The 60,948-nt window shown below is 34.3% G+C and overlaps 3 protein-coding genes across 3 annotated transcripts in view; all 3 read right to left on the bottom strand.

Annotated features, from left to right (window-relative positions):
• Positions 1-2,447, bottom strand: part of LOC134281725 (uncharacterized) — a 10,457-nt gene extending 8,010 nt beyond the window's left edge. Inside the window, exons 1-3 of the mRNA XM_062764156.1 lie at positions 2,423-2,447; positions 2,161-2,220; positions 235-287 (exon numbers count right to left, since the gene is read on the bottom strand). Of these exons, the coding sequence (XP_062620140.1) occupies positions 235-287; positions 2,161-2,220; positions 2,423-2,425 (116 nt within the window). The 5' untranslated portion in view covers positions 2,426-2,447. The remainder of the gene's footprint in view (positions 1-234; positions 288-2,160; positions 2,221-2,422) is intronic.
• A 6,198-nt stretch (positions 2,448-8,645) lies between these two features.
• Positions 8,646-50,559, bottom strand: LOC134281717 (uncharacterized). Its single transcript, XM_062764148.1, has 8 exons — positions 50,479-50,559; positions 45,351-45,413; positions 13,414-13,620; positions 11,749-11,910; positions 11,149-11,643; positions 9,572-9,607; positions 9,107-9,348; positions 8,646-8,882 (listed from the first exon to the last, which is right to left on the bottom strand). The coding sequence occupies exons 2-8, from the start codon at positions 45,409-45,411 to the stop codon at positions 8,688-8,690; spliced, it is 1,398 nt and encodes a 465-aa protein (XP_062620132.1). The 5' UTR covers positions 45,412-45,413; positions 50,479-50,559; the 3' UTR covers positions 8,646-8,687.
• A 1,929-nt stretch (positions 50,560-52,488) lies between these two features.
• LOC134281718 (uncharacterized) lies at positions 52,489-54,091 on the bottom strand. Its single transcript, XM_062764149.1, has 2 exons — positions 53,581-54,091; positions 52,489-52,954 (listed from the first exon to the last, which is right to left on the bottom strand). The coding sequence occupies exons 1-2, from the start codon at positions 53,990-53,992 to the stop codon at positions 52,590-52,592; spliced, it is 777 nt and encodes a 258-aa protein (XP_062620133.1). The 5' UTR covers positions 53,993-54,091; the 3' UTR covers positions 52,489-52,589.
• Between the last annotated feature and the right edge of the window lie 6,857 nt (positions 54,092-60,948).

The following is a 60,948-nucleotide window of genomic DNA, read 5'->3' on the forward strand; positions in this document are numbered from 1 at the left end:
AATTAAGTTGAAAGATCTCTCTTAGGCAACCAACAGCAAAATAATTTAAGAGTGCAAGATAAAAAATGCAACATTAATTTTCAGATTACAGGCTTGGCTACCTATTCCAGGCACATGATAAATGTATTTCAAACAATTAAATTATTTAACGCCATATGGATTATACAAACATGTTTCCTTTTTATTTGGTTTAGAATACACTTATACAATATAAACACGTCTATATTCACTTACATAAAATTCCACGGTCTTCTATTTCCATTCACTGCAAATACCCAGGTTTTCGCCTGTAACATTGATTAAGGTTGGTTGTTTATTGTTATTTCTCTTATGATATCATTTACCTTTTAATATCTATGACCTGTAAATGTACGTATTGTAAAAAAATACATTTATTGGGTGTTTTTTAAAAAAAAAAGAATTCCTTTCAACACATGTCCAAATTAAAGTGTTCTGCCTGAAAAATATCATTTTAACAACAAATTTTAAAATTATTACTGATGGTAAATATTTCATCTTTTACAGGGCAACAAGCCATTAAACTTTAATATCTAGAAACACTGGAAATGGAATTGTATACCTAAGTGGGATAAACATGGTGTGTTACGATTAGGCATTCCTCGTGAGTACTACATGATACATATGGATATAAGGAACAATATTCAAAATCAAAAGTTAATAAAACTATACAAAATAGAAGCAAAGCAAACACGGACCTCCAAAGCATTAGAGATGGGATCAGTTGCCATGTAGGAGTGAGTATCCCATGTTTATTGATATGCTATGTAAAAATTTGCGACTTTAAATAAAATTTACTTACTTACTTACACCCGCGTGATTTACTTTTCATGATCGGGAAATAACGAAAACTCTTTAGTCAATTAAGTGAATAAATAATGGACTAACAATTACTATGAAAAACATCAATCTGCATTTGACTCGAAGATAAATTGTAATTGCTGACAAAGTCATTGTATCGACCATAGAACCTACGAGTTGATGACTTCAAACGAGAATGCTGGCATTCTTGTTTCATCAACATGTTTTTCAATGGCTTGCCTTGTTTTAGAATATAAGTCGGACAGACAGAAAAATCCGTGTTTAAAATAAACATAAAGGCAATTGCCTTGAAATAAGTATAAAACCTAACAACTTACGACCCAGCAATATGTGTAACATACTAATAAGGCCTTTATATAAATATATCGACAGTACGGTCTAGAAAATGCCAGATACTTGTCCGGGAAATGGATATTTTATTAATTTTCCGTGCAGATATATTATATGTTAACAAATAGATGAAAGCTGAATTGCAGCTGGTATCAAGATTTCCTTTTTTTTTCAATGTGTTTAATCATCGTCAGAGAAACTCGAATCTTTACGTTGTGACACTTTCTGATTTTTGTTTTTAGAAGTAGATGACATTTCTTTAAGATTTAGGACGATGTTGCCTATTTTTCTTCGACCTTTCAGTTTTGCTATGCAAAAGTAATCATGCATAAATTAGAATACTTGGTACATTGCTGTCAAAGGTAAAAAATAAAAGCATTTAAACATATTTAACCTATGGACTGAAAATGTCAAATTAAAATACAGTTATATAAATGACATTTATTAAATGTATCTGATGCTTATTCAAACTTTTGACTTTAGTCTTTAACTTAATTTTCAAAATTTAGCTAAATATGACACATTCTGTTAATTCTATTAAACAGAAATAATATATTTTTTATTTTATTGGACAAAATGAAAAACTGTAATATCTTAAGAAAGGATGTATAGAGATAAAAAATACTTATCATGATTAAAGCCAATTTAAACAAAACAAAACAGGAGGGTCTTAGCACATGAAAAATGGGATCAGATGCAAAAAAAGAGTTATAATCCAATGTTTTCCAATCAAACCCACCGTATGCTCCTGGGTAAACAGAAATAGGCATCAAAAATCTCAGAAGTAAATAATGTCTTAATAATTACTATCAAAATTGTAAGTAAGCATTTGAGCTAGTGATAGACAACATTTGCACACAAAGTCGGTGTACATGTATCGATCTTGATGACTTCAAACATAACTGTAGATATTCTGTATTCATCAAAGTCTTAATAAATAGTTTGTCCCTTTTCTAACAAAGTTTGATATGTATAAAACTTAATACATACCTGAATACTGAGACTCAGTGAGGTCAGAACAGCGAATCCACAGAGTAAACAGACGTCCATCTTAAGACAAATATCAAAAGAAAAGAATTCTGTAAAGATTCAGCTTCATCCAGAAAACTTCATTGTAGATTCTCCTTTTTAAGTTAAAAAAATATATATTTACATGCATTCCCCTTTTTTTGGCGCTACATGCATTGTTATGTTTTGTATTTTTCACATGATTGTCAAACCTCTGTCAGAATTCTAGACATCTCCTACTTACCATAGCTCGGTCTTGTTTACCTAGGGATTTAAGAAAATATAAGACACGTGCACTGTATTTAAAAAAGGACCTTTTAAGTGGCCTATTTCATAATAAAATTTCGTCACAAGCTACAGTTCACTGCATATTAAAAGATTGTTTAATCATTCTGGGGAATCCAAAACATATAAATCTTATCATTTCCTTCACAAAAAAGCTATAACATTCATTTATATTTCGAATGTACCTTTCGATAAACAATTAACAGTAAGCTTAAATCAGGATTAAAATCAGAAGCTTATTCTTTTTTTCTGCACGTTTTAAACTAACCATTAATATTATATTTACATTATATATATTTATTTGCATCTTAAGTGAATGGAAAGATATTGCATTCAAAATACCATATCAAAGAAAATGTGTCAAAAGGTTAAACATACATTTCATTTTGACGACATAATCATGGAACGCCGAGGAAGTGCAACGTCATAAGCGAAAATAAAAAAGCACATTAAATTTGACCTGAAGCTGTCGTGTTGCGTCCTGCATTAACTGTAGCTTACACGCAGTACACTATTGGGATTTTAAAATACAAATCTCATTTGCGATCATGCAGAGAGTTGAAAAATTTAAGATATAAGCAAGGAGTCATTGTGGTTTAATTATCTACGTATGAACAATTTTTAAACGAGGTAAATTATTGACAAACAAGTTGATGAAGCAAGAATATCAGTAGTCTCGTTTATAATCACGATTTCCTTAGTTCTTTAATCGATACAATTACCTTGCTAGCAAATACAAGTTATCATTGAGTCAAATGATGACTGACGTTTTACATACTTATTCATAGTCAATTATTTATACACGTAATTGACGACGGATTTTTCCGTTATTTCCCGATTATGACAACGAGCACCCGTTGGGTTTAACGGGTAAGGATGGGATTCTCAATCCCATGGTACCTGATCCCATCTCTAATGTTTTAGAGATCCGTGATTGCTCTGCTCCTAATTTGTTTTGTTTTATGGACTTTGGTATTGAATACTGTTCGTTATCTCCATATCCTTCATTGAAAAATATAGTCTCATAACTGCAACGTTGTGTGCTAACAAAAACTTGCGTTTCTCAATTTGTTTTTGCACATCTTTGCAGTTTAAAGACTGTATCTTTCGAAAAATAATGAAAGTGGACAATGAAGTATATGGAGATTAAAGTTCATCATGATGTTTAAAATTAATTTTAAGACATTTTTTTGAATATAATGATTTTCCTCAGGACAGAAGAAAATCACAAAGCTATTAATTGCACAGTAAAATGATAAATATATATATCAAACATTATTTGAAATAAAAAGTTCATAAAATAATACAATAAGGAGCAGAGGAAACTTCCAAAACAACAGAGGTGGGATCATGTGCCACAGAGGAGTAAGCATCCCTTTTTCGACCGGTCACACCCGCCGTGTGCTCCATGTCATGATCGGAAAATAACGAAAAATATCCGTTGTCAATTCACTGAATGGATTAAAGTCCAATAATTAGTTTGGAAAACGTCAGTCAGCATTTGACTCAATGATAATTTTAATTTGCTGACAACGTCATTGTATCCACCCGATGCATTCATTTAAACAATACAAATCAGTAGCGGAGCAAACGTAGACCTCATACAGATCAGAGGCTGGATCAGTTGTCATAGAGATGTGAGCATCCTCTGCCCACCGGCCTCACCAATTATGTGCTTCTCGTAATCATCTGCAAATATTGAAAAGTCACATATTTTCGGCGGGTCATAATTATGAGCTTTGGGGCAAAAAATGTTTGTGGGGATTAAAATTCGTGGCGAAAGAATTATTTTGCAGTTTAGTGTTCGAAATTGTACCCTTCGTGGTGGTCATAAATTAGTGGTAATCTTCATGCCCCGAAAACAACGAAAATTATCCCTCCACGAAAATAAGTGTCTTCACATTAACGGAAATTCTAGCCAAAAATTCAATGCGAATAAAATGATCTAAAAATTAGTATGAAAATCGTAAGTCCGCATTATACCATATAGCGGGTTTTATTGGTAGGTGTAAAATTTGACGTTTTGCCTGCTCAAAGGTATGCCAATAATTTTGACGTAATCTATTCTAGCGAACAAAGGGTTTCAACTCTTTGCAGATGGACACTAACAGGAGTACTTGCTTTTTTAGTATTAGCTATAAAAAGTGTAGCGGAGTATCATCAAACCGCCAAAATAAGCAAAAATTAGCACCCCTCTAAAATAAGCCGCTATATGCCAATTATGCATGATCATTTATAAACAGTGCTGACGGGCATTTGAATTGACAAAAATTCTGTATTCCACGAAAACACCCTGTCCTCTCACAACAAATATGAATGATAACACTATGCTCCCGATGGTAACACAATTCTCTGGAGTGGGACGTAGACTACAGTAGTATAAAGTTACCCTTGACAGTGCAACAGTTTTGAGCCAGGTTTAATTTGACAGACAAACAGACACACAAGAGAAAATCATTACACCTCGGGGATCTTTCGATTTGGGGATAAAGATGACAAACACTGATCGATCTTAAAAATCTTTAAAGAATACAAATCTGTAGAAAGAGCAAAAACAGGAACCGATGAAATCCCAAAGGTGTAATCATGTGTCTTAGATGATTAACCATCCCTGTTAACCGAGCTCCTCACACGAATCTAGTAGACGGAGCATTCCCTAATCAAATTTCATATTTACTATAGAACATGGAAACAATTCGAACCAATAATACATGTAGGAAACATACGCTAGATATGTGCTAATACGGCAATTATATTGACCATAAGAACTATTCGTTATCTCCCTATATCTCATTTACGAAACTCCGACTTTAAGTAAGGTTTTTGAAAACGCTATAGCATCAACTTTCCAATATTTTGGTAGAGTAGATCGGTTTCAAAATTGATTGTACTCAGTCTTGCCCTCATAATAAAGCAAATAAAACATGTATAACTTAATACTTCAATATCCTTTAGTTTTATTTTATTCTGAATTTGTAATACAAGTAATACTCGAATGGTTTTCATGCAAACCTTCAATATAAAAGGTCTGTTTGTAATAAAATGCCCTCGGGTCAACCGCTCAACGGCGATGTTTCTGATAGACAGAGGGGATCTACTAAGATTTGTCAATTTTCATGTTAACTAAATATCGAAATTATAAAGAAGATTTGCTGTCTTTCGTCATTTATAAAACTCACTAAGTATTTCAATGAGGAAATATTAGCGCTTGAATAATGTCATACATGTATTAAACTTATCCACGACAGGCGTTCATACTACACAGATATATTACAAAAACAAATATCAAAAGTTCCTCATGTTGTAGTTATTTAACATCAATTATAAATAAAATTCAGTGGAGAAAAAGCTACAGCCTCAACGTAAAGGAGTTGTCGTACTTATATTGGTGTAATCGAATCTGCTGGTGGTTCAGACGCTTTTACAGGTTAATGCATTTGTATTTGTGATCATTGACATTCTTCTGGACAGTTTTTTATGTATGATCATTGACACTGAGAACATATTATTATGTAACTTGGTCATTTATATAACTGTTTAAAAAATGATATGGTAAAAAAAAAAGAATGTTTAAATTGTACATTTATGTATGTTGAAATGCCCTTCGGGGCCCTTGATTAGTAAATAAAATATCTCGTATCTTGAACAGCCATAAAATAATGTCAAGAATAGCTTGGTTATATGGACGTCCCAATGTATCTATCAAGAATGTGTGTCAAGGGCATTTCACGCTGGGAGAAAATGCATCAATTAATTAATATGTAAAATAAAAATCCCAGTTCTTGGAATGCTTTTGGATAAAAAAAAGACCATATATATCGACTTATCATAAGTTGTACATAGAACATGATATATATACGTTGAACGAGACAGAAGTAAATTATTTTTCAAAGTTTTCTGACATAGAAAAATTTGAATTTATTTATAAATAAGCAAATAAAAATTTTATTTCTCGGTCTTCCTTCCAGTAACATTATACTGAATTTATTTTTCTTAACTAAAACAACCATTCCAAATTCAAATTGATCTTTTGAGAAGTCTATATTCCTTCTAATTTTTATTTATTCATTTTTTTTTTTACAAAATCATTCTTTGTATTATTGCAAGTCATCTCTCTAGGATTTATGTGAAATTGGAAACACCGTTTCGTTTTGGATTAAAAAAAACTTACTTTTTTTAATCACATGACATCTACATTTTGATAGTATTTTCACATTAAAGGCATGGTGTATAATATTACATAACATATGCTCTTAATATAGATAATACCTTTGACTTTGTGTATTATAAAGAGTGGAGGCGTCTCACATTCTTCATTTTAAAAAAAAGTCATTATTCGTACACTTTGAAATGCAATATAGATATAACAAACACCATTCTAGCTAAAACACCATTCAAACAAATCAAATTCGAAGCAAATCAAACACGGACCTCTAAATCATCAGAAGTGGGATCGGGTGCCATGTGAGGGTAAGCTTCCTCTTCCGTCCTATCAGTAACGGCTTCAGCCCTCTGTCATGATCGGAGAAAATGGGAAAATCCGTTAAATACTCAGTGCGTAAAAATGACAAAAAATGTTATAGAAGTACGTCAGTCAGCTTTTGAGTGTATTATGAATGGTATTTGTATTAACCATAAAGTTTCCGACATAAAAATGTAATTAAAGATCGCTTTGTGCCTCCTTAATCTACAGTATATAAGTGATATTCTTTTTCAGAAACAAAAGCATTTTTATCAAAATTTAAACCAGAACTTAGGCGTGTTGAATTTATAAAAATATTGATTTTCTCATAGCGATGGGTTGTCTGCATTTTGACATCATTTTCATATTAAAGGCATAGTGTAAAATATTACGTAACATATGCTCTTTATATAGATAATACTTTTGAAACTTGTGTATTACATTATATAGAACACACATAAGAAACTAAAATGCAAAACTTTTCTTCATTGGAAAAAATCAAACAATGCAAAAATAATGTGTTGATATGTTAGAAACCTTGGAATATCAAGATTATAGTGAAATTTGCAAAATTTATTCAAACAAAGCAAATCCAAAACAAATCAAACATGGGCCTCTATAGCATCAGAGGTGGGATCTGCTTTATAAGAATAGAATGCAGACCTATCAGTAAAATTTCCCGTCATGAAAACGATCCATGAAATATTTAGCCTGTAAAAATGACAAAAAATAGAAGAACGTCAGTCAGCATTTGAGTTTATGATGGATAGTATTTGTATTGACCATAATGTTTCCGACAAATTGTTTGAGGGTCTGGTCTCCATAATGTAAATTGATATTCTCAATCAGAAACAAAAGCATTTTTTTTTTAAATATTAAAACCAGAACTTATGCGTGATGAAATCGTAAAAATACTGATTATTTCAGAGCGAAGGAATGTACTTACATTGGACGCCAATAGCTTTTTTTTATAATTCCGGATTGTGATTATGTGCAAGAGATATTTTGAAACTTTTGATCACCCACTATATACAAGACACATAAAAAATACCATGCCTTCAGAGAGAGTAAAATGTTAAATGAAAAAAGTAATGTGTTAATGTGTTACAATTCCTTTGTTTCATGATTAGAGTGAATTTAAAACTTAGATAAGAGTTACTCCTAACATAGTGCAGTTTCCTCCATGGATTTCTTTATATGAATAAAATGCCATCATTCAAACTTCAAGCCTTGAAAACAATAGTAGTTTTCAGATTGTTACTCAATAAGTGTTATAAAGTAGGGCATTCTATTTCCTGGCATCGTTACAGTACATTATAGATTGTAATGACAGAAACTGCATGCACAAACAGAAATGTGCACAGCCAAGTTCAGGAGGGAAATAATAATTCAGATAAATGAGCTGTAAATATTCACAGACCAACCTTTACCATTTGTGTGGATCTACATTTGTATTCACCCAATAAACATGGAGTTTTTTTTTGTTTTTTTAAAGATGCTTTTTCTTTTATGAAATAACTACATACGTCAATTGTCAAAATACTGAATATAAATAAAAATTGTCAGCACCAGTATCTGGGACATTCTTTTGTTTCAGTAGAAAAAATGCTCTTATATAATTATCCAGAAGTAGGAGACTTGTTTTCTTCCAATATAAGAATTGTTCTGATTCAGGAAAAGCAATGTTCAGTTATAGATTGGATGCAAACATTTCACATAAGGACCAGGGTTCCCGGTTCAGTAGGAGATCGGGCTCGGGATACTAGGTAGATACAAACACTTCACATAAGGACCAGGGTTCCCGGTTCTTTCCACTTGCAAGGTAGATGGTTACATCTCTACAGCTAACGGGATTCGGACATGCGCAATAGAGCTTGCAGACAGAAAGTCCTGATATTTTAACATCACTGAGCAACGAACAAAACTGCGTTGGTTGTCCAACAACGCGATAGGAGACCTACATTTGTGAGAAAAAAATCAAAGTTCTAATTCCGTTGATAACAATAAAAATCCATCAAAGAATTACTTTACTAGTTTGGCGGAATTTATTTTTAAGCATATTTAAAGTTAAATTTGAAATACCATTTTTACAAATAATTGAAAAAATCAAACCTTTACAGTTACAGCAAGTTTTATAATACAATATTAAGCTTTCACAATATTTTATTCCAAAAATCTTACCTGACTCATCCTCGCGATGGAGTGTCTATTACACGACAGTCCATTTCCTGCTATGGTAATGTCATACGGAATAGCCTTAGTCCCAAAGGTTTCAGGTACGGATATCCTGACCAGAAAGAAGGGGGTTTGGTCATCCTGGAGGGGTAGCTGAAAGCAGGTCATGTTGTTTCCGTCTAATGCCCTACTCATCTTTGATTTCATGTCCCCAGAGTGATCATTAAATACATCAATGTGATCGACACCTAAAAAGTAATCCGAGTCCATTATTTATTCACTGAATTGACGACTGATTTAAGTTTCGTCCTCAACGTAGGGCACTTGATCCCACCTCTGATGTTTTAGAGGTAGGTCTGTGTTGCTCTGCTCCTGATTTGTGTTGTTAAATATGTACTTCTGAACTTCATTACTATTCGTAAATTCCATATATTTCATTAATAAAATGATAATATATTTTCAATGCTTTACCTTTGCACTGTACACTGGACAAGACAGGAGTTCCAGCTAAAATGAGAAACAGACGAGACTTTAAATCATATGTAAATGTATATTGTTTTTGGCAAACATTTTTTGTTGTCCCCCGCTTGAAAAGTGGGGGATATTAATTTGGGTTTGTCCGTCCGTCCGTCTGTCCGTCCGTCCGTCCGTCTTTCTGTCTGTCTGTAACGCTTTCGTTTCCACACGATATCTCGAGAACCCTTTGAGCTTTTGCGATGAAATTTAGCATAGCAACTCCCTATGGACTAAAGAAGACCCCTATTGATTTTGAGGTCAAAAAGTCAAAGGTCAAGGTCATAAATAAGCAAATTCTGTCTGTGAAAACACTTTCGTTTCCACACGATATCTCTAGAACCATTTGAGCTATTGCAATGAAATTTTACATAACAACTCCCTGTGGCCTAGTGAAGACCCCTATTGATTTTGAGGTCAAAAGGTCAAAGTTCAAGGTCGAAAATTTATACATTCTGTCTGTGTGTAACACTATCATTTCCGGGCGATATTTCAGGAAGATTTTGAGCTTATGCAATGTAATTTTATACCAAAACTCCCTAGGACCTCTCTCGCCCCTCTCAAAGTGCCCCGTCCCGTTTGTTTTATTAGTATTTATAGTATTACATGTCGCTATTTTTAGCGCAGGGGCATGAGGCGAGTTATTGCGTATGAAACAGGTTATCGGCGGACTTTATGTTCTTGTTACATCTATTAGAACTGTTTAATAAAGGCTAAATAAATCAAACACCATGGATTGTGTAAAATTTTGAGAATACCGAACATGAATATACATTGTATACATGTGACTTCAGTTCTGCATATACTTCCGGCTGTGTAAAGCGATTCCGTGGTCTAGTGGTTATGTCTCTCGCTTCACATGCGAGAGGTCCCGGGATCGAATCCCGATCGATCCTTTCTTTTTTCTTTTCTTTTTTTTTTTTTAAATACATGTACTTTTCTTTTTTTTTTTTTACTAAGTGATAGTATTGAGCATGTGAAATGAAAAATTTATGAGGTTATAAAATCATCATTACAGTGTGATAAATATTCCATATAAAAAGAATCTTCTATACACATAATAAAGAATAAGCAATCAAATCTGTATATGCATATTGACATACATGTATTTTATTTGCCTCAGTATACATGTATACATTTAATAATTCTACAAATTCAGTCAGGGGGATCCGACTTTTTCCCTAAGCGGGGGACACGAATTCTCTGAATTAGCTTGTTAATTTTTTTTTCTGAAGCTTATTGCTATATAAACATTAAAATATAATTCCATTCATTATGATCAGTTCGATACAAGAAAGTTAAACTCCGAGTAAATGATTAACAATTTCACTCTGTATTTTTCATCTTAAAAAATTTCCAGTAACAAGTTGAGCAGTATAATTTTCTGAAATAAAGGAGCCTAAATATATTGTCGATTTCTCATTGTAAAATGTTTCATCTTTATTTGATAAAGAAATAGACATGATTTCAGGTAATGTAACATTTTTACTACTTTATAGTACATGGAAAGCTTGGTTGAAATAATATACATGTACCTTTACTTGGCTCCGTAGTAGGTTTACTTGGTGTATATGTTACATCTTTACTTGACTCAGCAGAGGGGTTATCTGGTTGTAATGTGACTTCTTTACTTGACTCAGTAGAGGGGTTAGTCGATGAATTTGATACATCTTTACTTGACTCAGTAGAGGGGTTAGTTGGTGGATTTGTTACATCTTTACTTGACTCAGTAGAGGGGTTAGTCGATGAATTTGATACATCTATACTTGTCTCAGTAGAGGGGTTAGTTGGTGGATATGATACATCTTTACTTGACTCAGTAGAGGGGTTAGTTGGTGGATTTGTTACATCTTTACTTGACTCAGAAATGGAGTAGGTCGGTTGTAATGTTACATCTTTAATTGGCTCCGTGGTAGAAACAATGGTCGAAGCTGTGTTGTGAATACTGTATGTTACGTCCGGTGAGGTTTCGTCTGCTGCTGCATAAAAAGTTGTGATTGCGACCGAAGATGTTATAACTGTTGGTGTTTCTAAATAAAATAGTAATACATGTATATAAATACTACACGTAGTTGAGTGTAAGACTGAAAATTTTCACTCCAACAAAAACCACCACTGTTTACCGGGGCACATACCAAAACAATATGCGGAATCACATAAATCCACTGGCTTCAATTTATACACTATGAAATCTCCACAGTTCTTTACTTCAATGTTGTAACTTTTGTCACAGTTAGCGCTAAATCCAACCTGACAGGCAGATACAAATCCAGTTTGCCCATCACTGGGTGGCTGATCTTATATAACAAAAATAATTTACTTTATGTATTTCTGATGCATAGACAATAAAAAATGACAGTGGAAAATGTTAGAATCATAATTCAGTTGGGACAAATTTTTGCAATTATTGTGAATCAAAATTGTTTGATGCAAAAAGGATCAAATTTATTTTTACTTAGTTCACAGAAAGCTTAATCAAAAAAGAGATTCTTAAGAGAAAAACAATTTAATATAAGTAGATAGAATTATACATATCCTTTCATTGTCATTAATTTTGCATTTTTTTTTTTCAAAATACGAGGGTTGTTAGTTAATTTTGATTTTTATCTATTGTGAATTATGACGTATGACCCATGTATGATTAGATGAAGCAGAATTTGTGCAAAATCTTGTGCTTGAAAAGAAGAAATTACTTGTGGCCTTCAACGGGACGTTTAGGTATATTGACAAGTAACTATGGTAATTTTCATTCTTAGGTCGATACGATATATCCTGGTGAGCTTGAGATTACATAAATCACAGAGTCTGACACATCTGTGTCATATTTGGATATTTTACTTGAAAAGACGTAAATAGTGATCTAACAACCAAGCTTTATCATAAACGTGAATTTTCAATCGTCAACTTTCCTTATTTATGCAGCAATATACCATCATCACCTGCACGAATTTTAAATTTCTCAGTTGATTCGATACGCAAGAGCATGCTGTACGTATGAACAAATTCTAAAACGAGGTAAATTATTGGCAAAGAAGTTGCTGAAACAAGAATATCAGCAGTATTTTTTAAAGTCATCATTTTGTAAATTTTATAGTCGATACGATGACATTTTTCAGCTGAATGCTGAATGAAGTTTTTCATGCTAATGATCACACCTGATGTTTTGGAGGTCCGTGTTTGCTCTGCTCCTATTTTGTATTATTTTAATTAAAAATTAAATATCTATATCAAGTCATGTTACTTTTTTTATACAATGTCTTTTGTGTTGTTTCGAATATTATTGAGAGCTTAAAAATAAATGTCTTCGCAGATAAGCGATCGGGTATAGAAACAGTGCAAAATCCATAGGGGCAACGTCCAAGCGACAAGAGGGTTACCACGTATCGCTGGAGTGGAAAATTAAAAATGTTAATCCTTTCATTACATGTGTACTATAAAGTTACTACTATTTGAATACTTTGTCCTTAAACTAAGTGTAGGCAATGAAAAATATCTTTTTTTGCACTATAACTGTGCAATTTTTAATTTCATTAAAAGGTCTTTGTAATGTAAAGGTGCGCAAAAGTAGCATGCTACGTAAAGCATGTTTTATAAAGATTATATAGTGTATATTTTTTAAGGATCATCGGAAAACAGTAATCTTTGTATATTTTTTTGAAAAATAGGTGAAGTTTTTATCTGGAGAGTTTTTCCGGTTTCATGGAAAGCAATACGCTCACAATAGAACTTATCCGCGAACTTTTCTAACAACCCTCGTATATTTGCTTTGTTTATAAAGATATATGAATTGTAAAACCTACCATTCGACCAGACTGGATACAGTGTACCACAATATGTAAGAGAGGGAGGAGAGGTAGACATATTGTATCCCCTCGCCCCGTACCAGCCCTCGAGGATGTACCGGTCACAGATCGGCGACGAATCCATCTCGTACGAAGGGCTTCGCTTCTCCAGGAAGGATGGAGTGCCGTGGTTTCCACCCAAACAGGGATCCTGCCCATGTATATCTGTTTTTTAAAATCAGTATAAATAACTCGAGTTCGATAAAAAGAAAAAGGCAAGAAGGGAACATGTTCCCAGTAAATGGTCTTGTTTCGAGAACCTCCCTTTAACAGTCATTGTACATGTACCCAATATAGACCATATTTCCAGGGATGATTCATCTAAGGATAATTTTAACTGGTCTTGCTACGAAAATCAATTGACAAATTTTTGGAGTAAAAAGAATTGGATAAGGAAAAAATATCGATGTGCACAGTTAAACTTGTGGCAATTATAGAATAAATCTTTCATTTTTAAAAATATGTCAATTTAATTAAGATTAAAATATCAGGCGTGGATTACAAACGAACGTTTAAATGAATAGAAATTAACAATAAATTTACCCTGAACAAATAATAAGATAATCAACAGTATCCTTCTGTTTTCTCTAAGGTAATACTGCATCCCTAAAAGAGACAAAAAACAAAAATGGGAGATCTGGTGAAGATAATAAATATCAAAGGTAAATGAGTATGATATATGAGTTCATTAAACACGACAAAGCAAGAGCAGAACGAATTCGGACCTCTAAACAACAGGGATGGGATGGTGTGTAATGGAGGAGAGAGTGTCCCCTGTCGATGGGTGACTCCTTGTCATGATTTGGGAATAACGGTAAAAAATCTGTCAACAATTCAGTGGGTAAAGAATAGCTAAACAATTACTATAAAAAAAAACGTCAATCAGCATTTGACTTAATGAAAAATTGTAGGAATATTAGAAATTAAGCATATCCAAGTTCCGCTCCATTATTTTCAAATGACAAACCAAAATTTATATCCTTATATAAGTATTTTGTCGTAGAATCTCATAACAGTTTACTTAATCTGGAACATTTTTTGTTGCTTTTTATTTATTTTACATTCATACTGTCCGTTACAAAAGTGCTCAAAAGAAAAGAATTCACATAAAATATAAATATGCATCAATCAACAAAATGGTGATATGTATTTGCTAATCAAACACTAAGAGTCATTTCTACGTTATATTTCAACCTCGTTTAAAAGGGAACGTCTACTGTCGATAAAATAATCATGTTGGCAAATGCAATCTATGAATCGAATTCTGTCTGACGCTTGCTGTACAAAATATTCATAGTAACGACCATATAACTTACAAAATTATCAAGTTTAAGATTTAAACAAGACTGTCCATATTCTTGTTTCATGAACTTGTTTGTCAATAGATTACAACCCTTCCTGTCGAATAAACTGGGATAAAGGATATGGAGATAACGAACAGTATTTATTATCAAAGTCCATAAAAAACACAAAATAGGAGCAGAGCAAACACGGACCACCGAAACATCAGAGGTAGGATCAGGTACCACGGAGGAGTGAGCATCACCTGCCGACCGGTCACACTCTCCGTGTGGTCCATGTCAAAACCCGGAAAATCCGTTGTCAATTCAGTGTATACGAGTAAATCATAGGCTAACAATCTATAAAATAGTAAGTAAGTAAGTAAGTAAATTTTATTTAAAGTCGGCATTGTATACATTACATAACAATAAACATGAGCTCTGTAGAGCTCTTAAACCGACTATCACAGTAAAATATCACAAGAAAAACATTTACAACATAAATTAACATGCAAAAACACATGTACATATATACACATACATATGGCAGATAAAACGAATTTTAAGAATTAAACAAATGTTAAGAATTTATAATTTCTTTAGAATTAGTTAAAGAAAAAAAAAACTTGAAAAGTAATATGATTGCATTAAGAGGAACAAAAATAAATATAACGTGAGTATTATAAATAAATAAATAAAAGTCATACAAGTAGAGCTTTTTGAAAAAGCTTCCCGTCTTTAGCAACAATCTTAAACTGTATACCGATCTACACCTATCAGGCCGTATAATTCTTTTGAATTTCTTGATTTTGTATTTCTACATTAGCTTTTTACTGGCATTAGCCCTACCACGGTTGTCGCTCGGTCATCTCCGTAAACTCGCCGAGAGCTTTCGGCAAACCTCGGCTGATTCCATTTCCTTCTTCAAACAAGAAAGGGGAAAAGAATAATAACAAATTGTAAAGCCTGCAAGCAATAAAAATCAAATTTTATTTATAATGACGTTAAAGAGATATTTTTATTTTTTGCTATACAAAAAATCATGTTATTAGGAATTAATTACTGCTGATTTTGTTGTTCGTTTTGTCATTTTTTTTTATGATTGAAAATCTTGCAAAATTGTTTTAAGTCGTACGAAAATTAGATCATCAGAAAGTTATCTCCCTTGCCTTGAACAGCATTTCAACCAATGAAATAATTGAAAATTTTCTCATCATGCATTTTCTACCAATCACAAAAGAGAGGAAGTGCATAGTCCGAAGACTGTAAAAAACTTCAACTATACAATACCGTCTTCCAAGGAAGACGGTAATGACGGTAATAAAAATTAAGCACTACGTTTAACCCTTAAAGTCAGATTAAAAATAACTAATTGTACTATTAATAAAAATAAAAATCAAATAAATAAAAATCGATAAATAAATAAATTTAAAGTTTAGTAAATTAAAAAAAAAAAAATTTCAAGAGATCATATATATAAAAAGAAATTAGGATCCTGGAGAGATTACACCTTTGCCATCATAAGATGCCATCATAAAATCCATCAACAGGTATGTAGGGTGCAGTGTTGCAAGATAAGGGAAGCTGACGATTGAAAAATTAAAGTCTCCATGTGTATTATCAATTAAGTCGTTAGATCTGATCCCACCTCTCACTACTTAGAAGTCCGTATTCTCTATTCTCCTGCTATTCTCCTTACCCCTTTTGTTACCTTTAAATCTTATGAAAATGGCAAATGTGCAACACATCTCTTTTGTTTAAATTCTACCATCTGTTTAAATTTTAATGCCTAAATTTAAAACTTTCTGAGTATGTAACAGTTAAAAGGAGCATATTTGATAATATTCAAACATATTTGTCAGAAATCAATAGACTGAATAAAACTGTTTAGCAACAATGTTACTGAAATGAAATATTCATAAAAAATGTATTTTTGGTCAATATCTGCCTATCAAACAGTGATTGATTTTCAATAGAGACTCATTTTGTTGAAAATATTATTACATTTCATTTTATTTTGGCTTTCAATACTGTGACCTGACAAGCAAAATAATGAGTTTAATTCTCTTCTCATTAAAATCGTATGTCGTATCATTTTTAATAGTATGATTGAATTACATATAACTTCTTCACCTGCTTAAGATAAAAAGTCCCATAGATTTTATATATCATTATTTTTGGTAACATTTTGTGATATCAAATTTTTCTGAGAAATTCCTCGGAATGGTTTAGTATTCACATAAGATTTTCACCAATCCTCGACTATACTGTTGCACAGAACGTTTGAGATAAAGGACGTTCTTCGTACAAATTGTTATTCCATTATTTACATACTAAATTATCGACGGTTTTTCTGTTGTTTTTTCGATCATGACAGGGTACACACGGCGGGTGTGACCGGTCGGCAGGGGATGCTCACTCCTCTAGGGCACCAGATCCCATCTCTGATGTTTTGGTCGTCCGTGTTTGCTCTGCTCCTAATTTGTACTGTTTAATAGACTTTTTAGCTTGAATACTGTTCATTATATCCTTCTATTCTTTACTCACTAGTGTCGGTTTTCACTGCATTATATATGATAAATTGTTCATGTGGGCATTTAATATCACAAAATTTATTTGTCTTGAACCTACAACGTTATTGAGGCATCATTAATAACTAATTATTTAAAAGAATTTTGAGAAGTGAAACATATCAGTCGTTTGTTAAAAAAAATCAATAGTCTTCTAACCAAACATTTTGTATTTAATTCGATCATTCCACTGTTTATTTTGAGTTGATATAGAAATGTTAACAGAACATCTAAAACAAATATAGCGAGTTCTCTTTTCGAAACTCGATCCTGCATTTTGGGATATATATTTTTATACCCCCGATTGAAAAGCGGGAGGGTATATAGTAATCGGTATGTCCGTCCGTCCGTCTCTCTGTCTGTCTGTCCGTCCATCTTTTACCCGTCTTTCGGGTACCCATCTCTTTTCCAAAACTTCTCTCATACCACTGAGTGAAATGTAATGAAACTTTAACAGAATCTTTATTACATATTACCATTGTGCACCTTCTATTTTACTTTTTGATCCGACACATTCTGGGTTTCCCATAGCAAAACATGGGCACTGCCATTTTATACATATGGGAGGCGGGGGTATCATTTAGTGAGCTCATTGCTCACAGTACCTCTAGTTTATGGGAGGCGGGGGGTATCATTTAGTGAGCTCATTGCTCACAGTACCTCTAGTTTTCATTTACTCTAGAGACGTTGTTTATTTTCTTTACATTTTTAACTCGCTCGATTTTCGTTATCGTTTCCTGATTCAACTAGAGTACATTCCATCTTGTCGTCTTAACGTTTCACACACAATGACTCGCTTTCATGTTGTTACTTGATAAAGGTATATTCTAGCATTTTTTATCGTACATTGGGTTCAAAGAATATCAAATCCTCTCTGTCTCAAAATCTAAACACTTTGCCAACACGGGGAAAACTTAGGCTTATCATCAAGCCATTATTTGGCCATTTTCTTTGCTTTGTTTTTATCCCCATATCTTTTGTGTTTCATAGGATGCTCGTGAGGTCATATCAGGGCTGCGACTCACCTAAGGCAAAAAGCGATCTCTCCAAGTTTTGAAGATTTTGCATTCAAATCCCGGCAGTGACTGACCAAAATCTATAAAAATTAAGTAGCAACTGCTCCTTCACCAAGCGCTCGGCAACTGGAAGTAAATGCTGTGGATAAGACCTTATAACCTGAAGTCCCGTGTCACGAAATGCATTGGCACGATAAAGAATCCTTAATGCTCAATGGCCATGAGTGCCGAGTAAAGGTCAAAATTTGAGGTTCCTCATCGAAATACGGTGACATGTTTTATACGAGTGAAAAATTATTGAATGGGACGAAAAACAACTGATCTCACGACGACAATCCTGTAATCAGCTTAAATATTCAGCATTTTTTTTATTTGCCCTCTTAAAAATTTTGGAATTGAAATATAATGACAGATGTCGAAATGGTTTCAAACTTGCACATCGAAATATTTCAAACAGGATTCTGAAAAATTTATCACTGATAAATTTTGACTGACATTTCTCGCATCTCAACCAGAAAACAGACAAAAGAAATCTAGACTGAAAAAAGCTCATATTAACCTTACCTGCAAGTCTTCCTTACATTCGTGTCAATAGTGTCGGTGGAAGCCTCGTTCATACTGTTCCTATCTGGAAAATCCTCGTTATTGTCGAGTTAAAATTACACAGAAAAAGGGGATTGCATAATTTATAAAAAAACAACCATTGGAGCCATATTTATCAGTATGCTGATTAATATATATGCATTATATAATTTATACACATAACAAGGGCCATTTTTGTTACAAAAAAAGAACAAACCAAAAACAAAAAAAAAAAAAAACAAAAAAAAAAAACAAAAGAATAATTTGATTGTTTAATTAATGGATAAACCATTGATACATGTGAAAGAAGGATATGGAGATAACGATCAATATTCAATTTCAAAGTCCGTAAAACACAAAAAAGAGAAGAGCAAATACGGACCTCCGAAACATCAGAGATGGGATCAGGTTCCCTGGAGGAGTGAGCATCCCCTGGTGACCGGTCACACCCGCCCTGTGCTCCTTGTCATGATCGGGTGATAAGTGAAAAATCCGTCGTCAATTCAGTGTATAAATAAAGGACTAACAATTAGTATGAAATACGCCAGTCAGCATTTGACTCAATAACTATCACTTTTTTTAGTTGTATGTTTCACTCTGCAAAGTTTCAGATATATATGTATAGCAAATAAAACTGTGCATACTAACAATAAAAATGTTTAATTGGAAATATTCATGAAAAAAAATCAGACACTTCATATTTAAACATTGCTTTTTAAAATTTTTGATATCGCTCGGTCCTATACCATACCAGGCTGTGCCGATAAATTGAATACCGCGCGTTTGCGATTTCATAACTCTTGTGCTTATTAGACGCAACAGCCGTTTGTGACGTTGGAAAGCTTTATACTAACACAAATGAGCATTGTGAGCAAAGAAAATGACTAATTATTTTTAAACACACAGATGTTGTATTTTTACGTTAATTCAACAAAATAATTGTTTTTATTGAAGTGGGTAAAATCAATATACCCCTTACTTGAAGGTGTTCATAGCGTATTGAAAATAATGTAGTTCCTACTGTATTTCTACCGCGCGGTGACTAGGATCGTGTGTGTTATTTTTAAGCATTCAATTTGAATTCATACGTTAGCGCGGTATGATAATTTGTTGGCACAGCCAGATGTGTTATATGACCAACGACATCCAAAATATGAAGAGAAATGACGTGTTTGTAAGGTGTATATGCCATAAAATGATGTCAAAAATAGTTTGGTTATATTAACGTCCCAATGTAGAATTTTATTTTACATATTAATTAAATGATGCATTTTCTATTATCGTGAAATGCCCCTGACACACATTCTTGATAAATAGTCCCATATGTTTATGCCCTTTATTTATGTAAATACCAGTTCTTGGAATGCTTGACGTTTGATCACTCATTACATACAAGACACATAAAAACTACCATGCCTTCAAAGAGAGAGAGAGAGAGAGGGGGGGTAAACTGGCAATTGCAAAAATAATGTGTACATATGTTACAATTGCCTTGGGATCATGATCTGAGTGAAAATAGCAATATTCATTCAAAACTTGAATATTAAAGTTACACATAAGTGCATTTTTTACAAAAATAGAATGTCATCATATAAAATTGAGCCATAAAAATAACAGTAGTATACCAATCGTAACTCAACAATGATAAAAAGTAGCATTTTCTCTTTTCTGGATTCGTTGCATTAAAGATAATTATGGCAGAAACTGCATGTATTAACGAAAATGTGTACTATTATACATCCAAGTAAAAGAGGGAAATTATTCAGATAGATAATCTGTAAATTATACTTCATCAAGAGCCAATATTCACGGACCAATTTTTTTTTTATTTGTGTGGATCTATTTACCTAATTTACATGGAGATTTTTTTTGCTTGAAAGACACGTTTTATGTTATAACTACATCGTCAATTGTCAAAACATAATAAAAAAATTTTCAGCACCAGTAGCAGGGACATTTTTCAACTTTAGAAGTAGGAGAATTGTTTTCTTCCAATAGGATCATTGTTCTGTTTCAGTAAAAGCAATGTTCAGTTATAGATTGGATGCAAACACTTCACATAAGGACCAGGGTTCCCGGTTGTTTCCGCTTGCCAGGTAGATGGTTACTTCTCTGCAGCTTAAGGGATTCGGACATGCGCAGTAGTAATTGCAAACAGAAAGTCCTGCTATTTTAACATCACTGAGCAGCGAACAAAACTGCGTTGGTTGTCCCACAACGCGATAGGAAACCTGCAAAACAACAAGAGGCCCATGGGCCACATCGCTCACCTGAGAAGCTTTGACCTTTACGTTCTTTACCAGACTTCTCCCTTGTAATACAAATTGTGACCCCACCCTACCTAACTGATCATAATTTAGACAATTTGAAATCTACGCTAAAATAGGATGCTTTGATTCAACATTGTAAACTTTTGATTCCCCATTGTGGCCCTGCTTAACCCCTGGGGGTCATGATGAGAACAATTTAGACTCTACACTACACTGGGATACCTCCACATACGTTTCAACTTTTCTGGCACAGTGGTTCTTGAGAAGAAAAATTTCAAAAAATGTTCCTTTATATTTCTATGCCACACTTTGATTCCCCATTGTGGTCCCGCCGTACCCCCGGGGGTCATGATTTGAACAATTTAGAATCTACACTACCCAAGGATGTTTCCACACAAGTTTCAGCTTTTCTGGCGCAGTGGTTCTTGAGAAGAAGATTTTTAAAGATTTGTTCTATATATTTCAATGTAAAACTTTGATTCCCCATCTAGGCCCCAAACTACCCCCGGAAGTCATGATTTGAACAATTTAGAATTTGTACTACCCCAGGATGCTTCCGTGTAAGTTTCAGCTTTTTTGGCCCAGTGGTTCTTGAGAAAAAGATTTTCAAAGATTTTTACATATATTTCTATGTAAAACTTTGATTCCCCATTGTGGCCCCGCCCTATCCCCGGGGATCATGATTTGAACAATTAAGAATCTACACTACCCCAGAATGCTTCAACATGTTTCAGCTTTTCTGGCCCAGTGGTTCTTGAGAAGAAGATTTTCAAAGATTTTTCCCATATATTTCTATGTAAAACTTTGATTCCCCATTGTGGCCCCGCCCTATCCCCGGGGGTCATGATTTTAACAATTTAGAATCTACACTACCCCAGGATGCTTCCACATAAGTTTCGGCTTTTCTGGCCCAGTGGTTCTTGAGAAGCAGATTTTCACAGATTTTTTCCTATATATTTCTATATAAAACTTTGATTCCCCATTGTGGCCCCGCCCTATCCCCAGGGGTCATGATTTGAACAATTAAGAATCTACACTACCCCAGAATGCTTCAACATGTTTCAGCTTTTCTGGCCCAGTGGTTCTTGAGAAGAAGATTTTCAAAGATTTTTCCCATATATTTCTATGTAAAACTTTGATTCCCCATTGTAGCCCCGCCCTATCCCAGGGGGTCATGATTTGAACAATTTAGAATCTACACTACCCAAGGATGCTTCCACATAAGTTTCGGCTTTTCTGGCCCAGTGGTTCTTGAGAAGAAAAATTTCAAAGATTTTTCCTATATATTTCTATGTAAAACTTTGATTCCCCATTGTGGCCCCGCCCTATCCCCGGGGATCATGATTTGAACAATTAAGAATCTACACTACCCCAGAATGCTTCCACATAAGTTTCAGCTTTTCTGGCCCAGTGGTTCTTGAGAAGAAGATTTTCAAAGATTTTTCCTATATATTTCTATGTAAAACTTTGATTCCCCATTGTGGCCCGCCCTATCCCCGGGGGTCACGATTTGAACAATTTAGAATTTGCACTACCCCAGGATGCTTCCATATAAGTTTCAGCTTTTCTGGCCCAGTGGTTCTTGAGAAGAAGATTTTTCAGTGACCCCTCCCTATTTTTGTCTTTTCTTGATTATCTCCCCTTGTGAGGGGACGTGGCCCTTCGTTTTAACAATTCAAATTTTCCTTCACCCAAGGATGCTTTGTACCAAGTTTATTCAAAATTGGCCCAGTGGTTCTTGAGAAGAAGTCGAAAATGTGAAAAGTTTACAGACGGACAGACAGACAGCTAGATAGACAGACAGACGGACGGACGACGGACAAAATGTGATCAGAAAAAGGTCACTTGAGCCTTCTGCTCAGGTGAGCTAAAAAGAATCAACGTTCTAATTCCGTTGAAAGCGATAAGAATTCATCAAAGAAATACTTATCTAATTTGGCGGAATTTATTTTTAAGCACATTTAGGTATTTCCTTCCCTAATAAGACCAAATTCTCTACCTTTAAATGTCCATCACGTACAAAATACTTTGATATTATATTAAAGCATTTTATTTTGAAAAAGGATTCCCTATGAGAAAGTTTCAAAAATTTCATTAATTAAGCAGTTGTTAATTTACAAAGTCTTGATGTTTATGGGGAAAAGCATTTTTTTTTTAGAAATAAAAATTCAAATAGTTTGAATATCAAGATATACTGCGTTGGAAAGATGCATTGAAACATTAAAAATAGAAAGACAATTGGAAACAATTTTTTTTACCAGCTAAATTTTTTAATTGATTTTTTTATTAATTAGAAAAGGGGGAAAGCTCTTACTAAAATTTAAGGTCATGAATAAGGACACATCGCACTTTACATGTTAATAGTAATAATTAAGAAATAAATAACAAGTTTATAAACTTCAATGGGTATTGAAGTGGGTAGGTCACGTGATGAAATCCTGTGAAGACCGAAGGCCTTCTCAGCAGATTTGATCACGTACCGACCCACTTCAATTCCAATTGAAGTTTATAAACTTGATATTTATAACTTATATATAAATTTGACGCAGACAACAGAATATTTTCAAATATAAATTACAGCACCAACCGTCCGTCGTAGATTTTGTAAAATGACACAAGGTGTAAATAGGTTTGAATGGCGGTTACGCTTCGAATTCATCAGACTAAGGATTTAATTATAAGGGAATATTTTGTGAAAGGCTTATTGTGATCAGTAATAGTGAACAGAATGTTGTCTAAAGGAATATTTTTATTCGTGAAAATTTATCATCAGTGCTGAAAAGACACAAGAAACAGGTCCGAAAGTCGATGATAAAAGTTGGAGGAATTTCGGTCGCCGGAAAGGGATGGATGAATCTGATGGATGGAAACACTTGACCGAGCCAGTTAATTTGCAATCAAGTATTAGATTTGTTAAAAAACAGTCAATCTACGATTTTAATAAATAAAGGCATATTTATGATGAAAACACAGAGTCACTGGCGACAGCTTATTGTTACGACAACGCCGAAGTGTATGTCAGCTGTCCGTGGCATGATTGCAATGCTGTGATATTTTCCAACAGATTTACACATTTATTGTGAGTAGAATTCAATGTAAAAATCATAGTTTTTCACGGAACTTTAACTAAAGGTCTACCCAAAAGATAAGGATAAATTTTATAGACTCATTGCAGCTGACAAAAGTGACATAAATCTTGTAAACAAAACGCTAGTTTCTATGTGATTATTCTCTATGTACACACTCAGGTTAAATCGATAGCCAAAAAAAAAAAAAAAAAATGTACGAAATACTCCTTAACATTGTAAATAAAATAATCATTATTTTACTTGCTTATTTTGTTCATTTTTTATACATGAAAAGCAAGTAGAGCAAGTCATTTTATAATTTATGTACCGGTAGAGATCATTGCGCCATGTGATTAGGTCACGTATTGACCTCTAACTCTTCATACAGAATTGAAGATATTGTTCTATGTATGTTTAAATAATGGAGAGATACCACAAATGTATATATATAGGAATTATTTCTAAATATACTGAGTTTTTAATGCCTACATATCTGTTATGTATTCAATTTAAATGAATTTGTTCCTATCAGAGATTAAATACCGTAAAGTTAGATTTGAAATACCTTTTTTACAAATGATAAGAAAATGTGACTTTTGCTTTATGATGCCCGAGTTACAACAAGTTTTATAATACAAGATTAAGCTTTCACAGTATTTGATTCCTAAAATCTTGCCTGACTCATCCTCGCGATAGAGTGTCTTTCACATGATAGTCCATTTCCTGTTATGGTGATATCATATGGAATAGCCTTAATCCGAAAGGTTTCAGGAACGGAAATCCTGACCAGAAAGAACGGGGTTTGGTCATCCTGGAGGGGTAGCTGAAAGCAGGTCATGTTGTCTCCGTCTAATGCCCTTATCATCCTTAGTTTAGTGTCCCCAGAATGGTCATTAAAAACATCAATGTGATCCACACCTGAAAAGTATTCCGACGAAACATTTGGTCGTAATAATTAAGACAAAGGCATTTTAGGTTTCGTCCTATACGCAGGGCACCTGATCCCACTTAAATTCTGATGTCTGAGGTCTGTTTTTTCTTGGCTCCAGATTTGCGTTGTTAAATATGGTCTTCTGAACTCCAATGCTGTTCGTAATCTCCATATACTCAGGGGTAGTAAAGAAGCATACAAAATATTCTACCTTGACTTAATCAGTGCTACATGATGACGTCATAGTAGGCAATATGACGTCAATTTAAGAACACAAGTTTTTGTAACATTGGTATTTAGAGATGTAATTTAACTCTAGAAAATGAATAGAAACATGTAAATATAAACACAATTAAGATGTATTTATTTTGTCATGCTGTGTCAGTCATTTTGATTATAATTTACCACCGATGACGTCATATGTGCATATCCAGTAACTTAGGAATTGATCATGTCGTGTAAAGAGAATTTGGATAAGACGGCAGGTACAAAGATACATGAAATGGAGTTTAAAAGGAAATATCGTGAATATTGTGTGAAATTCATATGGACTTCAGTTAATTAAACAGGTATGTTAATTTATTTTCATCGATTATATTCTCTTTCGAAGACAGTCAGCTATATACGCATCCCGGTCGGCCTTTCCTCTGTCATTTGTGACATAAATAATGCAACAGAACAACAATTAGATGGATTTTTCAAAAACATTAAATTTGTACAGATGGAAAGTATGCCTTCTGACAAACTTGGAAAGTGCTGCTAGAATCCTGAGTTAAGCATGGTTTTTCGAAAAATTCCAGTTCACATGTATAAAATTCAAAACATAGGGTAAGGTTTCGTGCGAATGGGTGGAATAATTATTTTACTGACAGGACAGTGGGATTCTAGCAGCACTTTTTAGGGAAAATAAATGTTTTTTCAACTATATTATTTAATCGAAGACATTATAAACTCCGGAGTATTGTTGTTCTGTTAGCTTTTTATCAAGGAAAATTTCGCTATTAATAGAAGTCTCGTGATGCCGTGGCCGTGGTGTACGTCTTTGTATTAGACACTCTTTTATCTGTATGCAATAGTTAATAACAGTTTATGTTTATCAGCGGTTTTGGTAATTTTCTTTAAAAAGTCTAAATTTCCCGAGAAATGACTTATATGCTTCCTTAACATACCCGCGTATTTCATTGATAAAATGATAATATAATATCAATGCTCTACCTTTGCACAGTTTGCTGGACAAGACTAAAATGAGAAACAGGCAAGCCTTTAAATCATACGTAAATGTATATTGTTCTTGGAATGCAGCTTTTGTTGATTTTTTTCTGAAGCTTATAGCTATATAAACATTTAAAAAATATCCCATGTCATTATGGTGAGTTCGACTTACAGAAAGCTTAGAGTCCGAAAGAATTATCAACAAATTAATCCTGTATTATTCATTTTTGAAAAAATCCATTAATGAATTAAGAAGTATAATTTTCTGAAATAAAGGAGCATATGAATATTGTACATTTATCATTGTAAAAAGTTTCATCTTTATTTAGTAAAGAAATAGATATGGTTTCAGGTAATGTAACATTTTTACTTCTTAATTGTACATGGAAAGCTACTTCGTTAAAATGTTATACACGTACCTTTACTTGGCTCCGTAGTAGGTTTACTTGGTGCATATGATACATCTTTACTTGTCTCAGTAGAGGGGATATTTGGTAGATATGTTACATCTATACTTGTCTCAGTAGAAAAGTTAGTCGGTAGATATGTTACGTCTTTACTTTTCTCAGAAGAGGGGTTAGTAGGTGGATATGTTACATCTTTATTTGTCACAGTAGAGGAGTTAGTCGGTGGATATGTTACATCTTTACTTGTCTCATTAAAGGAGTTAGTTGCTGGATATGTTACATCTTTACTTGTCACAGTAGAGGAGTTAGTTGGTGGATATGTTACATCTATACTTGTCTCAATAGAGGGGTTAGTTGGTGGATATGTTACATCTATACTTGTCTCAGTAGAGGGGTTAGTTGGTGGATATGTTACATCTATACTTGTCTCAGTAGAGGGGTTAGTTGGTGGATATGTTACATCTTTACTTGTCTCAGTAGAGGGGTTAGTGGGTGGATATGTTACATCTTTACTTGTCTCAGTAGAGGGGTTAGTTGGTGGATATGTTACATCTTTACTTGTCTCAGTAGAGGGGTTAGTAGGTGGATATGTTACATCTTTACTTGTCTCAGTAGAGAGGTTAGTTGTTGGATATGTTACATCTATACTTGTCTCAGTAGTGGGGTTAATTGATGGATATGTTACATCTATACTTGTCTGAGTGGAGGGGTTAGCTGGTGGATATGTTACATCTATACTTGTCTCAATAGAGGAGTTTGTTGATGGATATGTTACATCTATACTTTTCTCAATAGAGGGGTTAGTTGGTGGATATGTTACATCTATACTTGTCTCAATAGAGGGGTTAGTTGGTGGATATGTTACATCTTTACTTGTCTCAATAGAGGGGTTAGTTGTTGGATATGATACATCTATACTTGTCTTAGTAGAGGGGTTAGTTGGTGGATATGTTACATCTTTACTTGTCTCAATAGAGGGGTTATTAGGTGGATATGTTACATCTATACTTGAGTCAGTAGAGGGGTTAGTGGTTGGATATGATACATCTATACTTGTCTCAGTAGAGGGGTTAGTTGGTGGATATGTTACATCTATACTTGTCTCAGTAGAGGGGTTAGTTGGTGGATATGTTACATCTATACTTGTCCTAGTAGAGGGGTTAGTCGGTGGATATGTTAAATCTTTACTTGTCTCAGTAGAGGGGTTAGTTGTTGGATATGTTACATGTACACTTGTCTCAGTAGAGGGGTTAGTTGGTGGATATGTTACATGTACACTTGTCTCAGTAGAGGGGTTAGTTGTTGGATATGATACATCTATACTTGTCTTAGTAGAGGGGTTAGTTGGTGGATATGTTACATCTAAACTTGTCTCAATAGAGGGGTTAGTTGGTGGATATGTTACATCTATACTTGTCTCAATAGAGGGGTTAGTAGGTGGATATGTTACATCTATACTTGAGTCAGTAGAGGGGTTAGTTGTTGGATATGATACATCTATACTTGTCACAGTAGAGGGGTTAGTTGTTGGATATGATACATCTATACTTGTCTCAGTAGAGGGGTTAGTTGGTGGATATGTTACATCTTTACTTGTCTTAGTAGAGGGATTAGTTGGTGGATATGTTACATCTTTACTTGTCTCAATAGAGGGGTTAGTTGTTGGATATGTTACATCTATACTTGTCTCAGTAGAGGGGTTAGTTGTTGGATATGTTACATCTTTACTTGTCTCAATAGAGGGGTTATTAGGTGGATATGTTACATCTATACTTGAGTCAGTAGAGGGGTTAGTGGTTGGATATGATACATCTATACTTGTCTCAGTAGAGGGGTTAGTTGGTGGATATGTTACATCTTTACTTGTCTCAGTAGTGGGGTTATTAGGTGGATATGTTACATCTATACTTGAGTCAGTAGAGGGGTTAGTGGTTGGATATGATACATCTATACTTGTCTCAGTAGAGGGGTTAGTAGGTGGATATGTTACATCTATACTTGTCCTAGTGGAGGGGTTAGTCGGTGGATATGTTACATCTTTACTTGTCTCAGTAGAGGGGTTAGTTGTTGGATATGTTACATGTACACTTGTCTCAGTAGAGGGGTTAGTTGGTGGATATGTTACATGTACACTTGTCTCAGTAGAGGGGTTAGTTGTTGGATATGATACATCTATACTTGTCTTAGTAGAGGGGTTAGTTGGTGGATATGTTACATCTAAACTTGTCTCAATAGAGGGGTTAGTTGGTGGATATGTTACATCTATACTTGTCTCAATAGAGGGGTTAGTAGGTGGATATGTTACATCTATACTTGAGTCAGTAGAGGGGTTAGTTGTTGGATATGATACATCTATACTTGTCACAGTAGAGGGGTTAGTTGTTGGATATGATACATCTATACTTGTCTCAGTAGAGGGGTTAGTTGGTGGATATGTTACATCTTTACTTGTCTTAGTAGAGGGATTAGTTGGTGGATATGTTACATCTTTACTTGTCTCAGTAGAGGGATTAGTTGGTGGATATGATACATCTTTACTTGTCTCAATAGAGGGGTTAGTTGGTGGATATGTTACATGTACACTTGTCTCAGTAGAGGGGTTAGTTGGTGGATATGATACATCTTTACTTGTCTCAATAGAGGGGTTAGTAGGTGGATATGTTACATCTATACTTGTCTCAGTAGAGGGGTTAGTCGGTGGATATGATACATCTATACTTGTCTCAGTAGAGGGGTTAGTCGGTGGATAAGTTACAACTTTACTTGACTCAGTGGTCGAAACAATGATTGAGGCTGTGTTGTGAGTACTAAACGTTACTTCCGATGATGTTTCACCTGCCGCTGCATATGAAGTTGTGATTGCATCCAAAGGTGTTATAAATGTTGTTGTTTCTGTAAAAAAAAAAACCCCAGAGTATCTGCCATTATTTGGACCTCGCTCGGTAAGACTAATTATGTTCCTAGAACAATATAATGTAACGTTATTTTATTTCTTTCTTTATAAATAATTAATCGAATCATGTAACCCTTACCTTTTATTAGCATAATCCATATACCAGTTAATAATGACACAGTTCTACGATTTGTATGAATGAAAGTCTTACCATTTATAATTTTTTTCTGAAAATAAAACAAACAAAAAAATTAAAACACAAGGCATAAAAATGATTAATACCTGTACCTGTATATCAAATGAAACGCGCTTTTCATATTAAAAAAACACAATCCGTTGAATACAGATTCTTTTAATTTTTAAAACTTCATTATCAAACCAGATAATCTAATCTAATTACCATGATATCTATATTGCACATTCCAAAACTTCATAAAAATTCTTACAAACAAAGATGCATAGCGGGTTCCAGTAAATGTTCAACCAAGCCTCTTTCTTTACTCCTCATTAATAAACATAAATGAAGGAGAATCGTCTGTACTGTGCAACAATATACTTGAGATGTGGATTGTTAAAAATTCCAAGGAACTTTTGGAAAGTCTGACATCACAAAATTTTACCAAATTTAACAGCATTAAAACTTGCAACTTTTCATCATTATACACATTAATGGTAATCTAACAACCAAGCTTTATAAGAAACGTGACGACTTTAACTTTTCTATTGTCAACTTCCCTTACTTATGCAGTAATATACTTCAACACTGCACACGGGGATTATATCTCTCAGTTGCTTTGATACGTTAGAGAATGTTTTACGTATAAACAATTCTTAAAACGATGTAAATTATTGACAAACCAGTTGATGAAACAAGAATATCAGCATTTTTTTTAAATCATCATTTTTTAGGTTCTATGGTCGATACAATGACCTTGACAGCAAATAGAGTTTATCATTGAGTCATATGATGCCTGACGTTTTTCTTTTTGTACAAATTATTAGGCCATTTTATACACACTAAATTGTCGACAGATTTTTACAGAATTTCCCAATTATGACAAGGAACACACGGTGGGTTTTACCGGTCGGAAAGGATCTTCACTCCTCCATGACACCTGATCCCATCTCTGATGTTTTAGTTGTCCGTGCTTGCTTTGCTCCAATTTGTATTGTATTGTTTGTATTGTATTGTATTGTATTGTTTGATGAACTTTTAAGCTGAAATACTGTTCGTCATCTCCATATATGAAGTCAAATGCTGACAGATGTTTTTCATACAAATTGTTAGTCCATTATTTATACACTGAATTGACGACGGATTTTTTCCTTTATTTCCTGATCATGACCAGGAGCACACGGCGAGTGTGACCGGTCGGCAGGGGATGCTCACTCCTCCATGGCACCTGATCCCACCTCGGATGTTTCTGGAGTCCCTGTTTGCGCTGCTCTTATTTTGTATTGTTCTATGGACTTTGAGACGGAATACTGTTCTTTATCTCTATATCCTTCTTCATGCTTCCAATTTGAGTCATTTGACCGGGCATACAGTACATTTTTGGAGCCAAAAATAATAAAGTTCTACGTAATGTTAACTTATAAGCCATACTTAAACCACCAAAAAGCATTTTTTATGAAGACAAAATTTTAAATTAATATCAAATTATGACATGTTTAATCGTTTTCATACCAAAACAATATGCAGAATCACATAATTCCACTGGTGTCAATTTGTAGACGAGGAACTCGCCGCAGTTCTTTACTTCAATGTTGTAAGTTCTGTTACAGTCAGCAGTATATCCAACCTGACAGGCGGATACCAATCCAGTTTGTCCTTCACTAAGTGGCTCCTCATCTTATATAACAAGAAATGCTTTACACGTCTGATGCACAAACAACATAAAAAAAATTGACTTTGGAAAATGTTGGAATCATAAGTCTGTTGGGACAAATTTTAAAAATCTTGAGTAATTATTGTGAATCAAAATTGTTTGATGCAAAAAGGATCAAATTTATTTTAACTAAGTTCACGGAAAGCTTAATCAAAAACAGATTCTCACTTTAATATAAAGATGAAAATTATACACATTCTTTTATTGTCATTTATTTTGCATTTTTTTTTAAAATGCGAGGGTTTTTTGAAAAGTTTTGATTTTTATCTAAAGTGAACTGTGTATGATCCATGTCTGATTAAATAAAGCAGAATTTGTGCAAAATCTTGTGCGTGAAAAGAAGAAATCACTTGTTGTCACCTTCAAAGTACATTTAAGTAAAACAACAACAAATTGCCAATTAACGATGGTAATTTCCAATTTTATGTCGATACGATATATCCTGTTGAGTCTGAGATTAAAGATACCACAGACTCTAACACATCTGTTTCAAATTAGGATTTTTACTTAAAAAAGACATTTATAAATTAACAAACAAGCTCTAATTAAGATAAACGTGATGACTTTATTTTTTCTATCGTCAACTTCCCTTACTTACAAATATGCAACAATATACCTTCATCACCTGCGTACGGAGTTTAAATATCTCATTTGATTAGATACGAAAAATTATGATCTGTGTTTGTCAACAATTTCTAAAACGAAGTATATTATTGACAAACAAGTTGCTAAAACAAGAATATCAGTAGTATTTTTTTAAAGTCATCATTTTGTAAATTTTATAGTTGATAGAATGACCTTGCCAGCAAATACAATTTATTAGGGATGTCAAAATATTTATTTTCCTTAGCCGAACATTTGATTGCATTATTCGAACGATAGTCGACTATTTGGAGCATTTTTTGAAAAAAAATCTCATCGACCGGGTTTAATAAATCAAAAGCCCTCTTCGTAAATCTATGTAAAAAGTAACATTAAATGCCTATACTGTGTGTTACACATCGATATTCAGATGATCCTTAGGTTGGGATAAGATGTAGAAATGGAATAAATTTACACCAGCAATTGATTCTCAAAAATGTATGATTCTTCGTAAATTACATTCAATAATTGGTCTGTACATTCTTTCGTTCTAGTACGCAAAGAGAATTGTCAGCAGTGTTTTTAAAGGTTATTTGAAATAAAATGGAAAAGAGGAGGAGATTATTGTTTTAATAATTATCGAAGTTTCAAAACTTCACGGATATGCTGTGTTCCTGTTGCATAATTTTAACATTCTTAGAGGTTATATAATAAATAAATTTATAATTGGTATAAGTCCAATTAATAATTTTTAAAGTCCAGCAAAGCGCTGCATAATTTACTACAATGACAAAAAAGGTCAGTAATTAAGAAATAATTATCACTGTATGTAATTATTGTTCTCTCTATGTAAACAATGTGGTAACTTTAATTTTTAAATACGGTGACTGTGTTTAAGCTCTTATTCGTCTGAGGATGGATACTATAATGGTTTGAGGAATGACGCTTTCCAATTTTGAGTTGAGAATTCTTTAACACCTACTTTTTTGCATTTTTTAAATATTCGAATTTCGTTTGATTATTCGATCGTTGGTCCATTCGACTGATAGTCGAATAGTCGACTATTCGTTGACATCCCTACAATTTATCACTGAGTCATATGCTGACTGAAGTTTTTCATACTCATTGTTTGTTCAAAATAAATGCACTGAATTGACGACGGATTTTCAATTTATTTCCTGATCATAACTAGGAGCTCACGACCGCTCGTCAGGGTATGCTCACTCCTCCATGGCACTTGATCCTACATGATGTTTTGGAGATCCGTGTTTGTTCTGCTCCTATTTTGTATTGTTTTCATTAAAAATCTATATCAAGACATCTTACTTTTGTGTTGTTTTGGATGATAGTAAAATATTCAAAATTGATGTCTTCGCAGTTAAGTGATCGGGTATGGAAACAGTGCAAAATTCATAGGAGCAACGTCCAAGCGACAAGAGTGTTACCTAGGTATCACAGGAGTTGATAATTATACCCGCACTTTCTAAAGAAATTTCGGGTATATTGTTGTTACTCATGTCCGTCCGTCCGTCCGTCCGTCCGTCTGTCACACTTTTCTTCCCTAAACTCCTCTTACATTTTACACAGTAGGCTAATCATCTTTTGGGAGATGGTTGGGGGTGTCATGTAGATGTGCAGTAAGGTTTCGGAATTTTGATTTTGCCCCGGGGGGTCAAATGGGGGTCGAAAAATGACGTTTTTTATGCAAAAAGCCCCGTCTTCCCTGAACTCCTCTTACATTTTACACAGTAGGCTAATCATCTTTTGGGAGATGGTTGATGGTGTCATGTAGATGTGCAGTAAGGTTTCGGAATTTTGATTTTGCCCCGGGGGGTCAAATGGGGGTCGAAAAATGACGTTTTTTATGCAAAAAGCCCCATCTTCCCTGAACTCCTCTTACATTTTACACAGTAGGCTAATCATCTTTAGGGAGATGGTTTGTGGTGTCATGTAGATGTGCAGTAAGGTTTCGGAATTTTGATTTTGCCCCGGGGGGTCAAATGGGGGTCGAAAAATGACGTTTTTTATGCAAAAAGCCCCGTCTTCCCTTAACTCCTCTTACATTTTACACAGTAGACTAATCATCTTTTGGGAGATGGTTGGTGGTGTCATGTAGATGTGCAGTAAGGTTTCGGAATTTTGATTTTGCCCCGGGGGGTCAAATGGGGGTCGAAAAATGATGTTTTTTATGCAAAAAGCCCCGTCTTCCCTGAACTCCTCTAACATTTTACACAGTAGGCTAATCATCTTTAGGGAGATGGTTTGTGGTGTCATGTAGATGTGCAGTAAGGTTTCGGAATTTTGATTTTGCCCCGGGGGGTCAAATGGGGGTCGAAAAATGACGTTTTTTATGCAAAAAGCCCCGTCTTCCCTGAACTCCTCTTACATTTTACACAGTAGACTAATCATCTTTTGGGAGATGGTTGGTGGTGTCATGTAGATGTGCAGTAAGGTTTCGGAATTTTGATTTTGCCCCGGGGGGTCAAATGGGGGTCGAAAAATGATGTTTTTTATGCAAAAAGCCCCGTCTTCCCTGAACTCCTCTTACATTTTACACAGTAGGCTAATCATCTTTTGGGAGATGGTTGGGGGTGTCATGTAGATGTGCAGTAAGGTTTCGGAATTTTGATTTTGCCCCGGGGGGTCAAATGGGGGTCGAAAAATGACATTTTTTATGCAAAAAGCCCCGTCTTCCCTGAACTCCTCTTACATTTTACACAGTAGCCTAATCATCTTGTGGGAGATGGTTGGTTGGGTCATGTAGATGTGCAGGAAGGTTTTGGAATTTTGATTTTGCCCCGGGGGGTCAAATGGGGGTCGAAAAATGACGTTTTTTATGCAAAAAGCCCCGTCTTCCCTGAACTCCTCTTACATTTTACACAGTAGGCTAATCATCTTTTGGGAGATGGTTGGTGGTGTCATGTAGATGTGCAGTAAGGTTTCGGAATTTTGATTTTGCCCCGGGGGGTCAAATGGGGGTCGAAAAATGACGTTATTTATGCAAAAACCCCCATCTTCCCTGAACTCCTCTTACATTTTACACAGTAGGCTAATCATCTTTTGGGAGATGGTTGGTGGTGTCATGTAGATGTGCAGTAAGGTTTTGGAATTTTGATTTTGCCCCGGGGGGTCAAATGGGGGTCGAAAAATGACATTTTTTATGCAAAAAGCCCCGTCTTCCCTGAACTCCTCTTACATTTTACACAGTAGGCTAATCATCTTTTGGGAGATGGTTGGTGGTGTCATGTAGATGTGCAGTAAGGTTTCGGAATTTTGATTTTGCCCCGGGGGGTCAAATGGGGGTCGAAAAATGACATTTTTTATGCAAAAAGCCCCGTCTTCCCTGAACTCCTCTTACATTTTACACAGTAGGCTAATCATCTTTTGGGAGATGGTTGGTGGTGTCATGTAGATGTGCAGTAAGGTTTCGGAATTTTGATTTTGCCCCGGGGGGTCAAATGGGGGTCGAAAAATGATGTTTTTTATGCAAAAAGCCCCGTCTTCCCTGAACTCCTCTTACATTTTACACAGTAGGCTAATCATCTTTTGGGAGATGGTTGGGGGTGTCATGTAGATGTGCAGTAAGGTTTCGGAATTTTGATTTTGCCCCAGGGGGTCAAATTGGGGTCGAAAAATGATGTTTTTTATGCAAAAAGCCCCGTCTTCCCTGAACTCCTCTTACATTTTACACAGTAGGCTAATCATCTTTAGGGAGATGGTTGGTGGTGTCATGTAGATGTGCAGTAAGGTTTTGGAATTTTGATATTGCCCTGGGAGGTCAAATTGGGTTGGAAAAATGACATTTTTTGTGCAAAAAGTCCTGTCTTTCCTGAAGTCCTCCTTAATGTTAATCAGAAACCTAATCATCTTTTAGGAGAGTTAAATATCATGAAAATTATGTAAAACATCAACGTTAAAGAGTAAAAAAACATTGCAAGCTGGGAAACACCTTGAATTTTTATGAGTAATTAATGTACATGTCAAATATGAGAGTCATATCTCATCTCAATCAAAAGTTATAAGCAAATGCAACATTTTTGAAAAGTATGTTAGACTTCAAGGTCAAGGTCACAGAGTAAAAGTCATGAATAATTTGGAAAGATCTTATCACAGGTAATAATATACATGCATTATAATATGAATGCCCTAACTTTTCTCTTTCAAATGATGAATTTATAACAATTTAATTTTTTTGCAAGTAGGTCAAACTTCTAGGTCATATGTAAAAAAAAAACCATGCCATTCTCACAGGTAAATACTTGTACATAAGTTTAATATGAATGCCTTAAATTGTCTCTTCTCATTCAGTAGATATGACCGTGTTAACCAAGGTTAATTTTATTCAGACAGAAGAACAGTCTGACATACAAATGTACATATTTCTATATGAATTGCATGGGTAAAATTGGGCCAGTGGTTCTAGAAAAGTTAAAAATGTAAAAAGTTTTCAGACAAACAGATGGACAACATGTCACAACAGACGTTATATGACAAGGAAACCAGAAAAGCTCAAATGAGTGTTTTGAAAGGGTTACAATATGGTTGCAGTACTTGAAAAGCTGTTTTTTTTTTCATGCAGAGATATGCATGACCAACATATTCATGTTTTATATCTTCTTTAGTAATTTGTTTGTTTGTTGTGAATACATCTCTCATTGGAATTTTTCCGTCATATGGAGACACCACCAAATAATAATGAAGACAAGATGTGTTTGTGAAACCCTGATGTCCCTGTCTGGTAGCCTATGGCGAAAGTTGAAGTTTCTCAAATATATGTCAAACTCAAAGGTCAAGGTCAAAGGGTTCAAATTGTTGGTATCAGAAAAAAGTCTTGTCACAAGGAATGCACATGTGAAATAAATAATCCCTATTACTTCCTCTTCAAAAGTTAATTGCCAAGGTTAATTTTTTAAGTGGTTCAAACTCTACGGTCAAGGTCAAACATATTTATACCTGTTGACAGTTCACAATGAATACACATGTTAAGCATGAAAGCCCTAGCACCTACTGATCAAAATTTAGGCCAAGTTTAAAGTTGGGTAATTTTCTTGTGTATTCTAGGTCAAGTGATTAGAGGTAAGAATTAATGGTACAGGGGTGTGCAATTAGAAAAATCAATAACTAGCCCACGGGCTAGTGGCAGCTATAAAGTTACTAGCCCCAAGAGAAAAGTTACTAGCCCAAATATAGGGGCAAAAATTAAAATAAAAAACTATACGTTGAAAAGAAATTAATTGTTGAAAACTCAGGGTACTGAGGTCATTCTTTTTAAAATTAAAGTTTAATTCTCACTATGAAATTAAATCATGTAAAAATTATAATGAAAGAAGATTAAAATGAATTTAAATAAATTATCTTTCCTTTTACTGAACATTGCACTTGCTCATTTAGAATGAAATTTAATTCATTTTTTTCTCATCTTAAATCATTAAATACACTATAAATATATTTTATGTGAGTCATAAAACACTTATCTTTCAGTTGATTGAGTGATCGTACATAATTTAATGAGATATCTGCATGTATTTACCATAAACGAAAGAATAGAGGAAATTCGGGTTAAGAAAAAACGATCGTTTTTGGAAGTAAATAAGTCAGGTAGTGCTGCAAAACAGATAAGATTATGGAGATTTATTGAGAGTAGGAGCATGTTGTCAGAAAACTTTTCACTGGTTGGGAATTTGATAGCAAAAACGAGTGAAAATACAGGTTGTGCTTTTCATGTATTGCGTGTGTAGTTATAATTTTTACTAGCCCGACGGGCTACCTCCATGCAGAAAATCACTAGTCCGACCCCAAAAAGTGGTAGCCCCGGGCGTCGGGCGATGCTAATTGCACACCCCTGTGGTACCCAAATAAAAGGTCTTAATTGTCACAAGAAATAAACCTATAAAATGTGGAAGCCAATTGTATAGCCCATCCCACTTAAAACTTATGGGCAAGGTTATAATTTCTGCAGACAAATAGACAGACATAATATAAACACAAGAAACAAAATATGTACATAATTAGTCAAATGGAAAAAAAATATACTATTAAATTGGAATCACAAAATAGATTGTTATTTCAGGGATAGTGAGTGGGTAGGGAGATTGGACCCCCTCCCCTGGAATTTCCTTTGTTATTTAAACAAGACTATATACTGAAGCAAATAAAAAATGACTTTGGACATCCTCCCCCTAACTAAGAAAACATTGGGGTTTTTTTTGTTTATTTGTTTTCAGTGTATGAGTTTTTTTCTCCTGCTTGTCAGGAAATTCTAGGCATGAATTTTTTGACTGAGATGTGAACCCCCCTCCCTAATCCCGAAAAAAAAATTCTGGATCCGCACCAGTATTGGCAGTAACTGAATGTCACATCGACAAGGGGAGATAACTTCACAATATGAAATTCGTCTAGTGTGGCATGAGATGATCTTTGACCCTTTTTGAACTTTAACCTAATCGTTTGGGTTTATTTTACCCCCCACTACACTTAAACTTGTACTTACCGACCTCCATAGGTCTTGTAAACTTCATGAAATATAAATCCAATTATAACACAAAATGAATTAATCCAAAGCACACCATTCTGCAGCATGTTATAATGATATTCCATTCGGAAAACCTTCGTGCCATCGATTCCGTCACCTTATCAGATGAAGTGGGAATTGGCCGAGGTGTACCGAATGGAGTTTAATCTAAAAATATGATAATGGGTGACGCTACGTGATGTGATGTAGAATTTACATGTCAAGAACAAATTTTAAATTAATTCATAACAAACAATGTTTTAACAAAACTGTTCCATCTAGCCTATTCCCAAAAGTATGTACTGTGTGATTGTGGTGTCGAGAGGGGGGGGATTAGTAAATTTGAAAAGGTCCTATTATGAGCAAAACATTTATCAAAATCTAATTTACATTATTAGTAGAATTCAAACTGGTATATAATGAATTAAGCATGTAAAATAAATATAAGAGTTTCTGAGTTATAGGTCACAGGGATAATTTCATACCCAATTTGATGAATACATGTAAATTACAGGCACGTAGCAACCGGAGGGGGGGGGGGGGCTGCCCCCCCATTTTTCCCAACATTACCTGTACTATAAGAAAATGTCCATTGAAAAGATGGTTGCCTCCCCCCACTTTTTACCACAGTATATACATTGCAAGGAAATATGGGAAAAAATTGGAAGTGAAAGTAATTTTGCCTTGAAAAAAAAAGTGGCCACTACCCCCCCCCCCCATTTCATTTTTTTTTCCTTGTTAATTTTTTTAGGTTAGAAAAAAAAAATTTCTCAGGTTGCCCCCCCCCCCCCCACACTTTCAAAAACGATGCTACGTGCGTGAATTATATAGAATTATTTTGATTTTTTCCTTGGTAAGCCGCCCGTAGGATTGTGTATTTAGAGGCAAACACCTTAGTGCGGGTATTACTGTCTCATGACAGCATCTAGTTAAAATTGTTAATCCCTCCATTCTTATAGAGCTACTACCATTTGAAAAATTTGTGCTTGAAGGATATCCGATCCTCAGTCAGGAAGGATAACTCCAAAAATTAAATATTTAAATTGAAATACATCAAATTGAAGCTTAAAATGATTTTTTTTCATGAAACAATTTTCATTTTATTATACCCGCACTTTCTAAAGAAAGTTCGGGTATACTGTTGTTACTCATGTCCGTCCGTCCGTCCGTCCGTCTGTCACACTTTTCTTCCCTGAACTCCTCCTACATTTTACACAGTAGCTTAATCATCTTTTGGGAGGTGGTTGGTGGTGTCATGTAGATGTTCAGTAAAGTTTCGGATTTTTGATTTTACCCAGGGGGGTCAAATGGGGGTCGAAAAATGACGTTTTTTATGCAAAAAGTCCCGTCTTCCCTGAACTCCTTATAGATTTTACTCAGCAGCCTAATCACCTTTTGGGGGATGATTGGTGGTGTCATGTAGATGTGCAGTAAGGTTTCGGAATTTTAATTTTGCCCTGGTGGGTCAAATGGGGGTCGAAAAATAAAGTTTTTTTATGCAAAAAGCCCCATCTTCCCTGAACTCCTCTTACATTTTATTCAGCAGCCTAATCACCTTTTGGGGGATGGTTGGTGGTGTCATGTAGATGTGCAGTAAGGTTTCGGAATTTTGATTTTGTCCCGGGGGGTCAAATGGGGGTCGAAAAATGACGTTTTTTTTATGCAAAAAGCCCCGTCTTCCCTGAACTCATTCTACATTTTACACAGTAGCCTAATCATCTTTTGGGAGATGGTTGGTGGTGTCATGTAGATGTGCAGTAAGGTTTCGGAATTTAGATTTTTCCCCCGGGGGGTCAAATTGGGGTCGATAAATGACGTTTTTATGCAAAAAGCCCCGTCTTCCCTGAACTTCTCTTACATTTTACTCAGCAGCCTAATCATCTTTTGGGAGATGGTTGGTGGGGTCATGTAGATGAGGAGTAAGGTTTCGGATTTTTGATTTTGCCCCCGGGGGGTCAAATGGGGGTTGAAAAATGATGTTTTTTATGCAAAAAGCCCCGTCTTCCCTGAACTCCTCTTACATTTTACTCAGCAGCCTAATCACCTTTTGGGAGATGGTTTGTGGTGTCATGTAGATGTGCAGTAAGGTTTTGTAATTTTGATTTTTTCCCCGGGGGTCAAATGGGGGTGGAAAAATGACGTTTTTTGTGCAAAAAGTCCTGTCTTTCCTGAAGTCTTCCTTAATGTTACTCAGAAGCCTAATCATCTTTTAGGAGAGTTAAATATTTTGAAAATTATGTAAAACATCAACGTCAAGGGGTAAAAAAGCATTGCATGCTGGGAAACACCCTGAATTCTTATGAGTAATTAATGTACATGTCAAATGTGAGAGTCATATCTCATCTCAATCAAAAGTTATAAGCAAATGCAACATTTTTGAAAAGTATGTTAGACTTCAAGGTCAAGGTCACAGAGTAAAAGTCATGGAAAGATCTTATCACATGTAATAATACACATGCATTATAATATGAATGCCCTAACTTTTCTCTTTCAAAATGATGAATTTATAACAGTTTAAGTTTTTTGCAAGTAGGTCAAACTTCTAGGTCATAAGTAAAAAAAAAAACAACATGCCATTCTCACAGGTAAATACTAGTACATAAGTTTAATATGAATGCCTTGTCTCTTCTCATTCAGTAGATATGACCGTGATGACCAAGGTTAAATTTATTGAGACAGATGGACAGTCTGACATACAAATGTACATATTTCTATATGAATTGGGTAAAATTGGCCCAGTGGTTCTAGAGAAGTTAAAAATGTAAAATGTTTTCAGACAAACAGATGGACGACACGTCACAAAAGACGTTATATGATAAGGAAACCAGAAAAGCTCAAATGAGTGTTTTGAAAGGGTTACAATAGGGTTGCAGTATTTGAAAAGCTGTTTTTTTCATGCAGAGATATGCATGACCTACATATTTATGTTTTATATTTTCTTAGGTAATTTGTTTGTTTGTTGTGAATACATCTCTCTCAGGATTTTTTCCCTCATATGGAGACAGCACCAAATAATAATGAAGACAAGATGTGTTTGTGAAACACTGATATCCCTGTATGGAAGCCTATGGCAAAGGTTGAAGTTTCTCAAATATATGTCAAACTCAAAGGTCAAGGTCAAAGGGTTCAAGTTGTTGATATCAGAAGAAAGTCTTGTCACAAGGAATGCACATGTGAAATAAGTAATCCCTAGTACTTCCTGTTGAAAAGTTAATTGCCAAGGTTAATTTTTTTTAAGTGGTTCAAACTTAAGGGTCAAGGTCAAACATATTTAAACCTGTTGACAGTTCACAATGAATACAGTACATGTTAAGCATGAAAGCCCTAGCACCTACTGATCAAAATTTAAGCCAAGTTTAAGGTTTGGTATTTTTCTTGTAAAAATGTGTTTCCTAGGTCAAGCGATCAGAGGTAAAAATTAATGGTACCCAAATAAAAGGTCTTAATTGTCACAAGAAATAAACCTATAAAATGTGGAAGCCATTTGTATAGCCCATCCCACTTAAAACTTATGGGCAAGTTATAATTTCTGCAGACAAATAGACAGACATAATATAAACACAAGAAACAAAATATGTATAATTAGTCAAATGGAAAAAAAATATACTATTTCAGGGACAGGGAGTGGGTAAGGAGATTGGACCTCCCCCCTGGAATTTGCTTTGTTATTTAAACAAGACTATATACTGAAGCAAATAAAAAATGACTTTGGAATCCTCCCCCCAACTTAAAAAACATTGACCCCACTATCATTGTTTTTATTTTGTTTATTTGTTTTCAGTTTTTTTTTTCTCCTGCTTGTCAGGAAATTCTGGGCTGGAATTTTTTGACTGAGATGTGAACCCACCTCCCTACTCCCGAAAAAAAATTCTGGATCCGCACCAGTATTGGCAGTAACTGAATGTCACATCGACAACGGGAGATAACTTCACAATATGAAATTCGTGTAGTGTGGCATGCGATGATCTTTGACCCTTTTTGAACATTAACCTAATCGTTTGCTTTTATTTTACCCCCTACTATACTTAAACTTGTACTTACCTACCTCCATAGGTCTTGTCAACTTCATGAAATATATAATCCAATTATAACACAAAATGAATATTAATCCAATGCACACCAGACTGCAGCATGACACTGCTAATGCTATTCCATTCGGCAAACCTTCGTGCCGTCGATTCCGTCACCTTACCAGATGAAGTGGGAATCGGCCGAGGTGTGCCGAATGGAGTTTAATCTAAAAATATGATAATGGGTGACGCAACGTGATGTGATGTAGAAATTTACATGTTAACATGTATAGTACAAGAGCAAATTTTAAATTAATTCATAACAAACGATGTTTTAACAAAACTGTTCCATCTAGCCTATTCCAAAAAGTATGTGCTGTGTGATTGTGATGTCGAGAGAGGGAGGGGGGGATTAGTAAATTTGAAAAGGTCCTCAGCAATTATGAGCAAAACATTTATCAAAATCTAATTTACATCATTAGTAGAATTCAAATTGGTATATAATGAATTAAGCATGTAATATGAATATAAGAGGTTCAGAGTTATAGGTCATAGGGAGAATTTCATACTCAATTTGATGAATACACTGTACATGTAAATTATATAGAATTATTTTGACTTTTTTCTTGGAAAGCCGCCCAATATGTAGGAGCGTGTATTTAGAGGCAAACACCTTAGTGCGGGTATTACTGTCTCATGACAGCATCTAGTTTATCTTTATAAGATTCGAGCTCTTTGGAAGTTTTGGAAAAGGTCCTATAAAAGTTGACATTTGTGCCCTATGAAAGGAGAAAAAAATAATACAGTTTTAGAGAAATAAGATTTTTTTGAATCCAGCCATATATATCAATGCTTATTAGCATATTATGAAATGAAAAGTGATTTGTGATGTCTTGCAATGATATATGATAACAAAACCCTTTTAAATTATGTATTATAGAATACATGACGGAAATAGAAGACAAAAAATACCAAATAAGTATAAAATTCATGACAATTTCTCTGAATGCCTGGATACCTATTTCATTTTTTAACCTTAAATATATTTGTTTATCAATTTGCAATGAGAAAATGCATTGCTCATATTCCATGTCGCTTTTTCTGCAAAAATATTGGAGATTTGACCATTTTCCCTATATAATTAAAGCAATATGAGCTGTATTTTTGAAAATTTTATTTTGATGCTAAAATGTGTTATTATGATAAATTTGTATGTAACTTAAACGTTTATGATCAATTTGGCTAAAATAAATGAGAAGAACAACTTCTTTATAAAATACAATATACAGTTTTATATAAGAATTCTTTATTGTACTTGACGACAATAATGTTATTTTGATTCAATCGAAGCCTTTAAATAGTTCTTGCATCGTAAATATGAACAAGAGTAGTTTATTGACATTATTTTTTTTTCTGTCATTGAAATACATGTAGTTCTTTACAATTTTGCAACAAAAAATTCCGACATCAAAGTTGCAGCTCATATTGCTTTAATTTAACTTTAATCATTAGAAATACTGTGGATAAATTAAATAACTTTGTGGATTTAGAGATACTTTTATGAGTATTTTTGATTACTTAACTGCTAATTTTATAAACCTGAGGATCGGACTACCTTCAATATGTGTAGGCAATTTCCAACAGCATCTGGAAGCAATTTCGTTTATTTTAAGGTATTTAACTGTGTGCACATACAAATTTTACTAGCTCGGTGCTCCATGACGTTCAATGAGGTTCACAATCTTGGCTTCCCTTTTTCGTGTTGATTTTATAAAAATGGCTATAAAATGGCCATACACCCTCGAATTTTATTTAAAATTTCGCAAAGTGACGTTTAATGAATATTCTATACCGACATGTAAAATACCTTCATTTTGTGCAATATAACTGTGTAATTCTTAATTTCATTACGAAGTATATGTAAAGGTGTGAAAAACTAGGCATATTTTACCTAGCTGATCTACCAGTATATTTTTTAAGGATCACCGGAAAACACTAAATATTTGTATATTTATTTGAAAATAGGTTTTTATCTGGAGAATTTTACCTGTTTCATGAATAAAATGCTCTCACAATAAATCTTGTCCGCGAACTTTTTTAACAACCCTGGAATATTTGATTTGTTGATTATAACTTTTCTATATATTTGATTTCTTTATTAAGGTATATGAATTGTAAAACCTACCGTTCAACCAGACTGGATACAGTGTGCCACACTTTGTAAGAGAGGGAGGAGAGGTAGACATATTGTATCCTCTCGCCCCGTACCAGCCCTCTAGGATATACCTGTCACAAATTGGTGAGGAGTCCATATCGTAGTAAAAATAACTCGAGTAACATTTTCGCAGTAAATGGTTTTGTTATGATAACCTTCCTTCAGCAGTCAACGTACATGTATCCAATATTGATCATATTTCCATGAATCATTCATTAAAGGATGCCTAAAACTTGTCTTCCTTCGAAAATCAATCGACAAAGTTTTGGATTAAAAAAACGAAATGAGAAAAATACAATGTGCATAGTAAATAAGCAATTATACATGTAGAAAAAATCTTTCATCCCTTAAATTATGTTAATTAAATTACGATAAAGAAAATATGAAGGCTTGAATTAAACATTCAACAAATATTGAAATAATATTCGGTAATGATTAGAAATTAACAATAAAATTTACCCTGGATAGTTAATAAGATAATCAACAGTATTCTTCTGTTTTCTTTAAGGTTATGCTGCATCCCTAAAAGAGACAAAAAAGGAAGATCTGAAATGAATAAAAGATGAAGGATATGGAGATACCCAACAGTATTCAATATCAGTTACACAAAAAAATACAAAATAGGAGCAGAGGAAACATGGACCATGAAAACATCAAAGGTGGGATAAGGTGCCATTGAGGAGTGAATATCACTTCAGATACAAATAAAAGTATGCTACATAAGTCAATTAAACACTAGAAAAAAAGGAGCAGAACAAATTCGGAACTCTAAACAGCAAGAACGGGATGATGTGTCATAGAGGAGAGCGAGCGTTCCTTTCCAGTGGATCACTCCTTGTCTTGATTGGGAAATAATGGTAAAAAACTGTTCAAAATTCAGTTGGTAAAGAATGGCTCAACAGTTACAATGAAAAACGCCAATCTGCATTAAACTTAATTAAAAATTCTGGGAATATTAAAAATTCATCATAACCAAGTTCCTTATTTTTCAAATGACAATATAAAATTTATATCCTTGAAGTATTTTGTAGTAGAATCATATAACATTTTACCTAACCTGGAACATTTTAGTAGCTTTTTATTTATTTTATATTCTTACTGTAGGTTAAAAAAGTGCTCATAAGAAAAGAATTCACGTAAAATACAAATATGCGTCAATCAACAAAATGGTTATATGTGTTTGCTAATGCAAACAATAAGAGTCATTTCTATATTATATTTCAATCTTGTTTAGAAGGGAACGTCTATTGTCGATAAAATAATCATTTTGGCCAATGCAATCTATAAATCGAATTCTGTCTGACGCTTGCTATACAAAATGTTCATAGTATCGACCATAGAAATTAACAAAATTATAAAATATAAGATTTAAACAAGACTGTCCATATTCTTGTTTCATGAACTTGTTTGTCAGTAGATTACAACCCTTAAGAAACTGTTCATTTGCACTTTCCTATCGAATAAATAAGGATGAAGGATATGGCGATAACGAACAGTATTCCATATCAAAGTCCATAAAAAGTAGGAGTAGAGCAAGCACGGACCTCCAAAGTTCAGAAGTGGGATCAGATACCATGGAGGAGTGAAAATCCACTTCCGACCGGTAACAACCTCCGTATGCTCCTTGTCATAATCGGGGAAAAAATCCTTTGTCAATGCAGTGTATAAATCATGGACTAACGGTCTATGAAATCCAACATCAGGTATGTAAGGTGCAGTATTGCAAGATTAGGGAGGCTGACGATTGAAAAATGAAAGTCTCCACCTATATTATTAAATTAAGTCGTTAGATCCACCTTTTGTTATCTTTTGAAGTTGCTGTGTGCTATTCTCCTTATCCCTATTGTTACCTTTAAATTATATGAAAATGGCAAATGTGCAACACATCTCATGCATTTGAATTCTCCCATCTGTTTAAATTTTAATGCCTGAATGTAGAGCTTTTTAAGTATTTAACAGTTTTACTAAATTATATACTAGAGTATATTTGGTAATATTCAAACATGTTTGACAGAAATCAATAGACTTAAGGACATACGCAAGGTACCTTACCTACTGATAATTTTTCAAAATAGTCTATATTCAAACTTATAATACCATTAGATGCTCTTAGCCAGAAAATCAGCATGCGTTACCTAGGGTTTTGAAAAGACATGAAATTATGAAAAATTTTGCATTATTCAAAGAAAAATAAACAAAAATTACAAAACATAAATTCCAGATTTTTTTTTCTTCAAAATTTGTGTTAGAAGAGGTCTACAAATCCATATATAGACATTAAAAGTATTGCCCACATGCCATTCATTTAGTGGCACTCTACAACTCCAGGGAAGAACCCAATAAAGTTCAAACTACGTTGCGTATGACCTTAATAAAACTTGTTTAGCAACAAATGGTACTGAAATGAAATATTCAGAATAATTTTTTTTTGGTCACAATCTGCTTATCAACCAGTAATTGATTGGTCAGTATCTGCCTATCAACCAGTGCATATCACGTTTTGTACTGCCATCATCCAAACGAGTTCATTTTCATGATCCAATGGTCCTTACAACTTTCAGTCAGAAATCCGTTTGATGTAAAGCTCCAGCAATTGTCATTACATAATGTTTTCAAAGTGCAGATTTAGCATTAAAAATTCATAAATTTTGAACACGATCTACTTAATCTAATTTCAAAAAGAGGCATGTCAACATCAACCGTGCTACGTCATCAAGTTATAAGTCATCAATTTGAATTAGCAATCATTCATGTAGTTTGGCAGAGGGAGTCTCAAAGTTTTCTTAAAACGAAAGTCGAATGAAATAATTTAGAACATCAATTATTGTGTGACATTGATATTTTCTTTATCCTTTTAACTCGTTCGATTTTGAAATGGTGTATATTCTTCAACTCGGCAAGCCTCGCCAATATATACACACAATTTCGCTTTCATGTTTTTATAAAGCCAATATCAGAAAAAATCACACAATTTTTATAGATATCCTCTATTTATTTTCCTTTTCATAGAGGCATTTCATTTAAGAAATTGAAATATGCTTCAAACAGTCATTAAACTAGAGGCACTCATATGAATATAAAGGCAGTGTGTCAACGTTTTGCTGTGGGATACCCAAGATTTGTGTCGGATCAAAAAGTTAAATAAAAGGTCACAATGGCAATATGTAATAAAGATTCTGTGAAAGGTTTATCAATTTTCATTTTACAGACGGACGGACGGACATACCGATTACTATATACATTTAGTATCAAATGAAAATCAAGTTGTTTCTGACACAATTTCTAACATTTCATCATACCTAGGGATTAAATTGTCTATATGGATAAGGAGGATATGGATATAACGAACAGTATTCAATATCAAAGTCCATGTAACAATACAAACTAGAAGTTACCTTTTGTGAGCAATAGAGCGTTGGATTTTAAATGTATTCAAGCCACCGCCTTCCATACTTTCCATGTTTTGCTATACACTGTTTTACGGTAACGTGTAAAGAGAAATAACTCGCGGTATCTAATGTTATTCAGAAGCCGCCATATCTCACGTCATAGGTACGAATATAATGACAGTGTCCATGTTTTGCCATGAGAAACCTAAAATACGTGTCGGATAAAAAAGTAAAATAAGAAGTGCATAACAGCAATATGTAATAAAAATTCTGTGAAAGTTTCAACAAATAACACTCTGTGGTATGAGGAGTTACGGATAGGACAATGGGTACTCCAAAGCGTAACAGACAGACGGACGGACGTTCGGACATACCGATTACAGTATACCCCCCTCCACTTTTCAAGCGGGGGTATAAATAGGAGCCGAGCAACAATGAAACGTTTCTGCCTTCTGTTTAATTGACTTTTGAGCTCGAATACTGTTCGTTATCTACATAGTGGGGTTTTAGGAAAATATATCGTTTCATGGTTATTTGACTTCGCTGTTGAAGAATAGTTTAGTAGTAACATATGTGGAAAATTGCATTTCGTGTTGGACATACATTTGTAGATCTCATCATACCTTGAAAACCACAACGAATGGAGGCGTACAAGGCGAGGACAATCCCCCGCTCTGAGAAAAGACATTCCGCAATTCCGAAAGTTATATTTTTCAAAATTAAAGTGTTTATATCATCTTTTACACATTTAATTCTGTATTTCATTGTTTAAATAATGTATTAATAATTTATTTTTCACTCAGGTTTTTAAGATATGTGAAAACAAAAAAGAAAAAGCTTCATGTATGATTCGAACTCTCTCCATAGCGCAGGGTTTGGTCCGAGACCGACCGCTACGAAGTATATGCATTATCGACGCTTGTCAGGGTGATTTAAACCAACGGGTTGTTGAAGGGTATATTTTTTCAGAAATTTTCGATTTTCATATAGAATGGGTTCAGATTTCATTTTTTGGACAAATGAAATAGATTTCACATTTACGTTTTCATAATTTAAGCGTTAACGAAGAATGGAGACTTGACCCATTTATGTTCAAAATTCATTTTTCATAGCTCTAGTAAACCCATTTTCCATTAAATATGCTTAACTGTCAACTTTGAAATAAAGATTATCAAATAATAAGTCCTTCAGTAAAATAAAATGATAAAATGTTTTAAAGATTACATTACTGAGAACATGATTTTGGAAAAATAAAACTTTTCTGTGAATTTTGAAAATTGAGAAATATTTTGTCTCAGAGCAGGGGATTGTCCACGCCTTATACGCCCTCTTTCTTTAACCCCCGCGAAAACTAGTGATTGCACAGTAACAGAATGTCACACATATTAAAAAGCCTACTGATAGGAAAAACAAACTGACATCAGCAAGTTTTTACTTGATAAAGGTATATTTTAGCATTTTTTTTTATCGTACATTGGGATAAAAGAATATCATAATCTCTCAGTCTCAAAGTCTTAACATTTTGTCTGACACAGAGAAAACCTGCTTATCATCTAGCCATTTTTCAGCCATTTCTTTAGTTTTTATCATTTTATTTTTTGTGTTTCAAAGGACGCTCGTGAGTTCAAATCAAGGTTGACGCTCACCTAAGAAGCTAATTGGCAGAGTGCTCTCTTCAAGTTTGGAAGATTTTGCATTCAATCCACGGCAGCGATTGACCAAAGTCTTTGAAATTTAAGTAGCGACTGCTCCTTCACCAAGCGCTCGACATCTCGAAGTGAAGGCTGTGGATGAGACCTTAAATCCCGAAGTCCCATGTCACGAAAGGCATTGACACGATAAGGAACCTTCACTGCTCAATGGCCATAAGTACCGAGTAAAGGTCAAAATTTGAGGCTTTTCATCAACACACGATACCGTTTCTATTAGAGTGAAAAAAGTATCCAATGCAACAAAAATCAACAACTTATCTGTCTCAGACAATGATACAATCAGCTTAAAAATTCAGCAAACATTTTTATTTGTCTTCTTTAAAATTTTGGAATTGAAATATAGTGAAAAACGTCGAAATTGTTTCAAAATTGCACATCGAAATATTTCGGACGGGATTCAGAAAACTTGTCCCTTTATAATATTTGACTGTCAATTCTCTCATTACAAAGAAAATCTTAACTGAAAAAAGCTCATCTAAATCTTACCTGCAATTCTTTATTACATTCGTATCAATAGTGTTAGTGGAAACCTCGGTCATATTGTTCCTATCTGGAAAGTCCTCTCTATGGTCGAGGTAGAAATACACAGAAAATAGAGGATTACATAATTTATCAAACACAACCATTGGAGCCATATTTATCCATAAGCTGAATATTATATATACATTATATAATTTATAAACGTGACAAGGGGCGTTTTTGAGACAAAAAAACCCCCCCAATAAATTGACTATTTAATCGATAAAATCATTCATACCTGTAAAAACTATCTCTTTTATTTCAGTTGTATGTATCACTCTGCAAAGTTATAGCACTTAAAAATTTTCAAATTTACAATAAAAATGTTTATATCAAAAAGAAAAATCATGAAAAAGAATCAGAATGTTCATATTTCCGCATTGGATTTTTATTCTTTTGATATCATCGGTCCTACATGTATAACACACCTGGTTGTGCCGACAAATTGAATACCGTGCATTAGCACCTTTCAGAACTCTTGTGCTTAATAGACGCAAGATCCGTTTGTGACGTTGGATTAAATATCAATTAGAATAATTTAATTTACAATAGCCTTATTAGTAAGCATTTAAAAATCTCTAAAATTATTTATCGCTAAAAATTAATAAAATACCATATTTTAAAGACAAAATCGCTAAATTTGCGTCTCGCTAAAATTTTCACTTATACGGTACATGCAGGTGTTCATAGAGTATTGAAAATAATATAGTTCCTACTGTGTTTCTACCGGGGACAAGGATCACATGTGTTATTTTAAGAATTGAATACATACTTTAGAGCGGAATGATAATTTGTCGGCACGGCCAGGTGTGTTATAGAACCGAAGACATTCAAAATCTGAATTCAATACTAATATTTACATTCTCGAATTTCCTTCTTCATAATTGCTTTTTCGTTAATCTTTAATGTGAATTTCGCGCTCTTCTAAATTGGGTTGGCTAACAGACTTAAAAGCCGGTTATGACGTTAAAAGATTTGAACGTCAAAAATAACACTGAATGTTAACGGACTGTGATCACGTGACATACTTGCTTTGCGGACAGTCAGTGTTTGAGCAGCAAAGTCGCGTAGAAATGCCACTACTACTGTTAATAAGCAGGTGTTTCACTTCACATGCAATAAGAGACATCAAGAATGGTTCCTTCCAAAAGAATGGTTTGTGTTTTATTATTTTCAATTATAAATTTAAATTTGATATCAACAGAGGTGTTCCCAGTGACCTGGAATGCGTTGCATTCCTTGTGTTATAATTATAGATATATAACGCATTTTTTTATTTACTGAAAAGTTCGGTAAAATTGATAGGTATGTGAACTCCTGTGGTGTTATTGTCACATGAGCACGAGTGTTAACATGTTAACCCCCTGTCAGATGTAGTAATTTGTCAAGACTTTCTCGCAAACAATCACATTACCCAACTCATTTAGTTGATCCAACTTCTGATGATTTGGAGGTCATGGTTAGGGTTAGCGTTATCTCCAACCTCTGATGATTTGGAGGTCATGGTTAGGGTAAGCGTTACCTCCAACCTCTGATGATTTGGAGGTCATGGTTAGCGTTAGCGTTACCTCCAACCTCTGATGATTTGGAGGTCATGGTTAGGGTTATTGTTACCTCCAACCTTTGATGATTGAAGGTCCTTGTTTGCCCTGCTCCTGTTTTGTATTGTTTTATGGACTTTTGATCTTAAATACTGTTCGTTATCTCCATATGTTTCACGCAACTATTTATGTTCCGGTTACTTGTATAAACCTTGTAGTGATTATAATTAGTTATTAGAAATGAAATAACAGTTTTAAGCGGTTTTATCAGCTTATCGTCGTCCAGCTGAAATTAAAGAAAGAGGTCCATTTCATATCTATCAACCTCAAAAATATGTACATATAGGCTTATCACACCGTACAAAAGTACATTTCATTCTTGGTTTTCAAAAGAAAATCTAAGAAAACTGAAACTTAATTTATTGCTCGTGTAAAATGTCCATGTAATGAAAAATGTTTAATTTTTGGATTATCACATTTGGCAAAAATTAAGATGAAAGATTACATGTAGAATGAGTCAACAAACCGAAAAGAAATTCACGAGAACATAAAATACCCAGATATCATTGTCTGGTCTCCGACAGCTCTTGAATCCTGTCTTACAGTAACGACATCCTTCTTGCGCAGGCGCAAAATGGTGAGATTGGAACCGCTATCATAGCCTAAATTTCGTCCATCAGAGATCGTTTGTCCTACAGTTTCACCATTAACCTGCAGCCAGGACTTCAGAAGTCTATCGCCAGCTTCCATATTCCAGAAGAATAAATAAACGCCATCTTTGTTGGCTTGAAATCTATCAATGAAGAACGAGTCGGATGTGTCCAGGTATTCCGTACTGAAGTAGACAGGAGAAGAGGATGTAGATAATGGTGCCATAGCCATAAAAGCTGAGCGGGAAGTCACTAATAAGAAAATATTTATAAATTTTAATTATATCTTTCTCTCTCTCTCTCTCTCTCTCTCTCTCTCTACCACAGAAGAAACATGGGCTAAAAAGCAGATACTTTTTCATCCGTACATGTAAATTACTCAACAAAAATATAGCCCCAGACCAATTATTAAAATTAGATTAATCGTTAAAGTTCCATTCAGGTAGAAGCAGTGGTGAAAGAGGAACAAACAGGAAAAACCAGTGGTGCTAGTGGTGAGAATGGGGGAACAGGAAAAAATCAGTGGTGGTGGTGGTGAGGATGGGGGAACAGGTAATAACAGGTTGTTGTAGTGAGGATGGGGGAACAGGTAAAAACCAGTGGTGGTGGTGGTGAGGATGGGGGGATAGGTAAAAACCAGTGGTGGTGGTGGTGGTGAGGATGGGGTGATAGGTAAAAACCAGTGGTGGTGGTGGTGAGAATGGGGGAACAGGTAAAACCAGTGGTGATGGTGGTGAGGATGGGGGACAGGTAAAAATCAGTGGTGGTGGTGGTGAGAATTGGGGAACAGGTAAAACCAGTGGTTTTGGTGAGGATGAAAGAGTGGGTGGGGTGGATGGCTATCCCTCCCCAACTTTTTTGATGAGCTAAAAACTTACTTGAACCAATGCGCCATCCAGAAAATGATGACTGTTTAGGTTCTATAATGCTATCAGTATCAGTCGCATAAAGATACACTCTGTCCCCGCGGGTCAGGGGGAAAACCTGTAGGGTGGAGGAGGTGTCCTTGTTGGACCCTGACGAGGAATCTGGCCACACTCCAATGTCATTAAACTTGTGTCCGTTTCGGTAAATGTAAACCATGAAATCCCGCCGCTGGGTCTCCACAGAGAAAGCAAAAACATACAAACCAGACTCTGGACAGACGAACGTGCCGTTTCTGGAATTGTAAACGTGACCGTTGTTGGAAATTATATCTTGGAAGTTAAAGCCGTAAGAAGAGGAGGGGGGTCTAGTCAATGACGTCACTGCTCTAGCATAGAAGTACGTTTCATCTAGAATATAAATCATCGTCTTGATGGCTACGAAATACAGAAAAAATATCCCTTCATTTATTTCATCAACAGAAAAGCTTACTGTAATTTAATCGCCAGCCAGAGAATGTGGAGAATATTGCGTCAGCCGTTCCATTGACCATAACTCTGACATTGTCTCCAGACTTCAGATCATACACTACAAACCCCGTGCTGGAGTCGCTAGTAATGTTTCCTCGAGAGTCTGTGAAGGAAGAACCAAGTGATACATCATTGATTAGTAGATCTGCTTCAGAGTAGCGCTGATTGCTTGTCGCTATTGTCCACGAAAAGACATATGGGCCACTGTATTTACAAGAAAAGATCCCCGTGCTCCTGCTGTAAGCCAAGCCTTCATTGGTTGTAACGTTGTCAAATATGACGTAATTATTTGTCGTTGATGACGTTAGTTGTGCGTAGAAGGCGTAATTCCCAGGTATTTCTGTCACATTAAAAAATATCTCGTAAGAATAGGATAATTCACGTCTATATTTAAAATATAATAGATCCTTACGAAATTACCGCTATTATTCCCTGTGCTGATGATGATACTGGAAGTAAAGGTGGCGTTACAGTTGATATTACATAAGTCCCCTTTGCAACAACCTGAGCATGACGTATACGACCTCTTACCCTTCAGAGATCGCTTCTTTCCAACAATACCTGCTGTTGATATGTGATTTTCACAAGCCTAATAATTACATAATTAAAATACTAGAATCTGATACATTCGGAGTCACATGTCTCCAAGGATTAATAAACAAATGCAGGAAAAAAAAATATAATTGAATACTTATAGTAAAAATCGGTTATTATAATGAAGTCACTAGGACCTATAAAATTTCTCCTTTATAATCGTTATTTGTTATATCGTATAAGGAATTTGTGAAATTAATATAGCTGGGGATCCAAGATAACTTCGCTATATTCGTGAATTTGCAATATCCGTGTTCATACTTAACGCGTTTTACTGTATTCTTTATCCCTTTTTTTCCTATTTCAGAAACTCCTTTCATTTATAAACCATTTCTTATTATTTTTCTCGTTCACATCACTTCCGTTATTTCTGATATTTTTCTTCCTTCCAGCCCTTCCCCTCATATTTTTCTCTTCCACTCCTCTTCCGTCACTTCCTTCATTTTTTCTCTTCATTTTTCAGTTTTCCTAATTTCTTATTCTCTTTTTATTTTTACAACCTCACTTTCTTTCATATTTCATTAATTTTCTCTTTCATAGTTCTCTCTCGCCCTTTCCTGATTTTTAAATATTCTTTCTCAGTCTTTCACTTCCCCCTTTTGTCTTCCCCATTCCCACAGTTATTATCCTCTGTCTCTTTCTTCCCCTTTCTTCCCTTTATTATTTTTCTTTCACTCCTCTCACCTCACTTCTCCTCATTTTTCCCCGATTTCTTCTTCTCTTTCACTCTTCTCCCCTCACTTCCCCTGGTTTTTTTTCTTTTACTTCTCCTCTTTTTCACCTATTTTTTGTTTTCTTTCACTCCTCTCCCCTTAATTCCAATCTTTTCATTTTCATGTTTCCTCTCCACTTTCCTTCATTTCTACTTATGTTTCAGTCTTCTCCCTTCCCTTAGCCTTATTCTGTCTCATTTATCCCTAATTCCTTATCTTCTTTCACCCTTCTCCCATCCTTTTCCTCATTTCTTATTCTCTTTTATTCCAAAATAAACCACTTCCACTTCAATGGTTAAAAAAAATTCGACGAAGGACCGTTTTATCTAAATTAGATGTTTACTTACGTGTGCTTCTTTACATTGACTTTTGAAGAAACGCTGACCGTGCTCAAGACTCTCCCCAAGAAAACACATCTATAATTCAAACATTATACGGTTATGCTTTGGTAACTTAGGTGAGTATAATTCTAACTTGATATGCGTTCAAACTTCATTACGTGCGCAATCATGTAAACGTATTTTTAATTAAATATAGTTGGTAAAAAGCCACGAAATGATAATGATGAATATATATATTTCTTTTATTTAAGTTCCTCATAATGATAAGCAGGGTCTGCAGAACCAAGAATAATGACGAAACTTAATCTTAAGGTAATTCCACCCTACTATGATGTCATAGGTTTTTGCAAAAACTGTTTTTACTTTGAATTAATACCAGATATAACAATACCCTTTTTAAAAATGCTTATCAGTCGGTGTACTGATCAATATTGTAAAGTAAAGAAGTTAAATTTTTAAAAATGCATATTTTCTTTATTGAATCAATAATTCAATCTTTAACAAAATTTGACCAGGGCAATAACTCGTTCTCAGGTCTCTTTATTCAAACATTTGCTTTCATGTAAAATAGTTTCCCTGATACTAAGGTATTCACAATTCAAAAGTATTTTATAAGAGGGAAGTATTCAGGAACATTAGGCATCAGAATTATGCATTTTAACTATTTCTTAATTTTCTTTTTCATAATACTGCTTGCAAAAAATGTACAAATTTTTTGTTGACTTGTACTTCTGTTTATTTATGTCTCTTGCATCTTAAATAATATGGCTACCTCTACATTTTTTGCAATAATTGAAAATTTTAAGTATATCAAATGAAAATAAATGCAGTTTTTGTACTTTGAACCATTAGAATTGTGAGGGGGGAAAGACCTTAATTTCAAGTTCCCTGTACTTTTCTCCATCTGGCATGAAAGCCTACGAATAATTGTAAAATAGAACATTCTTCAGAATTTTATTTTTGCAACAAAAGTTTTCCATAATATTTGATGCCATATTGTGTTATTAAAACATATGTAATAGGTATTTTAAAAAAATGATGAATTAAAGAATAGATTTAGAATTTTGCTTGAATATCTTACTTTTTTAAATTCGTACAAGAACATTCATTTTATTATAACACATTTACTATCCTTTACCTCATTGATTTCACACAGAGTCACGTGATGACAATCTGATGGATTTAAGGTGTGAGCACAATTAAAACAGAACGGTCCCCTAGAAGTCGGATAGGCTGAAATGATCGATTTAACAAAAAATATATTAACAATAATTAAGAAACAGGGTATCATTTTAAATCTTTTATCGGGATTAAATATTTGTTTGCCATCTGATAAAATCTTTTAAAGCCAGATAGCCCTTATATGGTAGACTGATGAGAGGACCAATCGTTTTTTTTTACCCCTATTAAATGAATACCTACCACTCTATAACACCGAAATGCATGCTTCATTCAGCAATACTCCATTGTAACGTCATCATATTTATGAGTCTCAGTACGTCAAGTTGATTTTGGTAGTTCATTTTATATAAACCAGCTAAATATTCAGGAGTTATATACAATTGCAAGATTTGGTGATGGAGAAACAAAAAGAAGTCGAAGAGGCCACAGAAGTGCAGTTAAAAGAAAAAAAGCATAAAAAAGCATGATGATTTTCTCTCTAACCTGAATTTAAGGCAGCATTAAAGTCCTTAAAAGTATGACATAACTTTTACAGGAACTATAAGGCAAGATACTTTATGTACAGACTACAGACGTCAGAAGATGTGGAACAAGAAATTCGTCATGTAAATGAATTCAATGCTGGAGACCGCAATTTTCAGATTCAAGGACCTAAAAGATTCAGGGGTATGTTGAACAATTTGTGAGTAATCTTAGTAATATTCTGATAACTTATTCTACAAATTTTCCATAAAAAAGTCGTGCAAATGAAAGTACAGATTACTACGGGTAATATGCAGGTAGTAAGGAAGGGTAGTTGTAGAAAGACAAAGAAGTTCTCACAAGATTAAAAAAAATGAAAAACTTTGTTTCTTCTTCAGTGAAAACCACCCATCAATAAATTTTCAATGAGTCAAAGATTATGAAGCACGAATTTATATCATGAAACAGAAGAGAGTGTGTTTCAATAAAAATGGAACTCGTAAATTTACTTACCTCGTCATTGGTCATTTGCAAAATTATTTTGTTAAAACAGATTCTGATTGCACGCATAAGGACTCTGAAGTTGACATCAAGAAGATGCTGGACATTTTGACAATTTTATGTGGTTTTTTATAGCTTAGGTATTCCAACAATCTGTTGGAATTCCCATGGGTACAAATTGCGCTCCGTTATAAGCAGACTTATTTTTATATTCATATGAAGCAGAATTTATACAAAATCTTATGCGTGAAAAGAAAAAAAAACTTGCTGTGGCCTTCAACTCGACATTTAGATATATCGACGACGTATTGTCAATTAATAATGATAATTTCCATTCCTACGTCGATACGATATATCCTAGTGAGCTTGAGATAAAAGATACCACAGAGTCCGACACTTCTGCTTCATATTTGGATATTTTTCTTGAAAAAGACACTAATGGTAATCTTACAACCAAACTATATGATAAACGTGATGACTTTAACTTTTCTATCGTCAACTGCTATTACTTATGCAGCAATAAACCTTTATCACCTGCATACGGAGTTTATATATCTCAGTTGATTCGATACGCAAGAGCATGCTCTACGTATGAACAATTTCTTAAACGAGGTAAATTATTGACAAGCAAGTTGATGAAACAAGAACATCAGCAGTCTCGTTTAAAGTCATCATTTCGTAAGTTCTATGGTCGATACAATGACCTTGTCAGCAAATACAATTTATCATTGAGTCAAATGCTGACTGACGTTTTTCATACCAATTGTTAATCCATTATTTATACACTGAATTGATTTTTTTCGTTATTTCCTGATCATGACAGTGAGCACACGGCGGGTGTGACCCGTCGGCAGGGGATGCTCACTCCTCCATTGCACCTGATCCCACCTCTGATGTTTTGGGGGTCCGTGTTTGCTCTGCTTTGATTTTGTACATTGTTTAATGGACTTTGAGATTGAATACTCTTCGTTATTTCCATATCCTTTTTTCAGTTGTTTTGGAAAATACAAAGTGACTGTCCGTCACATTTTAAACAAAGAAAACTGTATGAAAGCACACAACACAAGCATTTGCACAACAGACGAAGAAATATCATCAGATAAAAGTGGAATCGTTTGTGAGAGCTCACCAAACAATGGTCGCATCAAACGGAGCAATCTTTACAGTTACACTTTTCATCACACCTATCAACTAATACCAAAGTTATACAAACTGCTCTAAGATCAATTTGCATCAAAGAAGAGCAACAGACATGAAATGTTTCAATCAGTTGAAGTCAGGAAAATTATAAAAAAAATCAGACAAGAACTAGAGGGCAACAGAACAAAATACACTTGATATGATCACGTGACAAACTTCATGTCATATTCATACGAAATTCTAAAAATGATATCTTACTTTTAAAGGATAACTTACTACTGATGTTAAAGTAACTATCAAAGACCAGAAGCTACATGTACAATAAAATACAGTTGCTTTACTTACTTAGATGATGTTATATAGATTACCGGGTACATATAATCAAAAGATACATACGTCATATGTTCCCTATTGAGCAGACAACACATTATTTAAGTAAACCACACTAACCTGATGTACCACAGCCTTCTGCGTTACATAAATCACCATGGCAGCACTCCTGACACAAAACTGATCCATGAATCTTTCGTTTGTTTGTCTGTACAACCGTTCCATCGGGGATTTTTGTACAGTTCTGTGTGTAAAGAAATCAATCTCATTATAAAGATATCATATTTTCAAAACGAAAATCAAAGGTATAAATGATGAACACAGTATTAGAATACATTTTATTGTGGGAAAAAAGCCTACTGTATGTTAAGGAGCATATACGAGAGAGAGAGAGAGAGAGAGAGAGAGAGAGAGAGAGAGAGAGAGAGAGAGAGAACTACCGACTGTTGTAGACAACCAATCCAAAATGACGTATCTCCGTTCTCTTTCCGGTATCTGTGTACGGCACACACCTGTCAATCAATGTAGGGTATCTTTAATCATAATTTAGTTAATTAGTTAAGTTAATATCATAGTGTAGAACATTCTTAATTCTCAATGTTATTTCGCGTAAGGAAAATATATTAAGGTCAGACGAGACGTTCCTCAAAATCTGTTCTGTATATCTTCGTAATGTATGAAAAATATTCAAAACTTAAATAATACACTGTATTTTCATTTCTAAACCAGTTTCTGAACGTTTTTAAAAAATCCAAACACTTAGATATTTGAAATTGGAAAATTATTTTTCTTCCCCAAAGGATTATAAATGTATAAGAAAAACTACCCCTGGTATCTTGCAGAAATGCCGGGTAAGGTACCTCAATTTTTTGGAGTAAACATGTTTAAGTAGCAATACTTCAATGACAAACTCTTAGAAAAATTTATCTGTTATTGAGGAACGTCTCGTCTGTCCTTAATCAGTCATCAAGACATTCTTAGCCTTATGTTTCCCATATTTCTTTTCTGAAATACAAATTTAAAAGAATTCCTTGAAATGACAAAATTACAGTTATTACCATATTTATGTTGCAAAAAATAAAATCATACTTAGAAATATTTAAGAATTTTTCTTTAGTTTTTAAGTTTCTTTTAGTTTGAATTACTATTTACCCCCTATTTTTTTCAATCTGTCTTTCCTATAGGTACCAGTTGCGAACCGTTATTAGGAGACCTATTTTTGTATTCATATGAAGCAAAATTTGTGCAAAATCTTATGCGTGAAATGAACTTTGATATTAAAAACTGTTCGTTATCTCCATATCCTTCATTTCTTTAAATATTTATTGTAATAAATCATTTTAGATAATTGTTTGGCAAATTAAGCATTGAAATTAGTTTATCTTACTTCACCATTTTTGCAGTGCGTTATTCTGTCGCAGGAATGAGGCTCAAAGACGTCATCACAACCTAAACATCTCATCTCAACACCTTAAAAATTTTAAATGCATTTCATGAATAAATCCTTTGACTTACATAAAATTACATAAAAGAAGGCACAAATATTACCTTCAGCAGTATACCAGTTCAGGAAATACAGTCCTAAAGAA

This window comes from Saccostrea cucullata, unplaced genomic scaffold (assembly GCF_032062105.1).
Source record: "Saccostrea cucullata isolate Sc308-1 unplaced genomic scaffold, CSIRO_AGI_Scuc_v1 ctg398, whole genome shotgun sequence".
NCBI lineage: Eukaryota > Metazoa > Mollusca > Bivalvia > Ostreida > Ostreidae > Saccostrea > Saccostrea cuccullata.

Excerpts from the sequence above, each read along its gene's own strand:
- LOC134281717 (XM_062764148.1), bottom strand. The coding sequence starts at position 45,411 with ATGCAGCATAACCTTAAAGAAAACAGAAGAATACTGTTGATTATCTTA. Across the intron at positions 11,911-13,413 it reads GTATCCAGTCTGGTCGAATG|ATCAGCCACCCAGTGATGGG; the intron begins GTAGGTTTTACA and ends TTGTTATATAAG. Across the intron at positions 9,349-9,571 it reads GTCCAGTGTACAGTGCAAAG|GTGTCGATCACATTGATGTA; the intron begins GTAAAGCATTGA and ends ATTACTTTTTAG.
- LOC134281718 (XM_062764149.1), bottom strand. The coding sequence starts at position 53,992 with ATGATTTATATTCTAGATGAAACGTACTTCTATGCTAGAGCAGTGACG. Across the intron at positions 52,955-53,580 it reads TGGATGGCGCATTGGTTCAA|TGACTTCCCGCTCAGCTTTT; the intron begins GTAAGTTTTTAG and ends TTTTCTTATTAG.